The sequence below is a fragment of the Melanostigma gelatinosum genome (genome assembly GCF_949748355.1).
Source record: "Melanostigma gelatinosum genome assembly, chromosome: 2".
NCBI lineage: Eukaryota > Metazoa > Chordata > Actinopteri > Perciformes > Zoarcidae > Melanostigma > Melanostigma gelatinosum.
In genome coordinates, this window is record NC_136635.1 from 26,129,712 (window position 1) to 26,201,800 (window position 72,089).

General features: G+C 43.2%; 1 protein-coding gene across 3 annotated transcripts; it reads right to left on the bottom strand.

Annotated features, from left to right (window-relative positions):
- Positions 1-7,274: 7,274 nt before the first annotated feature.
- nkd1 (NKD inhibitor of WNT signaling pathway 1) lies at positions 7,275-38,665 on the bottom strand. 3 transcript variants are annotated; one of them, XR_013772991.1, is made up of 11 exons: positions 38,522-38,665; positions 38,380-38,412; positions 38,028-38,167; positions 19,595-19,652; positions 15,362-15,462; positions 15,146-15,241; positions 13,240-13,387; positions 12,307-12,388; positions 11,731-11,858; positions 9,403-11,129; positions 7,275-8,891 (listed from the first exon to the last, which is right to left on the bottom strand). XR_013772991.1 is itself a non-coding variant. In XM_079293877.1 (10 exons), the coding sequence occupies exons 1-10, from the start codon at positions 38,544-38,546 to the stop codon at positions 10,600-10,602; spliced, it is 1,341 nt and encodes a 446-aa protein (XP_079150003.1). In that variant the 5' UTR covers positions 38,547-38,665; the 3' UTR covers positions 7,275-10,599. The 3 variants fall into 3 exon arrangements, 2 of the variants coding, with proteins under 2 accessions (XP_079150003.1, XP_079150004.1); XM_079293877.1 differs by having other exon boundaries at positions 7,275-11,129; XM_079293878.1 differs by lacking the exons at positions 19,595-19,652; positions 38,028-38,167; positions 38,380-38,412; positions 38,522-38,665 and adding an exon at positions 17,070-17,277 and having other exon boundaries at positions 7,275-11,129.
- Between the last annotated feature and the right edge of the window lie 33,424 nt (positions 38,666-72,089).

Genomic DNA, 72,089 nt, shown 5'->3' on the forward strand with positions numbered 1-72,089 from the left:
GCGCTGTCTGAGATGGGTCCTACTTGTTGGACATTCATTATCAAACTCTGTTTGCTCCTTTCATCTGCAGCTCTCTGCAGCACTCAACGTAAACTACAGAGGCACCTTGCAGCTTGACATCTCTCCATTCACTCTGTACCTTAAACAGCATGCTGCCACATCAAAGAGCTGCGGCTGCCTTTGATGTTGCAAAAAGAAAGAGCTCCAATGATCTGCTAAAAACCAATGCAACTTTCTGGAGCCCTGTTTTATTCTTTTGCTATCTCTAGAAGTCTGGAGTCAGGCTCTAGAAGTCCAGAGAGCGGATTTGGAATCTGGAAAAGTTGAACTGTGCAAAATGAAGTGAAAGAAAAAAGAGAGTCCACCTTTTACATTGGTTTTCAGCAGGACCCTCCCTGTGGTGCGTGCCATATGTTGTAAAGTTGAAGGGGGCTGTCATAAAGTGCCAGGTTTAAAGTGAATGTTAAATGGCCAGACATCCATCACTGTCGACTATAACTATTCATGAGACAATGGGTCAATCTGCAATTTACGATGTCATGAATCAATGGATATTCATGTCTTTCTATTTCTTGCTGTATATCACATAAAAACATAACTAACAACATCCTCAGTGTCTAAGTTTCAAAACAAAAATACAACTATCCCAGGTTTTGGGTTTTTACTTTAGCATCCAGTGCATGGTAACACAACATCCTTGACAATGGGATTGCTTGGCTTTAGCTTTGAACATGCAACAAGTGCAACTGGCATCTTCTCACTCACTCTGATGTTGTTCATTGTTTCTCTAATAGTGAGCAAATCTCATAAAACGCCAAACCGTCTCCTAATACTCCTATTTCCCTAGCATGTCTGTGTATCTGAGAATTTTTTGCTGGATATGTAAATTATTAATAAACAGTGGTTTATGGCAGTAAAATGTTTGCTTTAAAAAAACAAAAAACGTAGTGATTCCCTAAAACAACTGGGCACTGTAGTAATTAACTCAAACATGAGTATAGTGCACTTGTTAGGGACTATTTCTAGCATGTGATTAGGACACATTTGATGCTCATACAGCAGAAGGACTGTGTATGTGGGATTATGTGGGCTTTGGAGACAGACTTGTTAGATGAATCAATTTATGGTTGATTTTCATGGGAACTGTTTGACCATAATACAAATGTTTAAAATAACCAGACATATCCTTTAATATAACCAGACATATCCTTTTTTTAAATAGAAGGAGGACGTGCAACCAGGTTTTGGAGAAGTAGTCCGTGAGAAAGTTCACATCTTCTTTGGTTTCAGTATATAGATCACACTGACCCTGCCGTGTGCACACACATACAGACACAGAGAACGTCTGTCTTAAATATATAAGTAGTTAAAACCGTTGTCTTTTTATTCCCAGTATTTTTGCTTTTATCCTAAAAAGACCTGTCCTTTCTGCAAATAACAAACGTGTTTGTGCTTTGCTTTTCCCAGTCGTTTGATGACACAGCAAGATGAAAAATCTCTCCCGAACACAAATGGCCCCTTTGTAGTTCAGCAGCCAAAAGCCTGTCATTAATCTAAGGCAGCATTTTAAAAAAATAGGCAAAAACTAAATTTGGTGTTTGTTACTTGCATTGCATTTTGAGTCACTTTTCATATTGACTTCAGCTCTCAGCCATGGAGGTGGTCACTTGCTATTGTTCCATTCCTTTGCTTTGTTTATGTTTTAAGGGATATCTTTTCGAATGTTTAACACATATATGGAGGGCATGGGATTAATAGTGTAAGCACTGTTCATGAACAGCAAAAATGAAGTGACCGACTGATGAATAACTTCTACCCCTCTAAGCCCCGGCCACCTCTGCATCAGAGCGGAACAACAGAGCCTCTTTCTCCAGTGCCGGCTTGGTGATTATAGGGTGGATTTAATCCTGCTAATTATAATTTCATCAGAAACAACAAAGGAGCTGTTCACAATTAAAAGTGACATTTGATGCAGTCGACTAGAGGGTCCGGCACACTGAACTTTGTCAGCTCGTTTCCTAATTGAATGAACTTGACAATAATTGAAGTGTTTTATTTTTGCCCTTCTTTCCACACATAAAAGACTCCCATGCCAATTAGCGTTAATTCTCCCTTTCTCCCTCCTTTCTTTTCATGCACTTGAGTAGGCAGCTACCTGCATATTCCAGTCATTTGCATTGTCCAAAGCGAATCTACTTTGAAGTTGTGAGATTCTGTAAGAAAAAGGATCCACTTATCCCACATGAAAAAAATGTTCAAAGCTCATAAATTCACTGGAACAGATGTACATTATCATTGGCTTTGCCTTTTTTTCCTCTTTGCTCCTGTGTTGGTAATAGACTACCTCATGTCCTTCTCATCCTTAGTGTTTAGCATCTTGCCGTTACAGAAGCTTGCACCCTGCTGTGCCAATCCACACTTCAAAGCTCTATGCCTATCTGCTGGAAACAAAGCCCACAGAACATATTATGGCAGCCTCTCATTTCCCTATATTTAAGTCAATATCATTGCTTTTTTTGCCAGTGGCAACACAGGGATAGGGTTTATTTCTACGCAAAAAGACCATTCCCTGAAACCCATGTCTCCCAACAACACAAATACAACATGGTGCACGTGCAGAGGAAAGGTTTATCCTAATATAGTCCCTACTCATGTTGAATTTTTCTGTGACCGTCAACAAGCTGTTCGCTCTACATATGGAAAAGCCAGAGATGGGGCTTTTATTCTCTGAATGAAATTTCATCTAATTGCTGCAGGTCTGCTGAGACCCTCAGCTCATTTAAATCAAGATTGAAGACCTTTCTGTTTGCTGCTGTCTTTAATTGAACCACATTCAATTAATATATTCATCAATTTCCTGCATTTCTGCATTTTACTACTGAATTTTATTTCTTACACTGTTTTTAAATTGTTTTTAAATCTCCTTGTCTTTTGCCTTGTGTTTTGATGCTTTTAATGGTTTTATGTGAAGCACTTTGAATTACCTTGTTGTTGAAATGTGCTGTACAAATAAACTTGCCTTGCCTTGCCTAATTACATATTACATGACTGACTGCAGTTCACTTTTGCTGCTGGACGCTGGATATTCTAACCACCGAACTCTTCCTCACTTCCCTGGAGTCAATGAGCAATGCAAGCAGCACTTCCGGGGACCACAGAAACGGCACACGTTCCAAACGGCCATGCGGGCACGTCCCCCAATAACGCTACAAGCAGCAATACCGGAGGCAAAGTTAGGTCAGACATATTTTTCCCAATTTAAGTCGATGGGAAAAGTATTTTTGGGCCCAATGGCATCACGTAAATGGCAAGAAGTTAAAATTCAACGGGTTGGCCACTATGATGTGGGCTTCATCGCCCACTGCTGAGCCTGCAAGCCCCCAGGAACAGCGTCTGTAAATCGGGGGATGTTTTTTGGGACGTAAATCAACTTCCCATTACGGACACTTAAATAGACTTCATCTTCACTTTAGACTTTAGGAGAATCCATATATTTTTGCCCAAGGCCGAGCACTTGGGAGGTGGGCTTAAATGAAATGCTGCCTTTTGGACCCGTGGATGCAGAAGATTCAAGTAATTTTACACCCAGGAAGTTGAACTTTTGGAGCTTCATGTGCCATTAAGCTACTTTCATGGGAATGAACGAGTCCCCGCCTGCAGCACTGTATCCAGTTCCCTTTATACATCCGTGGGCTTGAGCAGCATGGATTCTACTCAACACTAGATTTGACGCCGTTCTTGTGTCGTCTTGCCAGAGACGCAAAAGTCATCCGATCTGAGCAGTCACATCTGTACAAATCACAATGGATATGCCAAAAAATCTGACTGGGCTGAGGCCTTAGTCTTTTAATTCATGAAAAGGAAGCCGTGTTCAGCAGAATGCTACTGTGTTGATCTCCTCATACCTTGATTAACTTGTTACGTATAATTACACTACACTGTTGGTACCATAATATAAACGATATATCCTCTTAGGCGCGGGTGGAGTTATTAGAGTAAGTAAATGAAAATGTGCAGATTGTAGTCTTAAATACCTCTGTGCTGTCTCTGAGAGAGCATTGCTCCCCTCACTGCTGCTCTTTATTTTCTTCAGTGTTTCTACAGCCCTCTGGAGGATGATTCTCACAGTAATGGTTTACTGTAATTGCTGTGGGTAGTGCTCATCTATAAATGATCATGTACCCAGACAGACAGTGTTTTCCCATGTTGTAAGACTGAGAATTAAGGAATCAATCAACACCGATAGATCCTTTGACCTATTTTATATTGACAGCTTCTGACATTGAGCTCTCTATTGGCATTTCAGCTTTACAGATGAATATACAGAAGATAACAGACAGAGCGAGTGAACCTTCCAATCTACAACTTTTGCAATAAATGCATTATAACGTAGGAAGGGAGTGTAGTTCATCTTTCTCCAAAATTCCAATGCAAACTTAAGCTTCAACTTGTAACACATATCCTCCACCCCCTTACTCTTTTACCTGAAACACTTATGCAGAGTCCCGAACCAAAGAGACCGAACAACAGAGACAGTCACTGTCATTTCAAAAGGCGTGAATGCATTATCCAACCGTTACTCTGCACTGCAGAAGAACATCTCCATGAACACCAAGGCTATTACCGGCGTATGTGAAGAGTTGAAAGGAGTGCAGATCAAAGTCAAAGTAAAAACAAAAAAAGAAGAAGAAAATGTGAAAAAAAAGTCTCATGCCAGGCTACAGAGAAGAGAGGATGCAGGAGGAAACAGCCATGTCCCCTTTGGCTATACAGCATGTGAAACGTGCAATGAAGATGCAAGGCAAGAAGTTTTGGAGCATGTTTTTAAGATCCCTAACAAGGACAAAGAGCCCTGACTTATACCTACAATATGCATTTCAAAACACAGTCCTAACTTGGACACGGTTTTGCGTTGATTGTTTGGCTTGTGCTTGGAGAACCTTGAATCTCATAAAGTGCCTTTCCCTTAAAAGATCAGGTTAGAACTATTGCTCCAACTTGTGTTTTCTTTCCCTGAATGTGAAACTCGGCTGTCATGGCTTTCATTAGTTATGGCAAATATAGCAAAGCAGTTTCATGCAGAGCGAGCATTGGAATTTAATAGTTGCTTATGAAACAGTGATTTCTCTTTGAGTAATGCTCACTTGTGCCTTAAATCACTTTGAATGTTTTTTTCAGTACTTTCAACAATGCAAACAAAAAACTGTTGGTGAACAAGCAATGAAGTTGAACACCTGTGTATGATGTGGTCACACTGATTATTTATATCTCGAGTAACTGCAGCAACACCTCATTCACTGCTGCGGTAATGTGCAGATTGTGTGTCATATTCCCTTCTATGTCGCTGCAAATGTGCAAATATTATTCACCAGGATGAAGATAATTTTATTCATAAAATGATTTAAAAATCATCCGTAACATTCTACGAACAACTTTAATGATTCATGAATATCCAACTGTAAGATGCAGCTTCTTCTTAAAAAAACAGTCAATCCTGAAGCAGCAAATCGAAAACTTCGTGAAGCTAACTGTCATGACTGGGCTGCTTTTTCTGATGATTTTGCAGGAGTTCCTTTGTGCTTTTTAATAGACATAATGCTTGAGAGCCATTTCTTTATTGTTCCTAATTTGTATGCAATGGCACAACTCCAGCCAAGACTATACTTGCTCTTATGTCTGAAAAAGAAAAATCGCTGGGATAAGCACAAGTAAGCCCGTCTCATCATAAGGCCCGGCCACGTGGAGATCTCTCAAAATCATACTTTTAATGGGTCCTGCATTCCTGATTTCTCTGTTGTTAACTGCAGACCTCGGTTAATTGAAACCCCAGCAGAAAACGTGGAATATGGTCAATTGATTCAAACATTTGTTTTGCAAAAAATCTCTGGTTCTGGTAAATAATTTGACTTTAATACCTCCAATTATTTTTCCTTCTAAACCTCGTGTTCCAAAGGGAGGGATTTGTTTGTTTTTTAACCATACATTACATACTTACCATATATTTAATAAAATACATTTTCACAAAAGTTCTGCTGTCATAATTGTAACGGATTACTTTACACCTCTGATATGGATGCTTTTGTTAGCTGCAATGTGTAACGCTGAAATAATATCCTTGTAAGCTCTGTTAGGATAGAAACCATTTGTAATGATGATACAAGTTCCGCGGGTCACACTGCATTGCTTACACAAATAGCCGCGTTCGTGAGAGGAAGGCGTATCGCATTGACAAGAGGCAGCCTCTCTGCGGTCGCCCCGACCAGAGATAAGCTGCTAAGCTGCAGATGAAAGTGTGTGTGCATGTAGAGAGCGTGGCGTGGTGAGCAGCTGTGGTCCACCAGATTTGGGAGCCCTCTGTGACACCACAGTTAAGATACAGTGGAGAGGAGCTTTACTTTACCCCACACACACACACACACACACACACACACACACACACACACACACACACACACACCTACACACACACACACACACACACACACACACACACACACACACACACACACACACACACACACACACACACACACACACACACACACACACACACACACACACACACACACACACACACACACACACACACACACACAGTCATTTCCTGTTACCCTTCACATAAATCCTGCTGACTTCTTAAACAATGAAGAGTGTAAACGTGGATAATAGGAAAAGATACACCCCAAAAAATGCAAATGCATTGGAGATACATTTTTGTCATTAAATGAGAATTCACAGAATGTTCTGGTTTAGTACAGGAAGGCAACAGTAGACATGTTGTCCCAAATATCGTAGTCTTTCTGTCATCCAAACATACCCGGTGTCATCTTGTTTTGATCCCAAAGGCCCCGGGAGCGGCCCTCAGCTCCTCATAGTAACACGTTGGGGCCTTTCCGTCTGTGGGGTAGCGTGTGAATATAGTTGGTGAAATGTGCTTTGTGAATCCTGCAGAGGATAGATGGCCCCATATCGTTTATCTTTTGTAAGAAATTACAAATAGACGATTTCTGATGAATGCGTCAACATAAATTGATAAAGCAAAGATCACGAGAATGTCTTTAAAAAAAGGTTCTCACTAGTTTCAAGTACAGTATATGGTCATCTACGGACATCTGACCTGAAACCCCCCCCCCCCCCAACATTGCAACAAGCCGTTTCCGCTCTGGATGAAGAAAAATAAACGACTGTATGAAGGCTGATCGATCTTTTCATTTAACTCTCAACAGGAAAGCAAATATGTTTATTTCCAAAAAAAGATCCACTTGGTAGTAGATTTGTTTTTTATAAAACAATGCAAATGTTGTGTTTTAGCACAAATACAGGACATGCTAATATGTTTAACTGGTATATTTTGAAGGCATATCAATTATTGTAAATATACATGTACTGTGCAGATTTACACAATAAAACCGACACTGACGATAGAAATAAAATAAAGTGACCCCACAAGTCAGCGAGTTTATAAGGAACAGGTTCATACTTTAATAAAAGTATTGGCACAGATCTGCTATCAAATAAATAAAGCAATTAATCAAATACAATCTATATAAACTAAACAAAGTCATGAAAAAACATTAGGAGGGAGGGAAAAGGGAGAGAAGCAGCTGGTGCTGAACAACTTTCTTTTACAACAAACACCAAGTGAAAGTGTGTCTGCGTGTAGAGAGAGAGAGAGACAGATAACTCCTCCTCCCTGCTAGGTCTGGTGGGTATTGGAGTACTAGCTGGCAGTAGGCGAGTGAAATAGATTAACAGTTTTTTAATTATAAATAAGCCTTATTTTCTTTCTACATGATGCTGGTTTATCATTTCTGCAGTCCGCTATATACATCAGAGTTCATAAAAAATGTTGTTACATGGATGTTAAGAAGCTAATTAGTGGTGCAACACATATTATAATAATATGGAGGGGTGGCTGTGAATACTGACGATGTTATACAACAGGACAGAGGATGGAGGATGCTGAAGTTTGTGTGACATGGTTTGAAAACATTTGTTCCGAAAAGTGGCGCTGACAATTAAAAAAATAATAACAATTAAAGAACAAAAAAACATTCAGGTGGATTTAGATAGCTGATGACTGAAAACAATGTTATTCGGATTCCAAATATAGATATATTGTTGTGGAAAGAGTCAGAAGAGGGGTTTGGACAGAGGTTGCCTGAAGATTGAAAGGGTTTCAAAAGGAAGCCTGCGTGACAAAACCGAGAAAAAAAAACTGCTTTCCCAACTCTCACCAAATACTTTAGAGGTGCTCTTGAGCAAGGCATATCACCCCCGGTTGCTCCAGCGATGCTGCTTTGAAGACTGCGGTGTGGAAGTGTGTTTGTAGTGGCCAGCTTTCTGATGTGAGTTCATGTAATTGTACGAATGTGAAGCGAGGCATTTAAAGAAAGGACTTCCCGTCTGTTCAGTAAAACTCTCTCGGGGTGAAAGGAGTTTAGAAATTGCAACCTGGCTGAGGGTCTGACCGAGCCTTTCACTCAAATTCCTTCAGAACATACATCGTGTCGAATCGTGCCTCATGTGTTGCTGGCAGAAACATCTGCATTTACTTGTTTCATGGCAGAGCATCATGGGATGGAAGAGACGGTCCCCGGTGCTGGCTGGAGAGCAACACTGGTGAGTTATGGGTGTAGTGGAGACTGGTGGCCGGGCTCAGTGTTATCCAGCACCAGAGGAATGAGACAGCTGAAAGAGCCCTCGCCCCGCCGCGCCACAAACAGAGCCTTGTTGGCTGAGCGCTGAGGCCACATGGCGGTACGGTGAAAGACCTGCTGACAGCTGGGGGACAGGAAGATGCCATGGAAACAGCGGGAGCAGCCGCGTGACCCCCCCCCCCCGGGGCCAGGCCGAGGGCTGGACGACCCAGAGTCAGGGAGAGTTCTACCCTGAAAGTCAGGAAACAGAAAAACGTTGTGCTGGGCAACTCCACGGTGTGAATACGTGCAACTCCTCGGATCTGAAGTGAGGCAGGGGTGACAAATCACATGCATGCTCAGCTAAATATATTCCCTGCATAAATAAACTAAATACCGTAAAGGCCAAACTTCATACTGATGAATGAATACACCAACCTCTAACTGGCTTGCATTAAAAAAAATAATAAGACCTGAACCAGAACTGACTATTGCACTGATGTCATGATCACACCAGCTCACCATGGGACTGAGATCATGTGATGCTGGACTTTCAAATAAAACAGAGAGCTTTTGTCTGACTGGCGTTAAAGTGAAAACTACACGGCCACTTTTGAGAAATGTTCTGTAATTCTTCCAGATGTTTTCAGTTTCTAAATCACCTTTACGCAGAACCCACACACAAGCACTGCATGCACGACATGAACAGCATGAAGTTTGTATATGTTTGAATGAGATCAGCATGCGTTGTGTAAAACACTACCTGGTGTGAGGTCCAGCGCCTGAACAGCACTGCTGAGAGTTGGGATTTTAGTCACTCGGGCACAAGCACCGGATCACACTTACGTATCGAGTCACAGGGTGAGACAGTTGAAACAGAGCGCGTGAGACTGTTGCACATGTTCTAGTCAACATGGGGCTCAGAGTGGTCTTACAAAAAGCAGTTGTAAAGGAAAATGAACATAAAAGCTTCGGATGGGGAATACAAAGATATCACATTGTCAATAAAGCTCATAAAATTGATAACAATATATACCTTATGTACAGTCAATGTTAGTCAATACAAGTAAGGAGCTTTTTGACACTTACTGCAGATTATGACACCATTTCTTTTCTTTCAAAAAAGTTTCTAAGTAATTTGAAAATAACCTCTGAAGTCTTAGTCACCATAACATCATAACATCATCATCATTAACAATTAGGATAAAATTAGAGGTAGCAGCGGATTTGGGATCTCTGATCTTTTTTCCTTTATAACATTTTAACATTTTTCCTTCCCATTTTTGCTGACGTGGCATTGCGTACTTGAATCAGAATCTTCATTTTCGTCTTCAAAAAACCTGCCTGACAGCCTGCTTTAAAAACTCACGCACCCATGAGCGCACTTCGAGTGGTTTTCAACAGACACCAGTGTCGTGACACTCTCACACACACACACACACACACACACTATGCCCGGCTCTCCTATCACCTGTATTCTTTCATATATTTTCATCTTTACATCACAGTCTTTCTTCCTCTCGTGCTTCCTTTTTCCTTAAAAACCTTTTGGGTCTGGAAGGGTTGTGGTGCTGGTTTAGACCTGCAGAGTTCACCAGGGAGAGGATTACATCTTCAGGGTTGTTTATCAAATTGTCCCTCTGTGCCTCCTGTCTGGCCCCCGCCGTGATCCTCAGTCCTGCTGTGGTCCTAAATCACTGTCCCGCTGCATACCCCAGCTTTTGTATGTACGGCCAACCCCTTTATAACACTGATTAATAACCTCTCAGCACTGGGACACCCCTCCCATGATCCTCCTCTCCTGCCCACGTCCCATGTCAACTACAAAGGCACTGCAGTACTGCACAATGTAGAGTGGCCTGGTGCTGACGAAGAAAGCTCACTGCAGTCGGTGTCTGCCGGCCTGCTTGGGTTTTGTGGGATGTTAGAAGAGCCGAGCTGTCCCACGCAGGGCGGAAATTCAGGACTTGTAAAAGTGGTGGTAGTGGTGATGGTGTTCATGGTGGTGGTGATGCTCATGCCGCTGCACCATTTGTGCCAGCCCCTCCTTGTACAGCAGCACACTAGGCAGGTCCCTCACCTGCTCCTTCTCCACCACGGGTGCCGGAGCCAGAGAGCCTAAGGCCCTGTAGCCCTGGCTTTCCTTGGACCGCTGCTTGTGCTTGCGGTAGGGGGCTGTGGACTGGTGAGGCGGGGTCTGGCTGGGTAGCGCCGTGGGAAGAGGCACACCCCGGCTTCGCATCACCCTGCCACCGATCTGCGCAGGAGGTGTGCGGCTGTGGGTCTTCGGAGAGCGGAGGGCGTGTTTCCCTGAGTCTTGGCCTCGCGTGCGGGCCGGGTGGAGGCTGACGGGAGCAACGGTGTCCACAACAGTCTGTAGGCGGCGGTGATGGGAATGGGAGTGGCCGTTTTCTGGTTCGTGGGAGCGAGACCGAGTCTGGTTGGACGAGCGGGTCTGAGGCTCTGCTTTCGTCGGCTCTGGGGTGGGCGCTGTGAGGGGGACACAGGTATTTATTTTAACTGAGAAAGCAGAATAAATGAGAAACAAAAACAATTCTGTCACAGGACTTGTCAAAATGCACTCAATACTCTGGAAAAAAAAAAGGAAGGAAAATAACCCATTACGTGCAAGTGATCGAGCAAACAGCGCACGAATGAGGATCTGGTAAAAAAAAAAGAAGCTCCACAATAAGATTCTGGCAGCTTTACTTCAGGGTCTTTCTTCACGCGGATGACCCTGAGTCAATGTGACAGAGAGCAGATCTCTGTTAGCACTTTTCTAACAGGACCAACATTAAAATAATCACTTGTCATCACTGACCGTCAGATCAAGGCTGCTGCTGATTAGACCTAATATTTCCCTTCACAACAGCCCTTTATGTTGATGGGCTTTAGCCGTGAACACTTGATGTATTGTGCTTGCCTGAGCCCAGATGTTTGTACTGGCTGGTATTTCCACCTAATGGCTCCGAGCAGGTGCCGCAGTAATGAGGGCCCCTGGATGCAGCTTCAAAGGGCCACGGCCTGCGTTTCTCCCTCCCCCTCTCCCTCCCCCTCTCCCCCTCTAAAGCCCTGGCCCCGGTCCACTCACCGGCTCCGAAGCGGGATGTGTAGTTTTCGATGCCTGCCAGGTCCAAGTAGTGGTTCCTGCGTTCCAGGTTCTCATCCACGCAGTGGCGCTGGCAGCCAGGCTGGGTGCGGTGGTCACTGTGGTGGCGCCTGTGGACACAAGCAGCACCTCTCATTAGGTACCGCTCAGTATGGTGGTGTTTGGAGAAAGTAAAACGAGTGTTCCTTATGATCAGGCGGGGGCACAGTAATTGTTCGAGAAGTGAGATTGTGACTGGAAAAATCACAGGTTTAAACCTCAACTGGGAGGATTTGAAAAGTGCAGTGAGAGGGCAGCGTCTCCCCCACTGTACTGAGGAGAGGCTAACAGTCGAGGTGCATTTGGGCAAAACTAATTAAAGAGTAGGAAACTATTGCAGCTCTCAAGTGTGAATCCTTCAACCACTGCCCCAAAAAGAAAGTTTTTTATGTTAAAAAGTAAATGATATAATCAGTGATAGAAGGAAAACAATATATACAAATAATATATTTCATATTCTTCTTATCGACACCACGAGCTTCAACAGTAGAGACTTGTTCTGGGGAGGTGGGGTTTTACCTTAGGAGTGCTCGAGTCTTCTTGTCTGCACTCTTGGGGTCTTCTATGCACTTGTCGTTTTTCTCCCTGGGGTGGGACATGTCTGTGTATGAAAGACACAAGGCTATTATCAAAGAGAGCTCCACAGAGCCACCACACACACACAAACACACACATGACAACAGTCACACAAGCCTCAGAAGAAAGCAACCTTTGTTTTGGGGTTTTACTTTGAAGATCTATAGAAAAGGAAAACAACAACGCTTCATTGATTCTATTTTCAACTCCCGGCCTCTTATAAGGAATGGAATGAAAAAAATAAAACACGCAGACTTCAGAAATTGTTTATTAAGGACTCGAGATCTGATGCAGTTTCAAATTAGCATGAAGGCAACCGACGATATTTCCAAAGCTTGCTCTGTTTGAATCTCTTGACGGATATTTATAGCCGAAACAATAGGACGCAAACACACAGGAATATATACTTTTGAGATATTTTTCCCTGACTACTTGTTTACCAAGTCGTCAGTGAGAAAAGTTAAGTTTAACGTAGCTATATTTTCCCGGCAGCTCTGAGGAAGGGGGGGGGGGGAGGAGAGGGGAGAAGAGAGGAAAAGAAAAATGGCTGCGGTTATCAAAAGGACTCGGCACATCTCTTAAGGTTTCTTTCAGAGTATTTGAAGGCGCTGAGGGAGGGGGCCCTCTCTTAGCTCTGTCACTCCCCCCATCATTAAAAATGAACCCCATTGAGTGGGAGAGATGGAGCGACGCAGAGACTGCGAGGAACAAAGCTCTGACAGGCCTGAAGCAGCCGCCTTTCTGCATGACAACAAACACGTCTCTGGGTGAGCTGACAGCAGGCAACACAAGGGGGACCCCGAAACGCCCTCTCTTCTCTCCTCCCCCCTTCCTCCCCCCTTCCTCCCCCGCCCACTGTGTTAATGCGCGCTTTACCTGCCGCGCCCTGCGTACAGCTCCTCCACCGCTGGCTGGAGTCGGGAGCCACCGACAGCTTGACCCGCAACGTCTTGCTGCTGCTGGGAGAATGGTTGACGGAGGTGTCCACGACCTCATAGATGGTGTGGAGCAGGCTGGTGATGTCCTGCAGGGCAGAAGAGGTGGAGGAGATTTTAAAATGGGTTCTTTTTGACACACGGCATCCATTTAAGAGAGATGAGAATCATTTACTCGAGTATTAATCTGACGTAGGTGGATATTTTAAAAGAAAACCAAGAAAATAGGGCAGACTATTTGTATCACTGTACTGTTTGAATTCAATATTCGGTAGCTTTGTGCGTTACAACTCTGTATAAGTGTCACGCTAGCTAGGAATTTAAAGAAGTGACTCTGTGAACAGAGAACAGAGGAGCTCACTCAGCTTTCCAAGTTGAAGCCATCAGACACGGCGTAAAGACAAGTTATGAATTCATGAACGTCTTGGCAGTACCAGAAGAGGCTGACTGAGATGTCAGGCCCGATGTGAGCGCTACACTTTCTCTATTTAATTCCTCAGTGTCTCTTAAATGACTGAAATGACATCTGCATAGCGAGCAACTCCTGTTTACACTTTCCAAAATGAATGCACAAAAGCACGTCTGCATAAACTCAACCACACGTAAGCGCACATTGGCATTTAAAAAGTGATGCCACGCTGATTTGAGAAAGAGGTAACCGGCCATATTTGGACAGCTTCATTTGCACATGAAGTAATGCAGTCTCTTGTGGCTGTTTAGAAGCTATGTCTTTGCACTGGTGAGTGTTTTTGTGCACCACACTGAGATAATGACTCCCCTTTTTGGGTGCTAGCATGTGCGCTGGATCTTTTCATAGCAAACCAGAATCTTAATTGTCTTTTGAAAATGCCACATGGCAGTGATGTGAAATGAAGTGACTCATACAGTATCTCAAATCTCATTAGTGTTTTGTTTTACTTTAGATGGTAACACAGTTTCACCATAAGAGCACCTTTGACAGAACTGCTGAGGATTAATCCGACGCCACACAAAGACTCAAACGGCATCGTTTTCACTCACTATAGCTCTTTGAATCATAAGAAAAAGGACTACTATGAATTCTTCAGGGACCGGTTCCACATACTGGTTTCAGACATAGACGCACTACAAGAAAAAAAGTTAAATGAAATAAAATAAAAGCTTCCTGTGTAATTTTTGGCTTCCTTCTCTTTTTTTATTTGAGTGAAGGAATAAAAAAGTTGCAGAAGAAAGGTTTTCTTTCCCCCTTCCAACCGCCGTCTGCCGTCTCATGAGCCATGGAGCCACAGGCAATGCCAAAGAAACTGCACAGCCAACCGCACTGAGGACAGCTCAAGTCTCTTTGCGCCGTTTCAAGTCGTTCTCAAAAAACACGGGCCTTTCTGGATGTTCTCTCAGATCTGCACCAGGCAGACGCAAGCCACAAGGTACCTCGCAGGAGCGGAAACACGCACACGTCGCTGGATTTGGTTCTCAGCAGTGAGATTGGGTTTGAGGCTCCTGTTCTTTTTGGGGTGTGGCGACACCAGAATAGAGGAAAATTTAAGATTTACAGGGACGTTATTGATTCACTCTCATACCCAAAACGGGGTCGTTTTGTAGCGGTGAGCTGCTGACCAGAAGTCAGAAAATCTGCGTCTTCAGACATGTTTTATTCATATTGTTTCATTTTTGTTGAAGCATACATATCATGTAATGTCTTAAAAGCCTCATTGTACGTGATTAACACAACAGTTAAATAATTGTTAAAGGAATTCTTACTACAGCTACTGCATGGTGTTGGAGGTATTCTTTGTTTATGACATCTATTTATGACTTCATTCATTCATTCACAAGCTTTTGTCTTCCAGGTAAATAAAGATGATTACCTCTCTGGTGACTTTGCCATTGTTGTCAAAGTCGTAGAGGGTGAAGGTCCACTCCTGTCGGTTGTCCTCCTCCACGGAGACGGCACACTCCAACTCCTGAAAACAGAGCAGCACTGTACTATCAGTATCATCCGGCGTGTACACGCGTGTGCTGCCACTGCCCTAGTTTCATCCAGAGGGGAGGTAATAAACGTCCCGTTCGGTGTTGACACTCACTTCAAACTGGAGCTGTTTCTGTGGCCCTGCGGGAGATTGGCTGTCCCTCTCCTGCATCTTCTCCACACAGCAGCTGTCTGTCTTCTCTGGGGGTAAAGCCACTGCAGTCACACACACACACAGAGACACACACACACACACACACACACACACACACACACACACACACACACACACACACACGCAAAGATAAAAGAGAGAGCCTGAGGATGGAAACGTCGGGTGCAGTCATAACCTGAGGATGTGTCGTCGCCTTCAAGTGTTCCTTGTAAGCTCCTACTTCCGAGTTTGGCAGCCGCAATTAAGATGTGTCGCATATTCAAGTGCTCCTGGTTGGAAATAAACCTACACAGCCAAACTCCTCCGTTTTTGTCTCACTGCTTGAATTCTGAAATTGTAATATTTATAAAACAATATTCTGTATGCTAGTTAAGTGCACTACAAAGTATTTTCTAAAGGCAGCACAGGCTCTGCTGTGTTTAGCATAAGTAATGCATGCAGAGTATCACCAATATTAAATGTTAAATTTAGTTTGGCCGCGCAAATGCACTGAGCTAGTAGGGTGTATTTACGGTAATACTCAATACTCACAATCTTTTGAGTTAATTGACCTAAATTGATCTAAATTGACAGGATCGTTATTGCATCATTCCAGAGAGCCAAAGTGCTGCTGAAGCAAAAAACACTGATGTCAAGACTGGAACTGAAATCCAAGATGTCAATCCAACAGAAACAAAAAAACTGAGACAGAATGAATTCTCCAATGGCAAGAGCTCCTCCACGTATGCAGTAACGGTTTTTAAGCTCTTAGCTACGTTATATATTTAACCCCAAGAGGTTCACACTGAGCGGGGGTGTCGAACATGAAACTGAATGACATAACATGTCTTAAACTTGATAGAATATTCGGATATAAACGGTGGATCGGAAACAGCATGTGAACATGAAAAGGCCCATGGGAGACCCATGGGAGCTCATCACTTTACGGAATGACATTCACCGTAAATTACCATCCAGACATACAGTGAAGGCAGAAAGTCCAGCGGGAGAACATATCTGTCATATGCACTTAAACTGATGGCCAGATCCACCTGTGTGGAGTCTGACAACATTGACTGTGCCATACGAGTCAATGATTGTTTCACTGTACTATTACAGCACAGATTTCCCAGACAGGATTCAAACGGAGAAGGTCCCGTTGACAAATGTAATACTCCTTTTAACACCAAGTCAACGAGTCTAAAGTTTGCCACTGACGTGAATGCATCAACAACCCTGCTCTGTTGTGAAATCAGTGAGCACAAGCTCGTCTCTAGGGTGAGACAATCATTAAAACTAAGTCATACCGGGGTTAATCCAACATTACGTGAATGTCTGTGGCCACAGTTCATGGTGGTGTATTTTGGGATTTGAACTATATTGTAAGGTAGTCCGCCCTGGTGGACAAATCTAACACAACGGTCCCTGTCTGGTTCCATATTTTAGTTTCAGCGTTGGATGCCGGCCCAGACCTGATGCCACCAGATATCCTTCTCTGCTTTGAAATCCAGCATTTGTTTGACACACGAGACCGCAGAAACACACGGCGTGTAACTGAGATTTTGGGCGGCGTACGCGGCGGCTCCTTTGCGAGCCTCTATGAGTTGCTTCATCCTCATATATGTTTATTTTTGCAGAAGCTTTTTCCCAGCCAGCCTGTATGTTTTACCTCTCGTCATTTAGGTTTGCATGAGCATCAGCTCCGCTCCTCCTCATCCAATCACAGTCCTGCGGGACGCACACGCACACACACACACACACACACACACACACACACACACACACACCCATAAACCCGCACAGACCACACCCCTCTCTCTCTCTCGCTCTCTCTCTCCACCCTCCCCTGCTCCGCTCTCTCCTCTGCCACACTTTGAAGTTCCGTTCTCAAACCTTTTGGAAGAAGATCAGACTGGCTTTAAAACAGAATCACTAATTAATTAAGCCAAGTCAAATCTGAAACACTGTTTGTTTGCTCGCCAACGGAGCAGACACAACAGCCCAATTTCTTTCCTCCTGATCCAAAGCAGATCAAAGCGGACCTGTCTCATCCCTGGGTTGGGGAAAATGCCAGAAATGAAAGGCATCGTCCCAGGGAGCTTTTACCAACTTTTTGGAGAGGAGCAGCATTTGGGGTCCCGCTGTTTGATCATCCGAGGTGCTCAAAGGGAACATTGTGTGCGAGGGCAAATCTGTTCCGTAGCAGGCTCAATATGGCGGTGAGATGCTTATCTCGGGAGCTAATGAAATGCCGGGAGGAGTAACAGTAATCTGCTATCACCCCACAACCCCCCCCCCCCCCCCCCCCACCACAGACATAAGCCGACTCTTTATGAGAGGAGCTGAGCCAGGGGATTGGCTGCACATCAGATCTGAGGGGCAAGATTAGGGCAGCCCAGGCTGGCACCCTCCAAGCCAAGCCTGTTGTCCGGCAGCCATGCAACACACACGCGCACTCCTACACAGAAACGGGGGCAGTTCGGTAAATCTGCCGCACACACTGTGAGCAACCACGCCCGGCTTAGCTAGGCGACTGTATTACACAGAGCTGGGCCTGTCCCCCTCCTCATACACTGGGACAGCTCAGTGCTGGGCACTAAAGGGATTCTGGGATGGCCTTCGAGGTGATCGTGATATTGTCTCTTCCTGCTGAGGCCACCACTGAAGTACTCATTAGCAAGGCACTGAATCACCCAGACTGTGTAGCCCGCGTGTGAATCTAATGTGAAACACGGTGCTGATGGAGAGTTTCTTCAGAAAACTCCCCCCCCCCCCCCGTGTTAACAAAAGGTTAAAAGGACTTAATATAAATCCCATGTAGGATATTCTTCTTGCATGCTGGCAGTAACGATGTAAAGTAACCTAAAGACACTTGCATCATTGAGTCTTCTTCCCTACTTTGTAATTTTTGCAGGCAAGTTATTTTGTGCTTCCTTAAAGCCAGAGGAGAGAAGGCTTTCATGTGTGTTGGTTGTCTTATCATCTCTGCTCTCACCGTTCGCTCTCTCATCGTGACCTAACTTGTCCTTGTTACATGTGTGAACAACAGATCAGATCACAGCACTAAACGCAGTTTGTGCAGGGAGCACCATGAATCCACCACAAATGTCTTTATTTGGGTACAAGTGGGCCTGAGGTACAGAATGTTCGGGCCATTATTCCAAACTAAACTGAAGAACAGTTTATTTAACAAATTATTTTCATTAGCTGAGTAGCTGTAAATCAAACATTTCCTATTTTTTTCTGGGAGACAAAATTCTCATTTAGTAAACATCCTAACTCTGTCACCATGTTCCTTAATGTAAAGCTTAAAAACAGCCTGCCGGTGTGAATAAACTCAACTCCACTGAACTGCATCTACACTGCAGAGTAGGGAAGCACAACTGTGTCCCGTTCTCCCTCACTGAGACCTCGTTTTAGCCCACTTCAAAGTTCTGGTATTGTGACATTTCTCCACTTCTGTCCCACAAACATGACAGTTGCCTCTCCTCGCTAGTTGACACTCAATGAGTGTTGTAAATTAAACATGATGTGTTGAATTTTTTAGACGTCTGTTATGGAAACATCCACCCACAATCTCCGGAATGTTTTTATTGAAGCAAATGATTTGGGATTGTGAATCGCTGAGAATGAACAGAGCAGTGTGATCTAATTAGCAACATCAGTCTTGAAGGGAGGACAACCTCAGCCCAATGACGGCAATTCATTTCGTACTCCATTTATCAGTCACGTTATCTCTTGTCTCTCTCTATTTAGGTCTCTTATCCAGTGAAGCAGAGCTGAAATAAAATGGTTTTATTTGCCACCCTTCCAAATCCTCGTTCAACGCTCCGGTTCTGCCTCCGCCTCACGTCCGATCCCGTCTCTAAATGGGAGGGAGAGACTTTCTACTCCCGGAGCTCTTAATCTGGGATCACATCGCATCGGGGAAAAACATGAGGGGAATTGAGGCACTTTGCAGAGCACCGCTGGGGGAGGGGCGGATGAAAGATGGTGGAGAGGCGGGAGGGGAAAGTAAAGAGGACCTCATCAGCACATTGTTGGGGCTTAGAGAATGGGTGTGGAGCAGAGGGGAACGGCAGTAAAAGAGGAACCACACAAGTACCTAAAGGGGCTTTTTTGTTGTTGCAGGTTTTCATTCAAATCAAAATAAAGGGAACGGAAATCAGTGGAATGAACTGGTGTAGCCTTTACCTTCCAACTGGTAGTGTTCATCGCCAATCCTCTCTGCACATGCTTCATCCATGGCACCCTGGGAAGAGAAATAGACAGAACAAGACACATAAATCACTGTTTCAACTCATATAACGGAGAAGCATCACATTTCTGTCACATATAAACAAACATCTTTAACGATGCAAATCCACAGCACGGCTTTCCAACGCACAGTGAACATGCCCGAATCAAAATTACAGCGTTTGTATATCTATATGCGATCAAAGTTTGACTAGTGTGCTCTGGGCGCAAACAGCAGCGGAAAGTTTAAGAGGGATGGTAATTGCAGGACTGAAGCATGAGACTGGCAGTCAGAAACGAGACTACGAGAGAAGCGTCTGAATCGCCCTGCAGGATTCTGAGAAAGAGGGCTGGTAGTGGGGCTATTTCGGTGGCGGGCTATCATTGCAACGACGCGTTCAGAGACTTGTTTTCATCCAGGACTGTTTTCACCCACGCCCCCTCTGCTGGCAGCTCTGTCTGTTAGTGCATACCACAGAGGCTGGAGGGACATGTGATCCCCGGGCTTCACTATGGAAAAGTCCGGCTCAGGTATCCATGTGGCATTGCAGTCATCGGGGCCCAAAAACAATTACTCAGGGGTTGAGAAAGGCCTAGACATGCACACATCCGTTCACACAAAGTCCAACGCATTCACACACACACACACACACACACACACACCTACACACACACACACACACACACACACACACACACACACACACACACACACACACACACACACACACACACACACACACACACACACACACACCCTGGCGTAAATTTCAACGTTTTTCAACAAAAAAACTTTTGTCAGTCTATCAATCTAGATACATTGCTAACAGACTCTGCTGAGAGATTCTTATCAAAGGAGATGATTAACCTTAACAATAAATAATTAACTTCATATGAGTGCAAGAGCATGTGTGTTTATTGTACACACGCTTGTGTGTGTGTGTGTGTGTGTGTGTGTGTGTGTGTGTGTGTGTGTGTGTGTGTGTGTGTGTGCGTGTGTGTCAGAGGCGAGGCTGTATCAGTGTGAGAGGGGATTTCTGTGTAATCCAGAGAGGTAGAAGGTCAGATGGTGTGATCCTACCCTCCTCAGACTAGTGCCGGCCGGGCTGCAGCGCTGTGGGTGGCCTCAGGAAGAGAACACAGCGAGCCACAGGACTGACTGATGCCCCAAAGCAGGGACCCGAGATAAACCTGCGTCTGTTGTTGGTATGAATTAATTGGTCAACACACGTTCCGATCCGGCTTCACGACCCTGGTCCTGAGCTGGTTTTGATGTGGCCCGCTCAGCTTTGGTATGATGAAGGGGAAATCAGTAGTTTCCATGGTGATTGCAGGGTTACATTAGGGTCGCTGTAGAACGCAGGCAAATGAGAATATAAACTTTGCTTTAACTGACAAATGGTGTAAGCAAAAGCCCAATAGCACACTGTGTTTTTGACTAGGTAAACAATAAAGAGATGTATTGTTTATGTGATCGCATTAACTCTCAGGGAGAAACACTTTGCCGGCTAAATTCAATTAAATTGATGCTTGGGACCACTAAACGACCACTTAGTTTAACACAGTCAATCTTAATGTATCATTTCAATGAGCAATTCATCCATGACATAAATGAAAGATGGTAACTTCTACAAGTCTTCCATTTGTAGGGTTCCATCCTTCTTTGTAGTGATAAAAACATATCTAATCAGATGCTTGGCTTTCCTTTTTTTTAATGTAAACTGTGTAGCTGAATAATGATATGAAAAATATTATTTTCCTGTATAAAAGTTTACTGTAAAAGTTTGATACGGTTGAATTTAATTACACAGTAAATATTCACTGATTCTACTGGTGGATGTTTTAGTGTCTGATACCAAGTCTCAGTTCAGTTGTTAGAGAGTTGAGTAATGAGTCCTCAAGTGTGCTGAAGAACAATTCAACCTGCATTGGACCCATTGACATGAGACAGCTGTCACAGGTTAATCATGGGTTGTCACCGTTAGCAGAGACTCCAGTCTGCAGCACAGTTAAGACACATTTCACTGCTCAACCATAGAATTATTCAGAATGACATCACATAATTACTAGGCAAAAGTTTCTGTAAGTTTAAATTAGTTGTCTGTTCTGTCCATACACCCACTCGTCCTCTCCATCAGGAGGATGGACATGAAGCAGGGTTGGTTGCAGCGTGTTGACCCATCCGCACGGATCACAGACATGAGTATGACCCGGGTCGGTCTGAATGGAGTATCAGACTGCGGTGGCATCAACACTGGCCTCTGTTTCCACGTAGCCTCACAGAACAATTAAATCACAACATTGCTTCAATTGCCCACAAATAAAGACACACACACACACACACACACACACACACACACACACACACACACACACACACACACACACACACACACACACACACACACACACACACACACACACACACACACACACACACACACACACACACACACACAGATACAGCGTCTTGACTTTTCTGTTTTTTGATGAATGATCCAAAATGATTGAGGGGTTAAACAGGAACATGAGAAAAAGGGGGAAGAGGAATGTGCTAATTGGTTGTTGTCCCGGGTGATGGATGGGAGTCGTATTATTAGTGCGTGCTAGGGTTACTCTGGGATTTTCTCTGGTCAGTGTAAAAAAGAAAAATATGCCATCCGTTTTTTACTTAACTCGCACGCGCACCCACACACACACACACACACACAGACTTCCTCCTCCTCTCATGAAAGTATAGATCTAGGAGGAAACAGACAAAGCTCACAATAGCTCATATTTCTAATCATTCCTTACATTATTTTTCTTCGCGCTGTGACATGTCGATTATTATTTTTGACAGTTCTCCTCGCAACCTCATCAAGAAACCTTTACAGTTATTATTATGTCAGGTATAAAGTCTATATGTGTTTCATCAAAATTAAAGGGAATATTTCTAGTCCTTGTTCTCAGCTGCTGTGGTGATAAAACGCTGAACTGCATCCATTTCCCCAGATAATGGCCGTGGCGGCGGTTGATCGGACGTGCTCATCCTCACAATCTGTTGTGATACGGCCTCTAAAGAGCCCTTCCAGACCGACTGACCCGATGACACTACCACTTTTGAGCTCAGCCCTTTAGATTCCGGCTTTGGCAGTGATTGATATGATTGTCCGGTGCCAAAAGAAAAAAAAGTAGGTTCTAAAAATAAGGAGTGTTTGCTTCTGAGTTTCCTGCGTTCCCACCAGCCAATTAGTCACACGAACAATGAGGCACATTTCTCTGCCCTGCTCCAGAAAAGGAAGATTTTAATTGCAGAAGTAACATTTCTGGCCACACTATTTAGACCTAAAAGAAAGAGATCTTGTAGATATAGGGGTTAATCTCCTTAACCCCAGCAGTAACGTGAATGACACACTTTACAGTTCTGTCACTCCCACTTAAGAAGGATTGACGGGACTCCTGGTCATATTACTAAGATGCCTCTGCCCTTCTCTTCCGCTACATCTTCACTCCACCTTTTTTGATTTCGTAAATGACCGTGCAATCTCCTTTTAAGTGTTTTGTTGCTGTAACTAACAAACGCTGGTTCTAAATCTTCCATCGCCCTTTGAGCTTCATCTCTTTCGTCTCACAGACTCCACCAAAATATACAAAAGCCCGTTTGAAAGAATGTTTTGCCAACACCAACTGGGCTTTTTCAACACGGTGACAAATGTAACAAAGCATCTTGCTTTGAAAAAGCATCAAATATTGTAAAATGTTCTTCAATATACCAAACTTAAAGCTGCATAAAAAGCTAATTGGAAGAGAATATTAAACAGACTGAACATCTTTTTCAAAAGGACAGATGTATATACTGAAGAAGAAGCAACAGAAGTAGCAGTGTAGTAATAACAGTATAATAACTGCATGTAAAAGCTGGTGTTGGACAAGATAGTGCGTCAGTCCAGTTTGTTAAGCCAAAGAGGATAAAAGCTTGAACTCACTTCTTTCAGCCTGATTTGAAATGAAAGAGCTCAAAGTAGATTTGGCTCAAACCGAAATGCTGGACATCTCCTTCCAAAGTCCTTCCTCCACGAATGAGAAAGACGAAGCTCCACTGATGCAACATTTGCAAACACTTCGTGAATCTGAAAACCGGGTCTCATCCAATTCTAGCACGCATGGTACAAACGTGCGAATGACCATTGGTAACAATACGGTAACCACGAAATGAGCCATCAATCGCTTCTGGTGCAGCGACGAGTCATTGATGGGTTTCTCTAGAGACCCTTGCTAATCCAAGGGTCAGAGGTCACTGTGGGAGATGCATTTCAGGCCAAAGGAGAAGCCCCACCCCGGGTGGCTCAACCACGGCTTAAACAATGAATTAATGAGACATTGATGCTATACAATTAACACGATTTGACTGAAATGTATTGCTGGTTAATCACGTTATACATTGACAGTTGCAGAGTTTTACACATGTGCAGCTGCTTGTCTCTGTAGCATCTTTCTCCTGCACCTGGGAGCAGCCAAAACAATTTTCCAGACATGGTGTTAAATGTTCTGTGGAGACCACTGTGATAAAGCGTTCTGCTTTTATCAGCAGCCAGGTCCTTCAGAGCTTCTTCGTGGCTTTTAGGACAAGGTATTGTGCTGTTAGCTAACCTAACTAGACTTAAAAAGTTCTCGTCAGCAGTTTCAATCACTACATTTTCTTAACCATAGTGGGATAATGTTAAACCACCCAACTTGTCCCATGGCTGCTAACCTCGATGATAGCATCGTCGATTGGCTGCATCCGGAACTAAAGTAGACGGCACTCTGCTCAGCTCCCTGAATAAAATAAGGTTAAACAAGTTTGAACAGAGCGTTTGCCATTTTGCATTTCAGGCTCCATATTGTATGGTGATGAGAAAGCGAAAATGACAGTGAGCGAATGCTGGCACAGAACATGCTTGGTTGCCTTTAGCGCCATCTTCACTCTGGCACTGCAGACATGGACCCACAGGGCCAATTTATTTTCCCTGCTATGAGTGTGTGTTTGAAAGCAAAAGTGTACATTTAAGTGCAAGTAATATGTACTTGTATGTGATTGTGGGAAGGTCCCACAAGGCCTCTCGGTCTCTACGCTGTCTGCCTCTGCGACCCACCACACAGGCTGACAATTTATGCGGCCAATGACAGCTCCGCCTGATCACGCGCCAGGGCTCAGTGGAGGCAGGCCTCTAGAGCAATGGCAGCGCTACTGGCACCCCATCAAAACCCGGGAAAAATCTCATTAGAACTGTGCCTCCTGCTCTGTGCCCAACGCATCGCACGAAGACACCTTCAGGACTGCGCCGCTTGGAGCAGCGGTGCCGACATGAAGCGGGGAGAAACGCACGCATGAAAAGGCCATTTAGCAAAGTGGGCTAGACAGGCAAAGTGACGGAGACGAGGGTGGATGTGGGAATATGTGTTTCGTGTCTGCTTCCCCCTGGGCCTTTCAAACGGCTGAGGTCGCTGACATTCACATAAAAGCCACCCAACACTGGAGATTGTGAAACAGAGCACTACAGAAAGCATGATTATTCGCACTCATGCCATATTTATCATAGCTACAGCTCGATAGAGATAGTCGGGTATAGGTCGGGTAGTATCATTATATACAAAGGGACTGTCCTTGTACCTGGCATGTTAAGATACACTTAACTTGTCATCATGTCTTTGTACTTTGGTGCACTTGGCAAACAAAAATTATTTCGACAGATTCTGTCTAGGCTGGATAACAGCCAATAGCTGAAGTTCATGGATTACTAATGCATACAACAGCTGTATAGCATGGGACTTTTTCAAAATCCCTAGTACGCACACAGCCCCGATGCTGAAAACCGAGAAGTAAAACATCAACAAACAAAAAATAAGCTTGTCTTAGTTTTAGACCTGCAAATTAGCTTATAGGTGTGGGGTTACTCGCAGAGGACCTCGGGAGAGGAAATATCCATCCCTCTCCACCAACCCAAAGAGTAAACTGAGATACACCGGAGGCCGTTTCAAAGGACCGAGCACAACTCTTGGAATCTGGAACAGTGCCTGTCCTGCAATGTGTGGGGGTACTGCAGGAGGGGGGGGGGGGGACCTAAAACGGACCACCAGTCATCAGCAACAGTTTAAACCTGGGCTTTTGCAGTTCTTCACGCTGGAGTGCTCCTCACCTTCCCTCTTTCAAAGCCCCACGTAGCAGTAAAACACGACGCCCTGAGATGGAGCCAAGATAGAGAGTGTTGATGTGAGGTAGTGAAGCGCTGCTCTGCCTCTGAGTGAGGCTTCAAAGGGGATCCGTTTTCACACATGAAATAAAGATCTCAGATAATCATATAGCATAGCAAAGCTGACGCGAGACGGTCCCATTTTTGGAGGGAGGGGAGACGAGGCCAATTTTCATACAACACCTGCAGACTGAGAGCCACGGCAAATTAATCTCTTCGCATTTCTCTGTAGCCAAACAAGATGAATCCGTTTTTTACACCGAGACTATCGGGCTCATCATCACACAATGCATTGAGGTAGTGTCGTGAATTTGCTCTGATAGAGCCAACGCTTGGGTCTTCTGAAATTGCCAGAGCTTCGAAAAAAAAAAAAAAAAAAAAAAAAAAACGAAAACGGATCTCACGAGGAGTCGGCGGTGCCAAGAGCAAGTCATATCTGCTGATGCAATTTTATGGCTTTGATAAGAAACTCGATGCCTTTCCAGAGGTCACAGACTGTAAATTGTTTGATGTTGAGCCCCTTCACATGCAACGTTCACGAAACATGAGCTGTCTGGTGGATGCGTTTAGTCTGGAGCACCTTATGCCGTGTTCACACCAAACGCGGCGTTAATCGCGTCATTCACGCCGGGGACTATTTGTGTTCATTTGCGTGAATCGCGCTGGACGTGCCTGAAAGGGGGCGTGGCTTATCACCCTGAAAGCCGTTCAACTGTCCGCCATCAACCATGGAAAATATTGTTGTGGAAGTCCCAGATATCACGGGAAACTAAACGCCGTTCATAACAAAGTCCGGAGGAGCTCCGTGGACTTCATCGAGCTGTATTCACTGTGTCTAGCAAGCCACACGTCGGCTGTTTACTACAGCTGTATGAACCCAAAATAAACAGATTTGGCTGTGATTTAACGGCAATACACTGACAAAACGGGACTCCGAAATAACTACATAATGATGCAGATTTGTAAAAAGTCAGAATTCATGTTTTGTTAGTCCTCTCCGCAAGACGACAAGCAAATAACTTTTTAAATACTTGTTTTCTCAATGGAGCGTGGATCGATCGGTGCTAGGCTATGCTAACATTGTAGCAGCTCCACAAACACTCACAATAATGTCATCTCAACGTAATTTGCACCGTGTTTGGTGTGAACGCACCTTTACAGTATATTTAGGGCACACGTTATATTTTTCAGAAAAAATATTACGCTGAGCATTGCATTAGTTCACTATGCAAAAAAAAATGAAGTCGTTAAAACCCTCAAATGGACACTAAAGCGTTCTCCTCTGAGACTCGGCCACTTTCCTTGCCTTGATTTTTCCCCATCTCGATAGAAAGAGCAATACTTGAGTTGAGTAGACAACAAACTGGATAAATAAATGGACAAGTAAGTCCTTCAACTTTGCCGCCTGAGGAGGACCAACGTGTAATTTGACGTCTCAGAGGGAACATCAAAGACAGACACCTTCTCTCCAGACACCCCTTTGGTCACGGCACACCCTCTTCTCTGCACCCCTGGAAGGAAATTACAGCCGCGGAGTTAGAATCCATCACCAGGCTGGTCGAGAGAGGAAGCCGCTCTATGATTAAAGTGTGCACGGTCAGCACCACCGAGACCGGAGGGGTTTGAGCAGACAGTACATGCCAGAGCGCTTACCGTGTTAACTGTAGTTCACCACACAGGTCATGCACAGATTCTCCACACACTAACACCACGTTGATGAAAGGGCCCTGCACGCGGAGGAGGCGTGGTTCAGTAGACTTATTCTTTGTGTACTGTATAGTAAGTCAAATTTACTGAACGTCAGCTCAAATCAACTCTCTGACATTGCTGGATAAGAGGTTGCAAGGATGTGAGCGTGCGTGAGTGTGTACATTCGTCTGGATTTTTGCACACGTGTTGTTTGCTATCTCATTTTTTATTTTTGATGACTTTTCTTTTGTCGGGCCATGGCTACCAGCCATCTCCCCACGTCAGATTAACATTGCAAACACTGCTGGTCACATTACCTCACCCACATCAAAGGCTGCCTCCTGAAAGGCTCAGTGGAATATTAGCAAAGATTTACAGCCTTCATCTCTTCGCTTCAGAAACATGCTGATCTGAAGTAATCTCCCTCCCCCCTCTCCCTTTTTTGTGTTTATTAAGTTGGCCAACACTTTAATGACCCATTTACAAAACTTTTACACCTGCAAAGATAAGCTTTTACAACTCAGCCAGCCCCTCGGGCACTAAACCCTACCTGTAACTCAAGGTAACAGCCTTTATTAGCTTTTGCAAAATATGTAACCACAGCAATGAACATGTATCGCACTGCTTTATCTCAGAGAGGAGCAGGATACGAGGTGTCAAGATCAAGAGTGTGAACTGTACGATCAACCCTCCAGCAATTTAAGAGCTACCGTTGCTTTAATTTTCTAAAAGAAAAACATCGGGCCTCACTCACAAGTATTCTCTTGCTTCCTTTTAAGTTTGTTTGTGAAACTTGAAATGGACAACACTGCCTGTGATGCACAAAATAAGCGCCAGCAGTTAGCGATAGCCCTGTAGCTGTGCACACAAAAACAACCGTCCCCACGCAGGCATTACGGTAACATGTGAGCCGACACGACCGCCTCTGTTTTCATCCTCAAGTTTCCTCGGGAGTCAGAGAGTTAACAGGGAATCTGAGCTAGAGGTGAATGCTTAAAACACATTCTCCTCCAGCCGATGAACTCCACGTTGGGACCTTGCATTCCCAGGAGGAAGCTATGGTTTGTATGGGAATGGAGACAGCCTGTCGCTTGGCCTTGATTTACAGATGGTCTCCGCCTGCCAAGAGTAACAAATCACAACATTCTAGCCCTCTGAATTCAGAGTGATGCTCAGGTCCAAAGAGTGAGAGAAAAAAAGACAGGAGAGAAAGAGAAAGACGGGGAGTCGCATGCAAAATGGTACACCTCATCTCCAAAAGCATGTGCGGTTAGTACAGCAATAGGATAGCTCACCCATCATGAAGGAACCTTTAACTTCATGGAGGACAGAGTCGTCCTGCTGAGGTGGCATGAGCTTACGGAGTGTGTGTGTGTGTGTGTCGGTCATTACTGCAAAATAGGATGGTTTATACACTTTAGACTATAGTTGGCAACATGCCTGCTTCCACGCATTAACAGCGAGCGCGGTGCACTGTGTCTGGAGGGTCTCAGTAATTAGTCAAAGCTCTCTTTGAGGAGAGACGGTGCTTCAGTCGTCTGCGTGGCTTCAGACACCAGTCTCAAGTGCTGCAAAGTGTGGGAGGAACAAGGCTTTAGCCAGGAAGTCTACCTCGAGGGCAGCAAGAAAGTGACAGGCACTTAAATCTTGAACCGCAGCCAAATGAGAAGAAACACCGCTGGGACTTGTCGTATGAGAAGCTACAAGAAAATAATAAAATGGGTGATATTTTCACGCTGAGATCTTTCATGTTTTCCACCACATTCAATTGTGTTTTTCAAATTCAAAAGATGACATTACCGGCAAAAACTGTGCTCATTTGTACCTTAGAGTTGTAAACGTTTTTATAATAACATTATTATGTGACCTACTGAACCGGTTATGCAAGTTGTCAGGGTAGAATTGTGATTGCACTTCCTCAGTCTGTATGTGATCTAGCCACTAGACACGCTGAAGGAGTAACAAACTGTAGACGAGGAGACGTCATGAAAGCTTTACAATTCCTCCGGCATCAACAACAACCGGCCCGTTTTATTCCATTCAAAGCCCGTTTCTAAACCTCGTCACTGCAATCAACAGCGGAGCTCCATGTGTTGGGTGGCGGTTATGAAAACCTCTGACGTGTGCATGTTGACCAGATGTAACTGATCTCAACACCAAGGAGGCCATTCCTATGCACACGCATATCCATACTCGCACACACACACGCACAGCACGTTTGGAGCCGACATCCTGGCAGCCACAAGCCACTACCTCTAAACAGCCCTCACATCTGACCTTTTAACTGTAGTTACGGTACCCAAAATCTCTGTAATTACACAGTGTGTTTCAACTTTGCAAGTAAACATCGCAGCAGAAATAGACACTTCAACGACTGTATACAAGTGCGCCGGTGCCAAGGGGACGCTTTCTATTCATAGCTGACTGGAATTAGCGGCTTGTGTCGCTGCTCACCGTAATGAATTTGCAGCAGAGTAAGTTACTCAGTTGCACACGGCGACTAAATTCTTCTGAAGGTGCTCATACACAAATCAAAGAAATACTCACAAATCAGAAAACTATATCAATGAAAAAGCTCAGGCACATCACTATTGGTTTGACAGCTGCATTGTGTCTTGAATAAAAGTGAACTGATGATATTATCTGCATACTGATAGCAGCACTGATATGGATCACCATTTATGACCAATGAAAAGTTAAAAGTTATATCCATGAAGTGAAAAACAATCGTGGAGATGGATTTGTTCATTGTAAAACACAGGAACGCTTTAAATACAAACCTGAACAGTGGTTCTCAACCTTCGTGACCCCACCCCCATAAAAACCAGGTAGGCGTTTGAGTGATTATTGTGAATGCTCTGATAAATAAATTTGGTTTTAACAGCTAGCACCTGGTTTTCCAATGTGCTCCAGGTACTGAGGATTTCTGATGCGTTCTGTGATGTTTTCTCTCCCACTGACCCGCCAGAAATCCCCCGTCAGAACCGACTTACCCAAACACGCTGAATAAAATCTATTCTGAGCCGTAATGTAATGTAAAAACCCTTCCCCAGTCTAAAAAAAGTATTATTCAATTTTTAATATGCCATTTTGTTCGATTCTCCACAACCATCTGGCGCCCCCCAAGAAGTTATCTTGCGACCGGGAATCACTGCCCAGAAGACTTACAAATCCTTTGTTCAAGGATGTTGCTTTTTCAAACTTGAGCAAGAAACTGGGGGGGGGGGGGGGCAGTGGGTTTGACGGACAGGGCAAAAGTTCCTTTGGGGAGCGCAGGGTTGGCCAGTCTCCAGTTGGAGGTCCTCTTTAGGTTGCGGCACCTGTGGAGCGTAAACACACCAGGGGAGGACAGCTTTCCTTTCAGCAGGACCGCTCCTCTGTTTAGCTTTCCCTTCCACCCAAAACATCCCCTTAACAGACAATCCAGACCTCCTCCAGCCCTGGCGCCACAGGAAGAGCTGAAGTGCCCTGGAACCTCTATCTGTGGGAGGCACAATGCTCTCCCAACTCTGTTTACCAAAATACACTTCCTCCACTCGCTCTACCTCAGGTGGTCTTAGAGCCCTGGCCTTCATGGGAGCCGTGTAGCCCGTCGCTGGTGTTTCCCTATACGACCAGTTTTGTAAGAAAAACAAGTGGAAGGGAATCACGCTGGGGCTGTGCGTCTGTGTGCTTTATGGCACACGAGTGCGAGCGCACGCGCGCACTCATGAGAGCTCGATAGCAGTTTTATGCAGATGTTGATCACGTCCTATTTGAGAGCCACTTTGAGTGCTCAGTCAAATTATTCAGCACTTACTGCACGGGCCAGAGCGCAACCCGCAGGGGAACCTGATAAACAAACAAGAGAGAATTATTCGGGGGGGTTTAAACACTTAAACACCCACTTCAGCGGATCCTTGTAAGTGGGTGATTAAAATGGGCAGAGGAGCTCAGCGCCACCACAGGAGCCCCAGTCACCGAGAGTTCCTAACAGTCCCACGCACGCTCACACAGCGCCGTCGATCCCAAACCTACAACACACTAGTCTTACAATCAGAAGTAGATTTGGCTCTTTTTGGGGGGGATTGTGCAGAAACACTTAAGAAATGATGTCTGTGTGCATTAAGTGCAGACTGATTGAATCTACCACGTGAAAAACAATTACTCAATCAACTATGACAACTGATTTATGTTCCTCTCACTCCTCAACACTGTAGTTGAGTGAGGTCCAGGGCCCTGGTAGTGCGCACGCTGGCTCACTGTCATGGCTTACTGGGACACTTTATGGAACTGAGCCATTGGTAATGTTATAAGACACATCCTCTGCTGCTAGTCAAAATGCGTACAGTGAAATAGGTTTTGTTTGTGCTCTGTGATGACTAGGGATGCCCCACTCAAACTCGGTTTTAAGCGGTAATTGGTGAGTCGGTAAATGACTAAAATCGATTAGGTCCGGAGTCAACGGTTCTGCTATCGGTACTTTAGAGGTTCTGGAGTGAGATCTCCATGGAAAAAAGCCCCGTCGCAAACCTCAGCACCTGTCTGTGCACGAGGGGAGTTTGCTAATAAGAATAGGATAATAAATGAGAGCTAATCACTTCGCTAATTATTTAGCTGCAAATGTATTTTATAGATTTTGTAACTTCTTGGATTGCTGCTCACAATATAATCATAAATAACCAATAAGAGCATTGAAAAGGAACCAAATCGATAGAGTACTGGTATCGTTAAATCCTAACGATACCCATCCCTAGTGATGGCTGTGTATTAAGAGAAAATGTGACCAATGCATAACAGCATGTTTCATATATTTGTACATTTACCAATGCGTAGTTTCACTGCAATGAAAGACGTCCTCTTTGGTTAAGTTCGATATAATAAAAACAGCATTATAACTGACATGTGGACTCTTACATTTTGAAGTTATAATAGATATTTTGGTTTGGGGAATATGGCAGAAATCACACACAAGTCATCCACATCGGATGGAAACCTATTCTTGACTTGTATGCATGTGTGATAATCAAACCCACCTGAATGTCACACATGAATCTATTGAAGGAATTATATGAAAAGTTACTGCCTGGTTGTAAAAGTCTTTGATCTCCCACATATCACATGAAACCAGCCATGGTCTTGCTCTCCTTTCTACCTCAATATTTCAAGATTTTTTGGGGGGAAAAGAACGCTTTGCCGGAGCTTTTCAAAAGGCATCAGCATGTCGAAGGCATACACACACATCAAAGGTCGAAGACGTGGAAGCATTATGGCAAAGATGATGATGATGTCAGTTCAATGAACTCTAGATTCAGATGGACTAGTGCAGTGCTCGGTCGAAGCGGGACGATCGCTACGAGAACGCTAACGAGAAGCGCTCATCGCTCGTTGACGAAGGGGAAGTGAAGAAGAGTTCGGTTGTGACGTTAGTACGTTCAGTCATCCAGCAGCACAGGTTAGCTGCAGTCTGAAAAGGCCCACTGTGGACAACATGCGCCACTCCATCTGCAGAGCCCTGAAGCTGTTTAGTCAAAGCGGTGCGTGTCTAAATCACATTAACGCCGACAATGCGCATCCTTGAGTCCACAGCAATACACACACAAGGACACACACACACACGTACCTACAGACAGAGGGATTCCTTGCTTTATAGTTGGATTATCTGCTCAGAGTATCACACTACTTCTACTATACACTATGCACATGTTTCAATCTGAGTCCACTTTCAAAGCAAAGGAAAACTAAATAGCCAAACGTCCTAAAAATATAACCATTTCTTTAAATTGTGAAATGAATGCCATCGTAACGGGTGGAATAGACGCTGCCAGCCTAAATGCATCTGTGAAGGGGCGGTGAGAGACACTTTGATCAACAGCTCTCCGTATACTGAGCATATATTTGGGGAAACAAAGCAAAACCTCAGCCGCTAATCCTCCGAGATTTAGAGCACATTCCCCCAGAATCCTTTGATCTCTGGAGTGCATCCGGACAGCTGACGGCACACTCGCATGCTCATGCGTGAACAGATTTGCACATACATGAGCGTCATTTCATTCATACCATTAAGATGACAAGCGACGTGGTTTTGTTCCCAATGACACCTTCATGTAACAGTTGATCTTTGCCATTACATCGTACTTGTTGAAGAATTCTGAGACAACTGGACTGAACACATTTGAAACAGCATTCCATAATACAATCAGAAAATGGTACGTGATGTATAGTGGCCATTGTGAATTACAAAGGAGAGATGGAGAGGAGATGCTTTAGCACAAAAAGGTGCTAAACCCTGTGGATACACCCGATCAAGTGTCGACATGCCACCAGGGCTTTACCTGACTCTAAACCACTGTCATTCTTTCACAGAAGACCTTTCCGGAAGGCTGCATTCACAGAAAAGGAGAGTTGTCCGCTCTGCTTTGTCACACAGGAGAATCTCCTCCAGCGTTGAGTAATCTAGGTGACACACGACGCCGGATGTGACACTAAAGCCAGCTGCACGTCCTCGACTCTCCCCGTCCCCCAAGCTATGTTGACGTCAGCCTGAGACCTCCACGCCATCTTCTCATGGGAAAATCAAAAACAATCACAGAGCCCCTCTCTGGCCAGGTGCTACCCCTCCTCCTCCATAGGCGGAGGCTTTTCTTCTCTTTAGAGTGTGGCTCCAAACTTTTTCCTCCCAGCCTCTTCAAAGAGCAACAACAGGCCCTCGGTCCCTTGGGAGCACAGAGGGGGTAGAGCCCGGTGGGAGAGGGGCATACACGTCACCACAGCACAGCACAAGAGGCCAGCCGGTGGGAAAGGAAAACGCACAGGGAGAGGACAGAAAGAAGGCGAGGAAGAGGAAGAGGAGTCTGCATTTGAAAGGTGCTTTCAGCTCCTAGAACAAGGGCCCTCGCTTTGTGGAGACGACAAGGAGAGAAAAAGCACAACAGCAGACGCGAAAGACGAATGGGGCGCAAACCCTGCCATGTCTTTTATCAGACTTGGAGGCTGAGGGAATGCAGTTAAAAGCTTTAGGCCTTCTTCCAAAAAAACCTTTCTATTTAAAAAAAATCAAAGAGCTAGCAACCAACTGCGAGACAACGGGGTTGGGGCCAGAAGTTTCACTGCGATTCACTTTGGAGTTGCATTCTGCCGTCACACGTACCTTTGCTTTTAGTCTACGCTTCCAAACTATTTGAGCTGAGTGGAGGCTCAGTTTTTAAAAAAACAACACATCTGAGCTTGGGAATTGTGAGAGCAGCAGCTAAGTGGGAGATGGGATGTGGCTTTTACGACACAGAGGGCGGGGTTTCACGGCAGAGGAGGAGCCATCAGTGTCACCTCTGACACTTCCCTGCATGGCCCGCTTCAAATTCAGTCTCATTTCATCAGCCACAATCAACACAGGGCCACAGGGTGAATGCAAGAAACAGATGGAGACCAGGAGGGGAAAGAGGAGGGGGATGGGGATTTTAAGAATAGAAAAAGGGGAACCTTGAGTGGAATAAGATCTTTTTAGTTCCTCTTGACATGCCATAAACATAACAGACTTTTATTTCATCTGATGCCAAGAGAAGAAAAACCTTAAAAGGAACTAACAGAAATTTGAACTTCAAAGTGATAAATTGTGAGACCCGTATCAACGGCCTTAACATATCAAATGTATAGGTAGGTGTAGACACCATGCTGTACACGGGGGAGAAAGTGTGCCGTGACCTGGATCTCATGTGTTGAGACCCACAGATACACCTGCCCACTCACCCACCCACTCACTCACTGTCTGCCAAGCTCAAACAAACTCCATCTGACTGCAGAACTCATGAATGGGTGTAGAGTCGGCATGGCAATATCATTAAGATCTCAAGTGCATCTTTGTGTCTCAATCTATCTGCGCATGCTCAGACCACCATTTGGATTTAAAAACCATGAATCAAGACTTACTGTGAATGTGAGCGGCTCTTTAAAACCAGGACTTGTATGAAAACGGCATTGTTCCTACAGGGAATATGGTTTGGAAAAGATCAGATCAAAAGAATTCCAAGTGTGGACTTCCTGCTGTTGACACCCGACCCACATTCTCCTGGACCCTGGCTCAGCTGGGAGGGGTGCTCAAAGAACAGGGGCTATAAATAACGGTCTCACCAGGTATTCTACGCACTATAGGCAGCATTAAAAGCTAAGAGAGTTGACCCACATTCTCTCGCCTGAGAGGTTAGCTTCTGCTATTATTCATAAAGACCTTGGGGTGAAGTTTTGAAACGTCTTATTATTTACAGAAGGCTTCATTTAAATAACACTAATTCAACATTTTGAGATCATTTAGACGTTGGGACCTCATAACATCTGTGTGCCACGTCTTCAACAGCTTTAATGTGCAAAACAAAGAAGCAAATTAACAAAAAAAACATCTTGCAATGCGCTAAAACATAATCAATGTTGTACTCATAATAATTTGCATGGTGATTACACCTTTGCAAATAAATGGTTCAGACTTTAATATTAAAGATTTTGGATTCTCTTTATAATCGCAAAACAAAAGAGAAAAGTAAATACATATTGATGGTGGAAACACCTTTCTTCTTTTATTCATTCCCCCTCTGAGCTATGAAAGTTATTAGGCACCCAGACTTGATTTATTTATAAAAACTAAGCTCCACTAACAATTTATTTTCCAAAACATCCAACCCTTTCAGCAGGGGCTCCTGTTGCATCCCGGGCCAAAACTTCACACACACACACACACACACCATAATGAATGTTTTGTTTTTGTGGTAATAATGGATGGTAATTGCATGGTAATAATGTGGTTTTAAATGCTTAAATTGCCATAAGCGTATGAAGCCCACTCAGCACATTAGCAACGCTGTAAATGGCTTTTCTGCTGCTACAGCGTCCACATGCTCTACAAAGTAAACACAGTTTCATGTGTTTTTCTCAGAGAGATCTCCAAAGAGACAACAGCCTGACGTGAGGGGGGTCCTGTTACTATACGAAGATGTTTATTGCAGCTTTGGCCACATATGTCAGGATTAGCAACGTTGACACCATGTAGGTGCAACGTGTAAAGCCAGTTCCACCCTCCCAACACATTACACTCAATTACTTGCACGTCACATTGAATTGACATTCAATAAAATGACCACTAGCTCTCTCTCATCACTAACTCACCAAGCAACACCATGGCTGCTCTTCAGGCAAAGCAAAGCTTAAAAAAAACACCTTGCTGCAGAGGACAAAACAATGGTGCACTTTGGACCTGACTTGGGGCAGGAGCCATATTTCTGCTGCCTTAAACTTCCTCAAGTTTGATGCATACCTTCATGCAAATAAATCCACATGCAAACAGCTCTTTTGGGTTCCCCCCCCCCCCCCAAGAACCCGTGTGCAGTTGTGTCTTGCATGCACGATAATCACTTTAAATGCAAAGTATAACATGACATTTAGACAAGAACTGCTGCATGCTGCATGAGCAAAAGTCATAAAAAACTAATGAGAGGGAAAGAGAATGGGAGTGAGTGTTTATTTCAACAAGCAGCTACGTGCTAATGATGGTAGGATTCTAGTTTTTCAAAAAGGCCACAAAACATCACAACAGAGTACTACAATAGCTGCTCTAATTTGTTAATGCGCCTGGATCTGGGCTGCATTTGATGGACGAATGCAATTCTGCTCAAAGTGATCGAGGCTGAAGGAACAGATTTTCCTTTTTTCTTTTTCTTGATGGGCTCCAATTCCTCTGGGCTGCCTTTGAGGAAGGTCTCATTAACCAAAGAGGCTTAAGTCTCCTCTGAAGCAATTCCAAAGGATTTCCCCACTTGACAACAACAGCACAGTGTTTACAGCAATGCCAAAATACAAAACAAGCATGACCTCCAACATTTCTCCCCAGCCTTTACAATCCTCACTTGTCATCAGACTGTCACACTGCAATGCTTTCAACTCAGGCTTGATCTATTGTTCCCCATAAAAACAACAACAACAACAACAACAACAACCTCAGATCAGTGCATTGGTGGAACAAAGATCTGTTCCCACATGAGTGGAGGAGAGGTAACATTAATTCTGTCACAGGGAAACAAAAAGGTAAGACCAGATGTTTTGTGGTTCACTTCAACAGTGAGCATCGTGTTTCCAGTTATGTGTATGTTTTAAGTAGATCACAGATTGGTAGATGTTACATTTTTCGCTGTATGAAATCAGAAACATCTAAATCTTTGCAGCCATGAATACATATCCATCCTCGCCACCAATATTAAAAGTGTGTCCACCAACAAAGCTTTTAGAAAGTTTGACAATACTTTGACTGCATTAGAAGGGCAGAGGACAGACATACACTGCCTCATATAAAACTATTTATTCGGTGAAAAGCCTTGAAGTGCACAGTAGAACAAAAAACACGGCAAAACCCCTCGTCCTAATTCAGTGAAATGCGCACAAGCACCGCGAGGACGCAACTGAACAAGCGTCTATTACGCTTCACTTCCCTATAAATACGTGAACCTCGTGGACAGACTCGTACTCACCCGTGTGGTCAAACCGCAGCTATTCTTGTGGTGACAGTCCTGTTGCCCGAGGCGAGAGCTCGTGCAATAGTATTTCTGCTTCAGGAGCCAGTCGTCGATGCCCTTTCTCGCCAAACAGGCGTTGACTACAAAACTGTCGCCTGAAACAAAGAAGCGCACTATTAGCAGCGACAAACTACAATTGCTCGCACTGCACTCATGTTTTCCATAAGCAGTCCATCTTCAAAGAGTCGGACTCTTAATGAGCCGAGAGCTGACTCTGAAAATAATGTTTTTTTCTGCTGCTCACAAACTGACCGAAATATGAGACTTTGTGTAAATGTATTTATTTTAGGAAAATAAACGCGCTTACCTTCTGGACTCTCCCTCTGTTTACAAATAGCGGCTTGAGAGAAAGAAAGTCAGAAGACAATGAATAGTGTTACTCGAAAGTCTCGCAGCACCAGAAGAAGAAGTATATAGCTGTGATTTCTCTCAGGAATAAGAAACCTTACCATGTTTCGAGTGCAGTTTACCCATTTCTATGCATCGGATTGGAGTTGAAAAACCATCAGAAGAATATAATCCAGAGGAAGAAAAAAAAAAAGAAAGAACCCGGCTACGATATCCAGACAGCGGAGCGTCCGTAGAGACCGAGGGCAGACTGCGCTGTGCTCAGTACAGGACCGTAAAAGTGGAGAGCCGAGCGAGCCTTTGATCCAGAGCGCCGCGCGCTGACAAGAGACACACAGGACAACACAGGACTTCCTGTCGACGCTTTCAGAATAAAATATTTTATCTGCTGAGACACATGGCTTCACGCAATAATGATTAGCAAAACAAAAATACGGACGGGGCACACTCGCATGCTCATGCGTGAACAGATTTGCACATACATGAGCGTCATTTCATTCATACCATTAAGATGACAAGCGACGTGGTTTTGTTCCCAATGACACCTTCATGTAACAGTTGATCTTTGCCATTACATCGTACTTGTTGAAGAATTCGGAGACAACTGGACTGAACACATTTGAAACAGCATTCCACAATACAATCAGAAAATGGTGCGTGATGTATAGTGGTGTATTGTGAATTACATAGGAGAGATGGAGAGGAGATGCTTTAGCACAAAAAGGTGCTAAACCCACCTATCGGGGCAAACTATATTTTGAAATGAAACATCTAAAATAATTGTGTCTACTGTGTTATTAGCTCTAATAGCCATATAAAACGTGAAACGAGGAAAAGAAAGTTACCTATTCCCGCCTGCAATTTAAACAATTGCCCACTTCGTGTCAATTACATATGTTTATTCTGAAAATGAATGCGACTACTTCCGGTAGCCTTTTTCTGGCTCACTTTACGCAGCTGGTTTAGCGGTCTCTTCAAAACACAGTTTAGGCGTCATGAAAACCTTCATTTCAATCGCCGAAAGATCAGGATTTACTCCTAAATCCACACTTCAAGCAAGTGCAAGCAAACACATTCAGTGTTGTAAATTGTTCCCAAAACTGAGGTCAGGAGGTTTCTACGGGTTCCTGCAGGGCTCTGAGGACTCAGGTTTGGGACAAATCACCTGAACTCAATCCAAATCCCAACATGTAGAATTGGGATATATTAATTGACAGCAAATCAGAAAACGTAGACTACTAGCAAGATGCAATACGTTTGACTCAATGAAGCATGACTGATTATTCTGTGACTGATTACAGTAGCCTACATCTAAAATCACAAAGTACAAGGTCTCTTAAATAATTTGGAATGAATTATTAACCTTAATAGAGCATGCCAGCATCACATTAGATGACTGTTTGGATCCTCTCTTGACCTATAAAGTTGTTCATTTCAGTATTAAACCGCACCAGAAATGATGCTCTCAGAGGGGCTTCCTGAGGACAACATCTTATCATGATGTCTTCTGTGGTCAGTGTGCGTCAAAAGGTTTAAAAATCAAAGTGTTATTGGACTGAGGCAGCAGATGAAAATAGGCTAAGATTCTTTTGAAGTCTTAAATAATTTCATCAAAGACAGAGAGGCCACTGTGCCGTGTGTTATGCCATGCTGCCCGTGGCTCAATGCGACAGTCATCATTATGTGAGAAAGCTAAAGCTTCAGAAATCCTTCAGAGAAACCACATCAATGTTTGATAGTTATCAATGCACGACCCAAGCATAAATCAACTACAAGGATTGTGCATGCACTTTTTGCAATCTTCAATCTGTGACTGTTGAATGAGACTAACCCTCAAAGAGAAACCATTCATGCCATGGTTAGTAAAAAATGCATATTAGAAAAATATTTTTTGTACTAGAAACAAGAACAAAAACATCACAGTGCATCTTCAAAAATATGTGCACTTAAGTGCATTTAAATAATACACTTTTTATACACAGGTTTTTAATATTGCTTAAAAGCTATTTTTTTGTGTTATCAACCAAGTTGCAAAAATAAATATGGCATGTTTTTCAATTGCTGTATGTCTAATTTTAGAACGAAACCCTTCTCTTGTCATCACTGTGTCATGGTGTATTTGTCCTCCAAAACAGCAGATTCTAATTCGGGAGGCTTTGTTCAGTTTTACGACATAATCGTAACATCTGTAAAAGCAAATTGTTGAAGGGTGCTGAAATGGCAAAATATATCACCATTTTATGAGATGGCTACCACATGGTTGGGTAGCATGGCCGCTAATATTTTAGTTGGCCTGGTTTTCCCAGCCTGTATACATATTCCTCCAACACATACATCTTGGTTGAAAAACAATCAATATACTGTATCTACCCTCATACACACGCCATCTGGCTATGCAACAGCCTGAGCCTTCACAGACTTTAATACACCAACCTGCAGAGCAAGTCCTATAAATTCCTGCACATAGTTAAGCTGCTGATAGCCGAAGGTGACATTATGCAAATATAACAAAGTTGGGAGGATTTTTGGGGAAGTCGAGATCAAAAATGTAATCAGGCCCCAATTTTCAGGGAAGGATTTTCACGTCTTTAGGGACGAGACTATCCACTGGACACATGTCTCTGATGCAGCCCTCCAGTTGCATTTCTTCTAAACAGTGGTTTCCGCATCCTGCCTCCATCATCACATGTTGCACCAGGAGGAATCAGGCTCCCCTTTGAACTAGTCCGCCACAGACACACAGATGAGCTTGTTATTATAGCAACTCGCCTGAATTTGCTGGGAAAGAAGGCCTGTCCCTCTGACACACTTCCTGTCCTTTGAAGAGGCCAACGGAGAGATGGCTTTGCGGGCCCTATTTCCAAGCTTCGCCTTTGATGCCTGCGAGAGAGGAGGCGGCGGGGGTTTAAAGCATGAGTTTCATCTCACAGACGTGTACCCCTAAACCTCCAATCAATCCCCATTATCACGGGATGCAGTTATTTCAGCTCGACACCTCATCGAATCAGAGGGAAAAAAATGAACTAAATGTTTTGCTCTTATTAAAGCATTTGTCAAATCAAATGGAAATCTGTCTCTTGATTTCTGATGTGTTTCTTCTTTTATGGTCGAAAAAAGCTTGATGGAACAAAAGCTAAATTCTTCAGGCACCTGCCTGATTGATGTAGGTATTTATTGACATGGGGGAGCTCCTACTTTGGTGGCCAACTATAGCTCATTCCACCATAAAACTCGCCATTCTCCCTGGAAACCGGCATAATGGGGGGCATTCAGACGGTTAGATTCGGGGGGGGGGGGGATCTAATGGTTTGTCTGTGTTTATGTCCCTGTAACAATGTTAGGGGCCTGATGCCTGGAGAGCCCACCGGAGGGAACGATGCCTGGTGGTGAGGTGGGGGATGTGGAGCATGTAGCGGGAGAGAGGAGCAGCTGCCGGGCGCTTAAAGCTCAAACATGTGACTGTTGCCTTTATCTTGAGGAACAAAAGGGCATAGATGTTATAAAGGGCAGAAGACAATCGTGACTGAAGTACAGTGTTGATTCCTGCAGCGGTAGTGACTCAGCCCATTGTGGTGGCCCAGCGTGTGATGTGTCAGCCGAGGAGGGAAAGACAGACTGGCATGCGTTTGACATTCTGCATACTGAAAGCAATGGAAATGACCTGGATTCACAATTTTGCCTGCATGGACACATTGGTGTATTTTACAGCAATACGCCTACTATATTTTAACAGTTTATGAGGTGCTACGTGGAGTAAAATTCAACATCAAAGCAGATGCGACGGCATACTGCTAATAACACCTTTGATGTATTTATAGAAACTAACTAACAGACAGCAGCTCCTTCCTTTGAGAGCATTCGATGCGCCACAAGACCATTAACACAGTCACTTTATGTGGCAGTGCATACAAGAGAAAAACAATATGCACACACATGACAGGCATAAAAGACGTGGTTTAAACATTTGACATCGACTATTGTTATTGAAAGAAAATATATTTAAAATGAAAATTCTTCAAAATGATGAGTTTATTTTGTGAAGAATTGTGCAGTTTCAATACAATTAAGCTTATGCATTATTATCAAACAAAAACTCATGAACTCAATTTGCTGTTAAGAGTTACGCCTCAGTTACACTCCCAAACGGTCGTGTAGTTCTGATTATAATGTCCCATTGGAGGATTCGTTCCACACATACGCAGCAGATCGCTATGCTAACACTTGTAGCGTAGTGGCCGCACAGAATATTTCAGACAAGTCCGCGCAGTCACAACAAAGTGGCGGCACACGGACGATGTTAGTCATATTAGCAGACAAAAAAATCATGAAACTGCACAAAATTACTTTGAAGGCATGCGAGACTATAATATGCGCAAATATATAGAATACGAGTTTTAAAAAAATCTTCCAGATGATATTTATCTTAATAAGATTGCTGATCCCGTGTTGTATGTTGTTGGTTTGTAGTGTAAAATAGGAGAACCCCACTTAAAGATTCCTTTTAATCTCAACAGCGGCATATAAAACACTCGTAACAGGGCCTAAAGCCCACTGACGTTTCCTTTTTTGCAAAATATGTCTACAGTAAAACTGAACAGAGCCAGTGATGAACAGAAAATAAACACACACTTGTGCAGACTTTCAGGCGCGCCGCTGAATGACTGATTTTTCCAGCGTCCAAATTTAGGCCTAAATCAATACTTTCTGCTTCTACTTCTCTTTACTATCTGCACTGGCTGCTTTTCTGAAGCGGTGGGGGTGTAGCCCCATCCAGAACGAGGACACAATTAGTGTATTCAGCCGAAAACAGTGGGGTTCCCCCTTTGATGTGGGGATCAAATGAAGGAGCGGTGTGTTTTTGTCCAAAATGACAGGCTTGCCAGGTTTACTAATGGGTAGCTAATAGAAAGAGAGGTTTATGATGCTCATTAATTACACAGTCTGTCATGTGTTGGAAGGGTAGAATAGAGGAGATATGGGGGGAAAGAAAGAAAAACGAGAGTGGGGTGCAGCAGAGGAAGCAGAGAGAGAGGAGAATGGGGGTGGTGTTAAAAAGAGGGATGGGTATGCTCTGAAAGGGGGGGAATTGGAAAAGAGTGGAGTGAAAGAGCAAGGGTAAGGAGATCTCCTAAGAGATCCGCACAAAACCTGAGTTGATGGAGAGAGGAAGAAGAGGAAGAAGAAGAAGAAGAAGAAGAAGAAGAAGAAGAAGAAGAAGAAGAAGAAGAAGAAGAAGAAGACAGGAACAGGAGGAGATAAAATAATCCTTTCCTAAGATAAGAGCAGCCACCAAGACAGGAGCTTCAAAGAGCAAGAGACACTCTCATGGGAGCGTGCCATAAACCTTTTCCTCATCTTCAGAGGGAAATTCAGTCCCTGATCCAAACACGCTCAAGCTCTCAGCACCCAACCACCCTGCAGGTGTCCGAGGCCCGGCGACTCCTGGGGGTGGCGCGCACACTTCCAAGCAACGCTGCCTTTGAACTACTTTGACTCACGTGGAGTGGCGATGGTGATCTGCACATAAGGTGCAAATGTGAATCGTTAATGAAGAGAGAAGAAGAAGAAGAAAAAAAATCAGAGCCTGTCATTCCCACCACAGGGAAGACTAGTGATCTCTGCTATCAGCTTCAACCAGCACAACTCCCATGAACCCTCTGCAGACGCAGTTTGTCATTTCAAGCTGAGCCACTAACAATGCCTTTGCCAACAGTAGCCTATCCTTTGTGACAGAGTGGAGGAGTGACTTGTGGGATGTTGCTCGTGGACGTAACAGTGAGTTTGGGGTAAACGAGGCTGTCATTAACACTGAGACCGTCCAGTGACCTGTGAGAGACCAGGCTGCTCTCGTCCCCACAGGGCCGGGCACCAGTGGGGCCACTCAGCCAGACAAGGTTTATTTAGCTAAGCTCCGAGTCTCCCACACATAGAGGCCCACACTGCCATGGAATTCATTAACCTGGGCCGTTAACGGGCCCCTGGTGTTTTGAATAGTTTCTGCAGGCTTTGAAATTGCACTCTCTGCTTGGGTTCAATCGCAGAGGCCATGATCAAATTGCACTGAGTGTTGTATCATCTTCAGGGAATACTGCTTGACACGTGAGACTGAGGTCCACACAGGAAAACAATGGCAGGCTAATACCCAAATATTTAGCAGCACGTTCCACAGCGAGGAGGCCAGTTTCGGAATAACACGGCTATGGCTTGGCGCAGTGAGCCTCTGGGCTCTTGTTGCAGAAAGGCTTCCTGTCCGTAAAAGCCTGTGACCTTTTACCTACAGATCCACAGGAAAACAAGCAGGACAATGTCTCTTTTTTGGAAGGAAAACGGTAAAATCCAAATACATACGTCTGCCGATGTAATGTAGCCAATAAATATCACAACAGATCAATTTGATCAGACTCCCTTGTCACAGATTTCTGTTGAAGATTTGCTAGAAAACAGGTCAAAGTTAATGCAGTCTGAATCTTTGCAAAAGTTTAAAACACTGCAGAATGACTATAATAGACTCGTTTTTCAATATCTACACTTTGTCAGTGGTGAAAAACTGGCTGGCTATATACAACAAAAGCTGAACTATTTTTAAACAGTTACTCTCAAAGGTGAAGCAATATAGCACCATTAGTGTGACCTGCATGGAGGAAACCGTGGGGCTTCTATAATTACTGCAGCTCTGAGATAGGAAAGAGACTTGTACGCAAAAACATAGGTGTGAAAAAGATACCTTGGAGGTCCATGCAGCTTCATTTGTCAAGGTAGGTTCAATGTATTTCACAGCCCTGGAAGAAACAAGAAATTAAAGTTGCAACAATTTATGTAAAGATTTCACAGTGTTATTCCTGCATGAATGAACTTCACACTGCGGGTAGGACTTCTCCACAAAGAGGTGATCAAGTACATTTAAAGGCTCATGCTTTCACCGATCTTGAATCAGAAAAATACATCACACGGAGCACTTTTTGAACAGAACTGTTCCAAAGAGCATTTCACAACATGCTGTTTTGACATTGTTCTCTTTATGAGTTCAGTTCAAACTAAATCTTGTAAAGCATATCATTAAACCAGACAAAAGCTACAGAGCGCTGTCAGCAGAAACGGGCATGCCTCAAGCAGCATTGTAAAGCAAGCACTTAAAATAATTTTTCCACAACAATAAAACATTTCTGAGTTGGCTCATCGCCACCCCCGCAGAATTCTGCCTGTAGCTGCTTGGCAAGCAAGCAGCGAGGACATTTCAGGAGAAAAGCAATAAAAGCAACACTATTTCTTTACTGGCTGGTTTTTACCTCTATAAAATGTTTCAACGACTGTACCTTACAATGAACTAATAAATAATAAAGCACATTGATTCCTTTTATAGCACATTTTCTGGCACAAGGCAAACTGGTCTAAGTGCCAGCCTCAGCACTTGAATGTGGTCCGACTTCAAGTTTTCATCTCGAAGCAGGATTCTTTCTTTCAAAACTGTCATGGTTGCTATGATGTACAAAAGATGTTTACCAGGTGTAATGTTTACCATGTTTGTCAAGTATTTTGTCAAGATATTTCACTCTGGAGTAAAGTGATGACCAATCGGCCAACCAACATTGCCATACCAAGAGCCCACTGTTAGCGTCACTAATATTGGTCCAATTTTCTTGCAAAGAGTTGGTACACCAGAGTAAAGGAGTTGGAAATTTGCCGATTGTAACTTCACACTGAACTTAAAAAAAAATCAGTGAGAAGTGGAAGAAGAGCTTTGTAGCCTTTGTACTGACCTGTAGCCACTCCCACCAAGCTAGCTTCAATTAGGGATTTATTTGGGTTGTATTATTCAAACTAAAAAATGTCTTCGCCAGGACAAAAATTAACAATATGTAAATGATGAATGCAGGACAATGGCTGGAATAGAGCAGGTGTGTCTGAAACCTTCAATAACATTCTCTTTTTTTTTCGGGGTCACATATGGTCAGCGGCAAACAAGTGGCAAACACAACTTTTAAGTTGATTTTGTGAACTTGTTAGCAAACAGTTGTCTATCATTCAATAGGTTTTCTGGCCATCTGATGAATATAAATCGAATATTCACTTTTGCTGCCTGATGTTTGGTTCTGTGCAGGTAGTCTTCAGTGGGTCTTTAGAGCTTTTTCTGCCGAAAACAGGCTGAAAATGGCACAATTTGAGCCGTGAGTGCAACCAAAACCATGAAGTTGTGGGCCGGACAGCCAAACGATGAGCAGAAAACTCAATAACGCTCCGTGAAACTTAGCGAAGCAGCAGATTCTGGTGATAATTCTCTGTAGGTTCTTCAGCGACACCTGTCACATTGTCATTTAATTGTGTAATCATGAAAAACATAGCTTATAGCCACTTTAACTTTTGCATTATTACGACTATCATTATGTGATTGTGTTAGCTATATCGTGTGTTTCACTCTCATTGCATGTGCTTAGAATGTTCACGGGTACAGTTTACAACGACATACATGGACAGTGTCCTCCACAGGAGGAAACTGCTGCTTCCTCCAGGAGCTGATCGAACACTCTCCAACCAAACTGACTCTTCACAGCTCAGCCCACAGATGTCTGCCTCCAAGGGTTTGCGTGTCTACTGCCTACTTTGCAAACAAGGACTGATTTTCCATCCGCGGTTTAAAAAGCTGGCCGGACCTGACAGTGCACATGCCTTGTGAAGAAACTACCCTCTTTCCTAAACAATGGGGACCGAGGTCAGCTGTTCTTAGAATAGACCGCCATCAAAGACGTAAAATTCTGCCTGTGCCACTAAATGACCATCCACAAACTCCTTTCGTCATGAGAGTTGGCAGTACTTGTAGATTTACAAAATCGAATTCAAAGACTAGGAATTATACAAGTACTCAGTGGCATTGCTCAAGGAGGGGTACAGCTAGTACACAGCTAGAAAAACAACCAAACAAAACTGTTACAAAAAACTCTAAACTACTTTCATCAGAAATCATGAGGTATTCTAAATACTTCTCAAAACAAACTGTTAATTTTGGCATAAAAAAGTAATGTTTTACATTTTTACATCCGTAACTGTAGACTCGTTAAGTATTGTAAAAGATATACAAAGATGTTCTGTGCATTGTTGCTTGGTGTGGCTGCGAGAGGGCCTTTGGCTGAGAAGAGGGGGCAGTCATCCAGTGATGCGTTACGTGAGATGCTTTTCAAACAGTGGGTGAACTGACCCCTGAAGCCGGGTCGCACGCAGGATGCCCTGATGTCCAGCGAGGCTCCTCCCTCTCCTGTGAGAGGGGGCAGTTGGGTCTTCACAATAAGACAATTCATCTCCGTAATGAAGTCGTGTTCCCAGAGAGAAAGGCTGGCCGGATGGATGGCTGGCGGTCCACCGACTGGCTCTGAAAGAGGGGCAGGGGGTTAAGGTGGAGGGAGAGGGGGTAGGGGGTCCATAGAGGCCAGTGATGAATGAATGAATGAAATTTATTTATAGAGCGCTTTTCACAGACATAACATCACAAAGTGCTTAACAGAGCAGACATTTAAAAGCATAAAAAACACAATGTGACCCTAGGGTCAATAAATTACATACACAGAGAAAAATAAAAAGTAAAATAAAAAATAATAAAAAATAAAATAAAAATGGAAAACATATTTTAAGAGCAGGTCTAGGACATGGGTTTTTACTCAAACGCCAGACTAAAAAGGTGGGTTTTGAGCTGGTTCTTAAAAGTATTCACAGTATCGGTACCTGCCGGAGCTTGCGCCATTCGGTGCCGTTACGAGGACGACAATTTGGAGTGGAATAGAAAGTGGATCCAGTGACTTTTATACCTTGCAAACTGCTATCATGAACTACAGCATTTCATTTATTTAAAAAAAATCTTAACCATCCGGTGATGGATTATGACTGTGAGAGCTGTTACTTTTTAAAAATCAAAATTAAGTTTGAATGAATTTCGAACGAATGCGTCAAGTGTTTGCGTTGCATGGCAAAATAATACAAGCAGCAGAGAAGGGAGGGCCCTGCTTGTCTGCACTGAGTGCAAGGACATAAAGGATAAAGCGGTATCGTTTTCTGTTGTTGCAGCTCTTGTTTCTTATTCTAACAATGTTACCTCTGTTGTAAAGTACAACTTTTAAACTTGTCAGGTATGACGAGGGCATATAACTCAACACGCATCTCTCTGGTTTAAATGTACTATGTATGTCTTTATATTTAGCTACACAGCGCTATATTTAAAAGCACAATGAGTAGGATTTTCCTAAAAAGCAATGTATATCCTCATAGAATTCTACTCTCCTGTATCTGACTTTGATTCTTGATGACTGCGAGTAGACCTCTGACCTTAAAATGGGAGTGCAGCTTAATCCAAGATTAGGCATGTTTTCTCAGCATGAAGTACAAATCTCCCTCCATCTATCAAAGCAGAAATGCTCTTGAAAATTTGAGAAATGGCTCAGGATAAATCTGTGAGGATAAAAAGATGTTGATGCCGAACCAAAAATGGCAACAAATATGAAAAGGCTATTCGAGCAGTTTAAATGCGTCTGGCCTCTCTGGATTTTATGGCCTCCTACTTGGCTCAGGAAAACGAGGTTCAAATACAAGTCAGTCAGAATGTCCGGTTTATTCTCACACAAATTTAGTGGGAATGAGAGGCAGCCAATGTTATATTCCTATTCATTCTTATTGGGCTGCTGCACATCCAGTCCTTCCTTGCTACAGTATGTCAGAATATCTTACATCTCCACATCCATAATATTGCCTCTGATAATATCCTCTGAACCCAGCTGACGCCTTATTTTGAAGCAAAACGTCGTCAGATGATCACACACAGATCACACACCTTGCCAGGCCCGCTGCCTGCCGAGCAACGTCACCGGATTGTTTTCTTGAGGTCTCAGGTTGTTCCTCTCGGTTTCATAACAGTTTGAAGTCTTCTCTGCGGAGGAGTTTGCGAGGCCGTAATTGGTATCAGATGAGGAGGCCCTGCGTGCCTCCATGGTGATGTCAGACCTGGTGGAGGGAAAAGCATGGCAGGGGGGGGGGGGGGGTTTCGTGCAGTGAGCCAGAATGTCTCGGAGGTGGCCGACTCTCGGCAGGTCTACAGGTGGGCAGACTGGCAGCAACACCACAGCAAAACGCAGCCAAAGAGCTCACGTGGCTAAGTGGTGAAAAAGATTCAATATCTTCAGAGAAAAGTTAATGGGAAAGGTATTTTTTTCTCACAAAACATGAAGGTAAAGTGAATATTATAGCCTCTTAATCTCGTTCTAGAAACCGAAGAAAGGGCTTCTTTGCACAAGGCATACTAATGTGCTGCACAATGTTTTCATCATCCATTATCTAATCAAAGAGACTTGTGAAGCTATTTTTCATTTTAAGCATTAGTGTGGTTGCTTTTTGTTGGGCTCTGCTTGTTGAGATTCTGTGATCTAAAATGTAAATTCGTTAAGGACTTTGCTCTTATCCTGGTACACACAAACTGTGCCCACCTAGTGCTGCCCTGACCCATTTCGCTGCATGCAGGACATTTGCATGAAAGGAATGAAACTCTATGCCAAAATAAACATCAATTAGAGCTGTCAAACACCACCAAAAACAGCTGCAGCTTTGAACAGCTCGACCAGCAGGCTTCAAACGCAAGCCGTCTTTAAAGGACTGCCTCGCATGTACCAAAGGCCAGGCTGGAATTAGCACGGCATAGGTTAAAACAGAAACTACCTCTGAAAATAAACTGAGGCCACATCATCGCAGTAAGTCCCCCATTACGGTAAAATATATCCCATGTGATTTTAACATTTATTAAAAAAGTATTCAAACAAAAGAGCCACAGAAATTGACACTACAGGACAAAAGCAATTCAAAATCCATGTGCGTTTTTTTGTGTTGCGATCAGACTCCAACACAGATACATTTTAAGTGGAGAAAATCAAAAAGAAAGTGAGCAAAGTACAGTTTTGATTGCTTTTTGCAGCTGTAGAATTAAAAGAAGCAGCTACAATACAGCCAAAGGTGGTATAAACAGAGCAGGAAGAGCAGAAAGAAAACTGGTATTTGTTCTCTCCTGGCCATTCTGCTGAGAGCGCAGCAGTGATTTGTCAATACAGGTTTCTGTCTGATTATAATCTACTATGGCTCCTCTCCTCTTGTCCATTTGCTCATACAGAGCTCCCATTGAGTAACTGCCATGGCTCATTACTGCTTCAATACCAAACTATTTTCGCCTGGACTGGCTGGATTAGGCTGTTCCTGAGATCTCGCCTCTCTTCCACAAAGCTCACCATGGCGGTGAGAGAGAGACAAGGGCTACTGTTGACCTTTACAAAAAGCAAGGTGAGATGAAGAAAATTGAGAACTTTAGAATGAGTGTAAAATCATAACAGGTGATGAAAACAACAGCGAAAAAGAACAATAAAACAAATCTATCTTTGAAAGTTAGATTTAGAGTCTCCAGTCATGCTGCCAGTTCACTGGGGCAAGCACAGCAGGTATGTTGAGCTAACTGCTAATGTTAGCGTGCTAACATTTGCTACTTAGCATTAAACAAAAGGTACAGCTGAGGTTCATGATAATGTCATTCGATTTGCGTGCGTTTGGTCAAAAAGTATTGGACATTTTTTAGCTGGTGCTGTAGCTTCTTTTAAAACTCTACGGCTGCAAAAAGCAAACAAAACTCTAGTGATCACTTGAAAAATAACCTTTACACTTTCAATTAAAGCAAGTAACATGTAACATTAGGGGCATGCATATATCAGCAAATAATTATTTGCTTTGTAAAGATATAGTGGAGTAATATCTACCTGAGAATATAATCAATCTCCCTCATGTGAGCGTGCCCCACTGGCTGGTTCATGGCCGCCGGTCTGCACTGCTCTCATACGGCTGTTACAGCTAATGACGGCATCCCGACCAACAGCGTCGGCACCCATCCTCCGGTTCCCCCTCAGGTAAACACTTAGCTCTGTCCATGTTTGCCATAGTTTTCACTGTTAGCTCAGTTCGTAACATTATCTACGAGCAGCGGTCTCAGGCATCGCCTGGTTGAGAGCCATTGAGAGCAAACGAAATGCTCCCATTGCGATGTGAGCATTTCCTGACAATCAATTTCACTCAAAACCACAAATGTCAACTTTATAGTGGTGCGGAAGGAATCAGTCAATAGATAACCAAAGTTATTAAGGTTCATCCTCTTGGCACTATGAATGTTTGTATATCACGTCTTGGCTATTTATTCAATAATTTAGATACTTCAGTCTGGACAAAGTGGTGAACCGACCGACCAAACGACTAACAACGTTAGAATGGCTAAAGAGAAATAAAACAAAAGGACAAATACATAAATTGCGACTTTGAGTGCATTGACTGTACCCATCTGTCTTTGGTCCGAACGTGATAATGATGTCCCTGTACTGTTTGTAACTGTGTTTATCAGTATCTCTTGCAAATGAAAGCAGACGGTGTGTGCTCGGCAGTGATTCCTCTCTGAAGTGTGCAATAAAACACTTCCCACTTAAAAGTTTAGACCATCACATACTTGAGGTGATATTGAGCACATTCATTTTCCTAATGACCAAAATAAACGTTGGATTCTCTGCTGCAGACATTTCTCCAAACACTGAAAAGGTAAACACATTTTCACGTTGCTACACGCAGAGTCCAACCAAACCAAATTACCAAAATTAACACAGTCAGTGGAACGTCGGAGAAGAAATAAAAGCTTTGCACCGCTTTGATCTGACGTCTTTGAGAGGAATCTTCTTGGCAAAATGTTAATCTACCCTCTACATTGCAGATTACCCCCGCCCCCCACCCCCCCAAAAATGTGACTGTTCTCAGATGGTCAAGGTAATTTTGACCCACTTAGGCTGCTTTGATCCGAAACCCCGTTCAACAGATCCTCCATACAAGAGTTCAAACTGATTTCGTCACTGCCGACCACAGCCCTCCGCTAAGATCCAGAGTCGAAGCTAAAGCTCTTCCAAGCTGCCAGAGTTGCTGACAGCCAGCGGAGTTGAAAGCACTTTCTAATGCTGACGATCAGTGCGAGTGACTTGTTGCTAATGGGTTGCGCGCCCACTTTTTTGAGAGGTGGTTTGAGGCTGGGGAGGGCTGTCTCATACTTTGGGACAGGTCTTTATTGCCTTTGAAGAAAATGATGAAGTTTTTAAATGATCTTGTTTTCTCTTGTATTGATCTGTCTTTTGTTGGTTGAGGCTATATGTGGCTCTCCTTTTGACGTCTCTCTCCCTGTGATTCTGGCTGCTCAGGTTCTGAGGCGGTGGATCGCTTGGGTTCGCGACGGCACCCCACAGTGTAGCTGCGTGGGGATAACAGCAGAGCACTGTCCCAGCAGCGTCACAAAGGACCAGCGATGCAATTAAAGACTCGAACGAGACGGAAACACAACAGAGTGTTGGGAGAGGTGTTCACGGACTCTTCAGAAGTGATCTCAAGGCCTCTTTACTTTACATCACTGAAGTACCAGTTTGAGCTTAAGGAGCCATTATACTTGCTGTGGAAACAAGGCAGTAAAGTGCCGCTTTGGCATTAGGCTCAGCAGTATGACGGAAGTATTGTCAAATTCTTCACACACCAGCCAACCGGTCTAAAATAGGTAGATTACAATGATTCTGCATCATTTGTACTCAGTATAAATACCCATGCAACCATGTCAAGTCTTCAAAATGTTTTTGAGGCTTGGCTTGCTGGGCTTGTTTCCATGTATCAATACTTCACAATCAAACTGTCAGTTTGGCAGCAGGTAACACAACAAGCAACAAGGGCAACACGCCGCGGGTCGATTTGAAAGGCAGTTTACTTTGTCAGGATCAGGTTTATGATGGTCAGTAACAGGCAGGCAGGGAGGATCGGGGGAAAATAACTCAGAAAATCAGCAGGTACACATTTTCAACATGTAGTCAGAACAGGCAGGGTTTCCCCACAGGCTGAGTCGACCTCCACGGCAGCAAGCAAGAATTTAGAGACAACAGTCACGAGCTCACTTAGAATAAAGAAACTCATTTTCGAAAATTCTGGATATAATTGTACAGCTGGCAAAATCATGCCACACTTTCAAATGACATTGCTCAATGATTTGTGAAAAAGGGGGCTTAGTAGCAGAACACGAAGAGGGAAACAGGCCGGTAAGCTAACCGATGGCTTTAATGTAAGGCAACATAGACAAACATGGACCCTCTGTGGCCCTCGATGAAGGACAAAGGACTATATTGAGATTTTAAAAGTAGGCCGGCATTTATTTGGCATTCAATTTATGACTCAACTGGTCCCCACTAATTACGTGGAAACATCTTTGCAACAGTACAGTAGCATTTTGTCCAGTTTTATCTCTACCACAATATGCGTTTTGTCTGTAAAATGATTGTTTTTCAAAAGAGACGGACATAAAAACAGGCTAAAAGCGTTAAAAAATGAGCAATTTCAGCTACACTTTTGAAGTGTAAAATTTCTTTCCCCAGTCTATAAATACACTCCAGTGAAGAGTGAGATGTTTGCTGGGGCAGAGAGTAACTGAGCAGGATGTGCAGCCCATAATCTACTGTCAGTAGTTCATCTAAAAAGGTTCATGATTGCATGCAGTGCTTTATAATAATGCTTTAAATTACAGGCAGCTAATTGTGCAGTAATGACTAAGTATAAAAATTGTTGTAGCGTTAGAGGGACTGGAAACTACTTGGTCGCATGAAGATGAAAATGCACTCTTCTACCCGTAAGTGGAACTATCACGCAATTCTGAACTCGACACACAATTACTGTTGCGTCATTTAAAATATTTGTTTTCAATTAATGTTTTCATCTGTTTCTAATCTAGACAACATAAAATACTGGTGATATGAAGTGTAAGTGTAACTCATATCATTAAGAGAGAGAATAGTATATAACACAAACAAATTATAGAGCATGTCTGGTGTTTGGTACAGACAGTTGTAAAATACTGACCATGTATGGTTTCCCCATACTAATAGTGTTATCTCTCTATTATCCCTGGTTTAGTGCTGCTGATTCTTCTGCTTTATATCTTGTAAATTATATATTACATATCACTGAATATACACACTCAATATTTAGTTTTACAGGAAAAAAAGATGATTGGAATTTGATGCAAAAACTACAAAGAAATTGATTCTTTTGTATTGTTTTTTGCAAACGGTGCACGATATGAACAAGTATGTCGACAGAAAAATCACAAGAAAGCCTTCGAAGGGCTTCATGCCGAAACGGTTAGAGTTTGTTTGCTGTTTAAGTCTCAAATGACGATGCAATTACAATAAAGACATTTCAATTGTTTAAAAGAGAGTGCCTTGGTGTGGATGGAGTGAATAAAGTTGTGTATGTACATAGCACTTTCTGCTAACAAGCCCACAATGCAATGCATCACATTTAATAGATGCAAAAGATACAGTCATGCAACACTACACTTGATTCATAAGTGTCTAAAATCCCATTTTACTGCACTGCAGCATTTCTAACGAGTAAACGAGGGAGTGATTCCAGGCACAGCTATAAATTTGAATGTTAACCTGCATTTACAAGTGAAACATACTCACAGTGAAGTCGGGGAGGTTCAATCGAGCTTTCTGAGAAAAGATCTAATCAGCCCATAAAAGCAAAAACACATGGAGCTCTGTAGGGGCTTGAAGAACAAATGTCTGCACTCTAAGTCCAATGCTAACTTTCAGTCAAACAGCAGAAACACAGGTAAGTGGAAGTGTATATTTCCCCTCCTTTTCCCCAAATGGGAAACACCCCATGAGGGCACCAGGCTCGATGGTTTAACAGAAATACACACATCTATGGGCCTTTTTTACTCTGGCCATTTTGGCTTGTTATAGCAAGAAAAGCACATATGTATGTTGCGCCCTGATAAGGGGAGAAAACAATAAAGATGCTCAGACACAATGCTTTTTGTCTTGTTCCTAATCACAGACAGTTACTGAAGAAAACAACACACAAACACCTTAGCAATTATTCATACACATCGTTAAAGTTTACCACCAACATTAGCATTAGCAACCTCATACTCTGTATGCGAGTGTTACTGAGATAAACACCATCAAAATGCACACAATATGTGTTGCACATTTGCTGGCCACATGCCACTCCTTGCCGGCCACTAAGGGAACAGAGCTAGTTGCTTAACAGTACAGCAATTAACGATCTAAAACTCAAAATATTGCTATACCACAACACTCAAACTCCAGCCAGCATGTTAAGAAAACACAAACAAAACTACTTAGCAAACATATTCAATTTCAAGAGCATAAATACTCAATCCATGATGTAATTGATAACATTAATGATGACTGCATTCTAGGTGCGTCAGATTGAAGGCACAAAATACTTTTGCACATAACAGGCCTGTATATTATTTACTTTATTTGCTGAGCTTTGTTTCCTTGTTCCTCGCTGTTTGTTCTGTGTACGTCAAGAAATAGACAAAAAAACTGAGTCAAATTCGTTGTGTGTGCACTCATACTTGGCAAATGAGTTTACTTTTGATAACCCCTTTTCTTGTCATGTGTCAAACAAACCATAAGCTAAACAAGCACTAAATTATTTACATGTATTTATATGAGCATTTATTATATATTTATATGCCAGCATTATTGTTCTGGTCTTCAAGTTCCTCATCACCACCAATGCCTCTCTCGTCCACTTTACAGTCTACTCTCTTACTTTGTGAAATCGACTAAACAACCAATTTAACTTGAAAGGATTTGGTTAATGAAGCTGTTTACCTTAATTTAAATAATCTGCACAAAGTAACAGAAGCAATACTGCAGATTTATTTGGTCCCAGCTTTGACAAACAAGAACCGAATACAACAACAGCTTGAGTTTTCCCACAACGCTTCCCTGAGTGGGACCTGCACTTTTTCCTTGGGAGTGGAATGTGTCCCACATCTCCATGTGGAGAAAGAACAAGGCTTTTAACTTCCACTCAAAAATGCAAGAAATCTGCTAAGACTTCACATTTCTCCCCCGGGTCACATTTGCACATTTGTGGCAAATGAAAAACCATTTGCTGTGTGTTTCACTGTGCTCTGGGATGACGCCCTAATGGTAATTAATTGATTCCTAGCACTCCGTGGCAATTACTACAGTTCTTGGGAGATATGAAAGAGACTGCCAACATGTTCTGCATCAACAGCATAACCTTCATTTGGACACAAAGCAGAATGTGTGATGTTGTACCACAGGGACTGTTCATTTCAGGGGTAAAAAATGTGTTGAGTTGTTATTAGGGGCATTTTGGCCTTCATAACTCCATCTGCTAATATCAAGACAAAAGAAACAAAAACCAGGGGCCCTTTTTTACTGAGGTTGCACAATGTTGAAACTCCAAGGACAGACAATTGGAGTGTAAAGAAGTGTCCGTTTAACATCATTCTTTCAGTCAAAAAGGAAGAAAAAAACTTTAAAAGCGGTTTCATGCTAATGTCAAGTTTAATTGGCATTAGAAAAAATTGCTCTGGCATATGGAGGGAATCCAAGATTAGCCAGAAGAGAAAGAGCAAGATAAAGCCTTCAAAAGGCCTATTTCAGAGGAATTATAGCGTCCTTTGAACATCATCCAAGTTTTAAATACATTAAAAGCCTGTTGGCATACATGTAAATTAAGCGGTACCAAAGCGTTCCAAAGAATTCATGGTGAATCAGACCAAGGGTGTGAGGATAAAATGCAGGGGAAACGTGTCCCAGAAGGGAGACGGGGAGGAATCCTGCCATCTCCCACAAGCCTCTCTGCTCGCCCTTTCTTCTCCATGTCCATTCTGCTGCAGGCCAAGTGGCTTAACTTAGATGAAAAGAACAACAGCTAGGAGCTCCCTTGGCAGCAGAGCCCTCGCGCTGTCCAAAGTGCCAGTGATGGAGCATTGTGTACAGCACATACAAAAGCCTGTTTAGCAGCACTAAGCAGAGCACCAGGGATTCCTCTTATTCCTCTGGTCGGCTGGCCAAACACTGGCACAGCTGGGTCAGGGTAGGCTTGGGTGCAGGAATGTCTATTCTTCACTGTCCTGAACATCATGTATGGTGAACAGATAGAAAAGTGGGTCCTGTGTACTCCCTCGCATCATGTGCGCAGATGCACCGCATATACCCCCTTGTACCATGTTCCAGCAAGTACGGAGAGATCCAAGTACCAGTGACATATCGAGCATTTCATGCCGAACCTCAAGGTAACAATAAATCTTTCTAGCTAAATAAATATGCTTTCGGATTGATACATAATAAAGCAGTGCAATGCAATATGTTATATTACGCTTTGTTTTAACTTGAATGTCATTGTATTTAGATATTCTACTTTTAAAACCACCTTTAGATTCCAGACATTGAGTGACGGAGTTTAGATAATGGCTTACAAAACAAAATGCAAACGTACGACAACATGAGAGCACATCAGCTGTAACAGGTCATGAGGAAATTCTGATCATACCAAAATGGTTACAGAGTCTGCCTTATTGGATAACTGAGACGACAGCTATAATATATATATATAGTATATATAATATACTTTTCGGTTGTTGGTGTCTTTTCACATCACAGACCTTATTACTCTACAAGGTCCTTGTGTTTGTCCCAAGGGCCAAAATAAGACAAAAGAGGACCAGGTGTGTGCTGTTAGGTCCCCCATATTTTGGCACAACCTGTATTAGGACATCAGGATTTTTTGTCTTTATACGCTCTTATAATGATCATATAACGCCTTAGTTGATTCATACCTCAGTGAGCACCTAAATATTAGAAAACTTGGAAGGACCTTTTTGTTTATATTACATAATTTATATGAACAGATTAGATAACTGGAAAACAGCTCAAATATCAAATTCGGATTTATAGGAAAACACAGCAATGAGAAAGTTCCATTTGGCTGTTTTCCATCCTGCTCCTCGTGAATTAAATGATTCATAGGTTACTGTTGTCATACAGGTTTTTAAGTAAATACAGAAACAGTTCCTAAATATCCTAAAGACATTCAAATGTCTGTCCTCATTAGAAGATTGAACTCTTCTACAGCATTTCTTGACAATGGTGTTCCCCAAGGCTCAATCCTGGTTCCTCTATTATTTGTTATTTATATCTGTGAAAATGTTACAAATTGGACACTCAATAATATTCTCTGCAAATCGCACCTGGTTGTTTCTGACTATTAACACTGATTATATATAATTCATGCACAATAACAGTCCTTGTTAATGTCTCTCTGTGCTTACGGGTCATTATGTTTAGTTGTTGTTGGTATGTTTAAACAAGTAGCCTCTAACAGAGAGGTCATCTCAATCCCACAGTCATGCTATTTTCAGCAAGACAGCAGCAAAGGAGCAAGTAGGTGTGAGTGAAGAAGGAACCATTCCCTAAGTGATGTCATGGTTCTATGGCTTGCAGTACATTTGAAAGTACAGTGATTTGTATATGCATTCATAGTGTATTTTACAATTCAACAAAGTAAATGGATTTATTCAACAATGTGTATGAGGAAGTTTGCCATAAGCTTTTTTCATCCCACAATAAATGAGACGATATTGCAGTATAAGAAGTCTGGTTTAAATTTACATTATAATTGAGCTTATTGAAAAATGGAATTAGCCCCAGTTTGAACAGTATAATATAGAGTTATGACATTAGAAATATATTCCTGAGAATGCGTCATGACAATGTGTTGTGTCCATAAACTGTACAACTGTATTGGCTAATATGGTAAGAGTAACAGGATTAAGAAGTTAAATGTATGCCCAGAATGTATTCACCCGTGGTAACATAACCAAAGATCAAACAAAAACATGCAACGAATGTCTGATCTGGAGATCTGATCTTCAACTAAAAAGTGAATTCTGTTTTTCTTAGACACGTTATCTTTTACTGAATAGAACAATGACAGAGAGCCTGAGTGTCCATACTTCAGTTCCAACCATACTTGATCAACATGGTCAAGTCATCACGTCGCCAGGAGGATTTACATCTTAAGACAAACAGTGACATGAAAGCTCTGAAACCTCAAGAGGCTGAAGCACTTCATTTAAAGTTAAGAAGATTTAGATCAAAAGGTTAGAGAAGGAAAAAAAATACACTCAAAGCACGACCCTCTGGAAAAAAAGAAAATCGTGGCCTTCACAGTGCTAAGCTGTACAAGTTCACAGCCATGGCAGGACACAGTCTGTTCCTTCACAGCCTCAGAGAGATGAAAGGGAAGATTGTCCGCTCGCTTTGATTCAGACTTGGCCAAACGAAGTCTAAAGAATGCCTGGCAAAGTTTGTTTTCAGAAAGCTCAAAGTTCTTCAGTACGCCTCCCCCCCCCCACCCCATAACCACCACCACGCATCCTCTCACTCCTCCTTCCACTCCTATTCAAAGCAAGCGAGCAGGGAGGAATTGTACAGTGTTAATTGTTAATTACATTTGCTTGCTGTGTGCTGGGATTGCATTGTGTTTCTGAGCTCTTTAAGGCCTCAGACCTCGCTGTGATGAAACACGTGGTCAGCCCGAGAGATCCTTCGTGTGATTTGTTTAGAGGGAAAATATGGGATGCATTGGGACCTATGGGTTAGAGAGCCCCTTCCACATTGGAAAGGTGTTGTGTGTGTGTGTGTGTGATGCTTAACCTTTGAACTGTGCAATTAACATGCCTTCTGTATCTTGATAGCTTATCTAAGCTAATCACCTCCTGGCTAAAATTCCCTAATAAATGCAGATATTAGAACCGTTATTTTGTAACTCTTGGCGAAAAAAGTGAATACGCCTATTTCAGGCTCAATGTATGTAAACTATTCCTTTCACAAAAAAAATCAGCCAAACACGTTGAGAGGTCATCTAATAAAGCAAAAATAAGTACAGGCCGATCAGCAGTAGCTAGATCACTTTCCTTGATCTAGTAGATCCCATATTTGTTGACAAGTTAACCAGTCCTGCCTTCCTAATTTTCATATTAACATCAAATCTTCATTTTCATATCAATGCCCCAACAATGCCGGCAGAATCTAAATAACCAGACCGGTCTCAATAAATGCAAAGGTCGATGAATTTGGATAAATATCCAGATACTGATGGCAGGTGTGAATGGGAAGTTTAGGACCCCCAATATACATCGCAATTCACAGGTGTGTTGTGATGTTAAACGAAAGAACAGTCATAGTACTACAACAACAATACTAGATCATGCACATGTCCACTCTGGAGAGGAATTATAAGAAGCCAACATGTGTTTGACTGAACACATGTTGTGGAAAGTTTGGGTTCAGTCTGGTTTGAAGATGGCTCTGGAGAGAATCACACATTTCTGAAATTCCAAAAGCTTTAGATCAGCCTGACAAGAGTAACTGTTTGAACTAAATCTCTCAAATAACTTTCCATGACAAGCCGAAAACCAAAAGGATTTGATTTCGAGTTCTCCCTCTGATGTGCAGCACAAAGTGACTCAATGTGAAAGACTTTCTGAATTAACTTCAGAGAAATCTCCAAGTAAACAATAACAGGGAACAATATTTAATCACATGCATTTGCTTGTATTCATGCCTGCACATCAGAGACGCTGCTCCCTCTGTAGTGGTGGATGATGCGAACTTCAAATGCAGATCACTTTAATTGACACAGTGCTTCATCTTCAAACTACCGGTACTGTTGACAATCCGCAATTCATGAGCACAATAATTACATAAATAACACATATGAAAGGCCCATGTGAGCCCGCAGAGGGTCTGAAACAGCATTATCAGAGAGAACACAGCTCACTGTGATCAGAGTCTCTCCCGACTCGGACCGTTTGATGGAGATGCAACGGTGAGATTACAGCACAATGGTTTCATGCCGCCTGGTGCTCTCAAATGCACATTTATATAAATATATATATCCACAGCACTATTTAACTGGGCAACATCTTTCGCCATGTCAGCTTTTTAGCCGGCTGTCACTCCCAAGGGACATCAGCATCACCACCGAGAGAGCCCCAGTGAGGCCTCTTTGGTGCCCTGATCCCAGACGGGGGTTTTTTTTCTGCAAAATAAAACAGAACCTACAAAATATGAGATGAGCCAGAGAGCTGAAACTATAAGAAGCAGCAGATTGTTCTGCCACTGGCGTGTGTGTGCACACGTAATGCCTCGTTTTTTTTTTTCTTCCAAAAAAGGACGTGTTAAAAACGTGGGAGTATTTTTGAAAAGGCACGTATGCGTTGGGTGTGTCCTGTGATATTTATATTAGCAGAAAACACCCCTCCACTCCAACTTTGGACCAAACCCTGGCAAACTCACGCTGCTCTTATATCTCTGTAAGCACACGGACGGGAACCAAAAAAGGCAAACAGATCAACATGCTGGCAGGACGGTGATGCTTTAGATTACTGGCCAACTAATACACTTTACTCACTTAATTCCCTGAAATATGGGTTCACAACCAATGAGCTCTGTCTTACTGACATGTTTGAGTTGCTAAGCAGTAAACTGAAGTATGGATGCATGCTCAGACGAGTGGGCAGTGGAGGCTGAAGGAGACATGGGACTTGACTAACGCCACGTGGAGGCAACATTGGGAGTCATTTTTGCCGGAAAATAAAACAGAATAGACAGGCATCACTGGTCAACATTCGATCATCTGTCAAAGTAGTGTACTACAATGGAGATAATGATGATATTTAAACTCTCAATGTTGCTCACTCTGAGAACAGGTCTGAATTTTCATTTGGGTCAATGTTCAGTTGTAGACACCAGTTTGATTTAAATGTTTTGGAGTGATGATTGTTTGCATCCTGCCGCATGGCTGCCATGCTGCCACTGTCACCAAAAGCCCCATGGAATACTGTGTATGTCAATGCGGAGAGAGAAACCTCCTCCATCGATGAGCCTGCAAGGTGCCTGCAAGGTGCCTGCTTCTTCTTCACTCATTTCCTCACAATGCTTTGTTTTAGGAACAGGCTCTGGTTTAACAGCACATTTTTTAACTGGACTGCAAAGGGTTACAATTTATAATGTACTGAAAATGGATCCTTTCAGGTCAATATCAATTAATGAAAGTAAAATCTGGGATTTGCCTGATACCAATCAGGCTCGAGACATCGCTCACACACACATTTAAACTATTAAAATACTGTCTACATGTTTGGGGTTCTGGAAGAAGTCAAAGGCTGCTGGGAAAATGACTGCTGACATGTTTATCTTCATTGGTTGAGCAGTATTGAAAACATATCCATGTGGAGTAGCAGCACTGGGGGGGAAAGAAGCAACAACTCTCTGACAGGAAGCAACAGGGCTGATGGGAAATGAGGTGTCATTTTGAGAAACACAAGCACAAATACCATCACAAGTATGTTTACTGTACTGTTGAACCAATTCATGATATAACGGTTGATTTAGCATCTAAATATCTTCCATCATGTGTTTGCGTAATGCTGTACTTTACATTTTTGACAGTAAAATGTCATTGGGTCCTCTGATGAGATATTGAACACTATGGGATTTAGTGTCCATTGTGATTTGTACACGTGAAAACATTTAATGATTTAAACATCCCCATGAGTGTCTTCTTCTTCTGATGCCCAGCTTAAACCAGGACAAGCAACCGAAATATGTGTTGCTGTGGAATTCATTTCCATCTGACAAAGGTTTCATAGCAATCACAAAGACGCCTTGACTAAGACACATTTCACAAACAGATTTATATAAGAAAGTCCATGTTGGATATTGTATAATGAATCAAACGTCTACCAGCTTGTCCCAGTGGGAAGCGTCCGTGTCTTTTCATTCCTGGTACACAAGAGCGTGCTCTGACTGCTCCAATATTAAACACATCTGTGGAGCAAAGTGCTGCCAAGGCCAAACACGGTGAAGAAGAGTAATTATACTTTGCATTCATATCATTGTTTGAAGCCAGCAAAAGGGGGAATAAGAAGCTTCAGAAAGAAAGAAAGGAGATTTAAGCTCTTTTGATTACAAAAACAAATTGATGATTGAACTATGTTTATTTTTAATCCAAACACAATTTGTCTCCATCTCTATAGTTGCTGGCACAGCTACCTCTTTGGCAAAGGGTTGACATCATTGTGTGTTCTGCAGCCGTACAGGTCGCTGACAGTTTTGCAAATGTTCTTCCTCTGTAGAGCTGCTTTGGTATTCCCAACAAAAGCCGCATCGCAGCCTGTGGCTATAAATGCAATCCCAGCAAGTGCAATACAACATGTTTAGCATTGGACACAATTAATGGGCTTGCCCCTTTTGCATGGGTAAAGTGATTTAAGCCATGGCAGGTGCCGCAGAGCGCAAAGAGTCGCTGCACAAAGAGCGCTGCTGTCCGGCCTTTGTAGACAGGATATCCACAGATGTGGAGCCAGACCAGATGGCATGCACATCTGAGACAGAGGGAGAAGCTGGAGACAGAGGGATAAAGACACACAGAGTTGCAGGGGGACAAGGACAAGGGCCAGACACAGGCTTGCATTAAGCTCTGCGAGCGTGGCCATGTGCGCCTGACATTTAGCCGGCCCCCAAACTCTCCATTGACTCGCTCTGCGTAGCTCAAAACATGCCTGCAGGCCACAGAGGACAATGGCTGCCTTCTCCTTTAACCAGCATCAAAGGGGGAGATGAAAACGGCCACGCGATAAAGCGCCCGTCAGAAGTGTAAAAACGCAAATGATATAGAGCTATATGAATATAGCTCTGTGGTGTGCCTCGTCCTGAAGACCAGCCCTTTAAAAGAAATTGGCCTTGTTCAGCCTCGCCCCACCCCCGCCACTTCTTATCTGGAATATAATTTGTCTGGAGAGAATGCGAGATGTGTGAAGAGAAGTAATGCATGAAATCAGAAAAAAAGACTCCTCTCTTTGTTCCGTTTGTGTCCATGTGGTTGCATAACAATGGGACAAAGAGAATATGAGATGAAAGTATGAGAGCGATTCAAATAACTTTGTCTGCTTGTGAAACAAAGAGACAGAGATGCAGAGAGCGAGAGAGAGAGAGAGAGAGAGCGAGAGAGAGAGAGAGAGAGAGAGAGAGAGAGAGAGAGAGAGAGAGAGAGCGAGCGAGAGAGACGGGAATGAGTGTCACCCAATTAAAAAGGTTCAGCGCAGCCTGTGGGAGAGCAAGAGAGAAACTATTACCCGGCTGCAGTTACAAAGTCACGCATAAGGCTCCAATCTTTCAAAGTGATTCGATGCCCTGCTATGCCCTGCAGAGGCTAATAGTGTCAGCTATTATGTGTGAGTTTTTAAAAAGGTCAAATAGCAGAATTACAAATTCGATTTCACCTCAATAACGGATCATGCTTATTCAACTTGGAGGTCTGGTTGTTTTTAGTTCTTTAGTGACACATCATTAACGTTAATCCTGAAGAAAATTTATTTTGGTGGAGTCGCCACAACTCGTGGTGACAGGTGGTCAAACCAACTGTGCGTCATTAGGATCAGTACTTAAACGCTTTTCCCTTGTTCACATTTTGACGAAAACAAAGAGGCACATTTTTGAGTCATGAATCCCAGCTAGCCCTTGACATTTAATTTACCACTACCATCAGATCACCATTTTTACTTGTCAGACACTTTATAACATCGTACATCAACATAAACTACAAGAAACCATTGACCAAACTACACTCAGAGGGTGTTTAATGCTAATCTAGTTCTAGTCTTAATCTTAGCATGAAATAGATTAAAATGAATCGATTAACATTTCAATAACACACATATATTCTTGCCAAGAGTTCGATGAGAAGAGATACCTCTCTCGTGTCCACGTAATCATATGGACATGAAGCTGGCAGCTGATTGGCTCGGGTTAGCGGCATATAGACTTGTTTTATTCTGCATAACTCAATATTTGTACATGTGTGGCTATAAAATAGTTTGTGTTCAGTCCAGTGGCCTTAATACGCTCATGAACAGGCAGGGGGATGTTGACTGAGGACAGACAGGTGACCACAGCTGGCTTTAGAAGATCTAGAGGATGCGATTACAAGCAACACTAGCAGCCTGTGAGCCGCACAGGACTTTAGCTCCACTCTCATGTATACATAAACCCTGCAAGTCAGTCAAAGTGGCAGTGTTGGCTAAATAAAGAAACGACAAGGATGATACCACAAAGACAGCAGCAGACAGCTCAGATAGACATCCAGAGAAAAACAAGGCCAGGCGCCCACACTGTGTTTGACTGCACCGTTAACGTGACTGGCCATCTCTCTCTTGACTTTAAACAGAATTCTATTGAAAGTAAGATCCGTTAAATGTGGAATTTCAGTCCAATTTGTCTTCAAAAGGGGTAAAAGAGCTCATTATGTGGGCTCTGCTCTTTCTTGACGATTAGAAAGAGACGTTAGTCATGCCTGCTTATCTCACAACCTTATGAGCACAGGATTAAAAGATCAAAGGCTGACTTAGGTTTAATATTATAGAAAATGTAAGCTCCTTTTTTCAGATGCGCTTTGGACTGTGCCCTTTTTCATCCACTTTCAATGCTCCGATCAAAATGTTGAAAATTCATATTAATTTCTTTCGCTGTCCAATGCGAAATTTATGTCCACACCTCTCATATCCAGGGTGAGGGGGGGATGTAAGCGGGTACTGATCTATTTCAAAGTGGACCCTTTAAGACCTTCAAGTCAATTCCCCGTTGATTACACGGGCTTCAGGACTGACGGAAATAAACACTGAGCTGACTTTCAAGAGAACTTTGAAGTGCATTAAGCTGAGAGCAGAGACGAGCTGTTTGCCAGGGCTGGACAGCTACTTCTGAATGAATGAAAATATTCTGTAACCACTCAATTATACCCTTGAAGGTTTCGGGGTTTGGAGAGTGATGCAAACACAATGGCTCACAAAGGCCAATGTTGGGAACTTTCTGTCCCCAGTAGCTGTGGACCAGGCTAACGAGGATGTGCGTTTCTGGCACAAACTTCAGAGAGCGAAACCAGCTTTGCTGTCTGATCGCCTCATGCTCATTATCCCCCGAGGAGAATGTCCTCCACAATAAAAGAGAACACTGACTTGTAGCAGACAGTGCGCTGCAAGAAGTCCTTTTTGGTTATCCAGCCTTAACATGACAATATTCTTAAAACAAGTGAAAGACCTAACAATTTAATTTGTTTTCCAGTTTAATCTGTTGTTTAGTGTGACTATCTCCCCCTTCGCTTTCAACAAAGCATAAAAGAACACGCACATTACTAAACTAGCATAATAAATCATGACACTTAATTCAAAAAACTTCACGTGAATAAATTCAAATCATTTTTTCAGTTTCTGACTCGGAGGCCAACTCTGCTGGACGACACAGACCGACTGGAAGCAGTCCTGCCCCAGAGACTAAATCTTAACTAATGTATAGTCTTGGACTTCAAGCAGCATCGAAACAACTTTTTTTTTAGTTTACATGCCAGCATCCACATGGTCCTTTTGATGTTTGTTTTAGTGACTGCACCTATCACCCTGTGGGACTCCCTCGTCGAGCTCCAGCATAACCCAGGACCTCAAGTGAGATCTTAACGTCAGTTCCACCACAAACGAAGGCTCAGCAGAGGATGTATTTCCTGAGGCAGCTGAAGAAGTTCAACCTGCCAAAGACAATGATGGTTCACTTCTACACTGCCATCATTGAGTCCATCCTCTCCTCCTCCATCAGCATCTGGTACGCTGCAGCCACTGCCAAGGACAAGGGCAGCGTATCATTCGCTCTGCTGAGAGAGTGATTGGCTGCAATCTGCCATCCCTCTATGACTTGTTCGTCTCCAGGACCCTGAGGCGGGCAAGAAAGATTATAGCCGACGCCTCTCACCCTGGACACAAGCTCTTCGACTCCCTTCCCTCTGGCAGGAGGCTGCGGTCCATCAGGACCAAGACCTCGCGCCACAAGAACAGTTTCTTCCCTTCTGCTGTTGGCTTCATCAATAAAGCCCGGGACCTCCACTGACTCAGACACTTACACCCCCACGACAATTTCTTGTTTAGTTCCACACCTTTGCACATCTTTTCACTATTAATATACACATGCCACTTTAATAATACTTAGTTTAATGTACTCTTGTTTGTTTGTTTGCCATATTTGATGGTACATTTTCATATTTTCCATTTTTTAATTATGTTTTATCGTTTTGTACTGTGTTTCAATTACACATTAATCACCGAGCCAAATTCCTTGTATGTGTAATGTACTTGAACAGTTTGTGATTGTGATTTGGTCTTGTTGGTAGGCGCAACTGTTTTCTGTCAGAAGAGCAGACAGTAGAACAGCAATGTAAACAACTCAGCACTATATTGTTTACTTGTACTCACAACAATTAATATAATTAAGTGGTATTTCACTCAAATTACACTGTAAGAGGTTTGGCAACATCTCAAAAAATGTAAGTGTAAGTAATAAAAGTTAAATAGAGCAATGTGTTGTTGTGAATTCTCTCCAGTCCGACCAAGTACTTTATGCATGTGTGAAAATATGAAGTTTTGAAGAATGCAGGTGCTGAAATAAGTTTACTTCCAATCATGTTCACACTTTTATGCTACAAAACAACAGTTCCTTACGAAAGTGTCTTTTTGTTACAAACTTCCCATTTATTTGGAACAATATGAAATTGAGCTTTAGGGGCTGAGCTTGTTTTACACGGCAGTGAAACAACTACAAAGGCTGTGCTGATCTTGATTTGTTGTGATGGAGATGGTAATAATTTCCATTTTCAACTACTGTTGTTGACTTGCCCTGAAGCAATACACCAAATATAAAATACAGCCCCTGAATTAACTCTAACACGATAGATCATGAGTTTATGGTGTTCAGTGGAAACCAAACGCAGTTTTGGACTTCTATCATCTTCTCTTCGCGTTTCTCTACATTTTCCAACGACTGGTCCAAGATCCACTCGGCCGCCCGCTAACTCGTTGCTCTCGCTAACAATATTAGCTGCTCTGTTTCAACAATGTTGGGATGAAAAAACATGCGTGCCGGCTGAAATTCAACCCTGTGGGCAGATGCACTTAAACCAAGTGAGAGTAGAAGAGCGACGAGTACGGAAAACTCAGCTAGCGGCTAAATCATGCAGTGTAAAATGCCTTAGGACGTATGTCCACATAGCGTCTTTTTCTGAGCGCCAGTTGTTTTTTTTTAATTGTTTCCGATGAGCAGAAAGCACATGAAGTTGAAAATCTTTGAACTTTTCAGATAAGAGCTGGTGACGTCACCAGAAAATGGAAAAGAAGCGTGTTATATAAAGCTCAGGATAGACAGACACAGCTATGTCAGAAAGACACCAAAAACCAAAAAGCCCATTTGTGGGAGCAGATCGGTAAGTGTTGAGCATTTATCAACGTCTGCCTCGTCTTCGACGGACTGTCCTCCTTGCATTGACGTTATTTCAGTCAGAATGAGCGGTGAAAAGCTCATCCATACAAAGTATGAGGTCAAGCATCCTCTGGTCGGTGCTCACGGTGAAGAACAATGTCAAGCGATTAGATAACAGCCCAATTAGATGGTAAAAAGCCAAGAAGTGATGCTCGTCTATCATACAACGATAGGTGGAGTGGTAATATGTTGTCAAGATAGTTGTCATAGAAACATTTTTAAAAAGCACTCTGAGCGCTTTTTCGATGAAAGGCATGGGATAAAGAGCTACCTGTTGCAATTATCTTCAGTCCCTCCAGTGCCTCACATCTGGTTTCCCCTGGGAGAGCAGACATACCATCAAAAGCCTGCAGACCAGAAGTGCAGAAAAGAAACAGGGGTCGTTGAGTTTTTATCATTCCAAACATTCATTTAACCCTCATCCATATACATTCATCAGTGCTCATTCTTGTGGAGTGTTCCATAAAAATAAAAAAAAACATCCATCCAGTCCCGGCAGAGGTTGTCTCATCTTGATCCTAAACCGAAAGTAGCTGGACAGGAAGCGGTACATGCAGTACTGGTGGCAGCAGGTTCGGTGAGGCTGTCTGTCTGCTAGCAGGCCTGTTCCGCAGGTTGTGGTGTGAAGTGAGCGGAGGAAGAGCAGAGAGACAGGCCTGGCTGGAGATCATTAGAGCTCGTTAGTGTCCCCGCTGCCTGGGGCCTGGCGAGGGGCCTCCGTTTGGGGAACCTCTCCTCTGATCCTACTGAGAGTCTAGCAGCACGTAAAGGGGACCGGGGGCATGGGTAGGGGAGGGTTGGTGATGGGGGTCTTTGCCACTTACAGCACAACATACCCCAGAGACGTCCCAGCAGATCTGCAGGTCTGACTTTCATCTGCCTCGTTCCCAAGGCCATTAGGCAGTTTAGCTGGGAAACGGCTGCTAAAATATACATCTGTCTTAGTGTCAGCACACACCAGCTCTCCTCTGTCTGCGTGCTGCCGCTAGTCCATTCAATATTTAAATCATCAGTCTCCACGAGCGTTTGATGTCAGCTCTTAAGGAGCTCTGTCTCTAACACTGACAGGCCCGTGGACGGAGCGGCTGTTTACCGTCAGGGATGGAAAATGCTGCCTTCCGTTGTTCGTCACATGTCGATAAGATCCAACCTTGTTTAAATAACTGCGTATATTAATAAGGGCTCCAAGCAACGCTTCAGCGAGTCTATTTCATTCTTTCAGCAATCCTGTCGGAATCAAAGAGCTGGTGTCGAATTTATATCAGTTGATGCAAATCAGTGGGAACCTCGCAGATTATATCACAGTGCAAATATTCCGTTTATTCGAGGCGAGAGGTCTGGTGGCGGGAATATTTCAACTTTGCACAGTGACATTTAGATTAATGTAACTGTACGCACAATGCGTTGCAGGTAACTGTAGGAATTATTAAATAGGCCTGGGAGGTAACGTCTGGTGTTATCTCAATTCAAACACTTCGCATGTGCAGGGCTTCTACTGAGGAATAAAGTTCAATTCATGCAAAATCACCATTTATTGCAATGTGTTATTTTGCAAGAAGAAAGTGGAACATCATATTCATCCTTTAATCTGACTTGAATGCAATGTGTCGAGCTATTCTTCCTCTCATGTCATGCGTCACCTTTCATCATGTCACCATCATGCGCGTGGAGGATTCATTACGCTTGAGGCTGCACGTGCGTGCGGGTGTTCACATTTGGGTGTGCGTGCAAATATATGCTCATTTGTTGAGATTCCACTTGGAGTGGCCTCCAATCCCCTAAACTCTGACATTCAACATGCAACCCCCCCCCCCCCCCCCCACTGATCTGCTGTCTTACACCATAAGACCTTTGACCCACGGCAACGTGAACCTTTACAATCTGCCATTTTCCACAGAAGCTGTCAGCATGGGATCATATCTACACCTCGTTTCTTCATGAGCTCCCTGCAGCTCGTATAGAAATAATGACATCTTTAAATCAGTAAGCAGGAAATGTTTGCAGGCCTGCATCATTGCACAAACTGTTAATAAACAGCACCATATGCAATTTGATGTCCACTTTTATCCAAACAGCTGCCTGTTAACATATCACATATCGTGTGGCGATCATTTTTAATCTTAACAGCTGTATAGCAGCATGAGCACATACATGTTTTATATAAGTGGCCCCAGTTGATGCTGACCCGTGCAGTGTTAGTACTGCAGCACAGGATCTTTCGGAATGAAACCTTTTTTTCCGCTAAGATTTCAAGGGTGGGGTTGCATTGACATTGAAACATGTAACAAAGAAATAAGATTAACAAGACTGTAGAAGAAGCAAGGAGGTCTTCGTCTTTAAAACTGCTCTAATCAATATGTTTAGCCGAATTCCTCTAGTGCTGGCGTGGCCAAACTACAACTGAGTGGACGGGAAAACATTGTTGAAACGTCAGTGACGGAATTTTTATGCCTGCTCCTGAACTAAAATTAATCAAATTTTAAGGAAAATTGAGTTGCAAGTTCGCCGAATACGTGATTAATCATGCCAATAATTAGCAATTTCCCTTTGACCCCTATCATAAATCCACCCTTCAACCAAACGCCTTCTCCTCGCCTGCGTCTGTATGCTGCACATGTTGCCTTCTTTTCAGGATGCAAAAAGAGACAGGAATTTCCTCCCCTCCCAGCAGGATCTCTCTCTCTCTCTCTCTCTCTCTCTCTCTGTGTGTGGACTTCCCCTGGGCAAAAGGGAAGATTAAAACAAACAGGACTTTAATCAGTTGGCCCCGCGTCTCTCAGCTCAGCTGCCGACAGAAGGAGCCCTCTCCAGGAAGGCTGCCTCAAATCAAAGCTTCCTGCTCGCCACTTGCTGCTTCGCCGATCCGTATCACAACAACAAAACCAGCAGAAACAATTATTTATTCCTTTTGATGTGGGTTTTGAAGTTACCCCACCTCCTCCACATCCTCCTTCCTCCACCCCTCCTCTTCCTCGCCCAGCCCCTCCAGCTTTCTGTATCTTTTACTCCCAAGGAAACAAGGTCATGCTAGCTCCTCCATAAAGCAGGCTGCTTTGAAGAAGCGGCAGTTCCAGAATCAGCGGCTCTCTCATATTTTACACCAACCAAGGCAGGTTTCGTTGTTTGAGACAAAGCTGACGGGTTGCTTCATTCAGCGTGCTGCCACCCCGCTGGGTTCATCAGGTTGTAAATGGCACTTTCACAGTGTAATGTGCTACACATTAAATTTCATTGAACTTGTTTCGTGGCATAATGTGATTATTCACAGTTTCTTCATTTCCCTAAAACTAAATCTAAAGGGCATACAAGGAAATTGTGGATTCCTTGAGATTTGTTCCAGAAAATTGAATTGTAATGTTCAGTATTATTTTACATTTTT

Excerpts from the sequence above, each read along its gene's own strand:
- nkd1 (XM_079293877.1), bottom strand. The coding sequence starts at position 38,546 with ATGGGTAAACTGCACTCGAAACATG. Across the intron at positions 15,463-19,594 it reads TGAACACTACCAGTTGGAAG|TGGCTTTACCCCCAGAGAAG; the intron begins GTAAAGGCTACA and ends GTGTGACTGCAG. Across the intron at positions 12,389-13,239 it reads CTGTACGCAGGGCGCGGCAG|ACATGTCCCACCCCAGGGAG; the intron begins GTAAAGCGCGCA and ends TTTCATACACAG.